Below are 72,089 nucleotides of genomic sequence, written 5' to 3'. Positions count from 1 at the left end.
ATACTAGCCATTACATTAAAAATATAGTAAACAGAAAGAAATCAAATGTTCTAGAAGTAAACTGCATCTTTCCACATTCAAGACATTTGAAGTACCTGATTAGTTATAAAAGGCTTTTGGTGAAGACACCTTTCAGTGTGCTGTGGATGCTTGCTGCAATTTATAAGTTACAATGCATCACCTTTGTTGCACTCCCCTACTTGTGTTGCACAGCTAGTGAGCAGAGCAAACTTACCAAACCAGTATGAGCTGCTGATATATCTCCCAGGAATTTACTCTCAGCTTGCAGAGGTGGTCTTACTCTTTGGATGCCTCTGAATGCAATGTTGCTGGATGCTTTTATAGCAAAGGTACCAAAAATATGCCAGCTTCCGTCTTAGGCAGAACAGAAAATAGTGCTTTGTCCTGTCAGACCTGGCCACAGCCGTTACATTATTTTGATTTATATTTATTTTTTTTATATATATATATATATATAAAAGAATATGTATTTTTCAATTTAGCATGTCTTCAGCAACCTGTTCACACACACACAAATCACATAGGCAGAAGGATACAAGTCAACATTAAAAACATCATCACTTGAAGGAACAACACTTGTCATGTTTTTGTATGCAAATAAAATCAATATTTTTCAGGCAGCTCTCTGTTCTGCACAACCTAACAGATACTATGCCAATTTGTGTAGTGTTGCTTTTCTCAATATCTGAAGCACAGCAATGCAAAGAACTTTGTTAAATAAACAACTTGTAACACGTGCTTATGAGGAGGTGAATGTACTCAAAGATTTATTTCTATCCATCAGTCACATTTGTAAATTGATGTAAATAACATAACAGGCTATTCTTTGAAACATACATGAAATTAATTGATGATCTCCATTCTTAGACACAAATTAAAGCCACTAAGATACTCAGCACCAGAAGACATCTGAACTTGTATAATATGGCATTAATTAAATGAAAGCAATAGAAAGGAAATTTATCTCTGGGGTACTGCAAAGAATTCTGAAGGACCATCTTCCAGCTGTAACTTTTCTTTGGGTAGTCAAATCCGTCAGTCTGGATTTCATTCTGGCATAATGCACAAGCACCCACTTCACTGTCATGATGAGTTCAAGATTTGGTCCATTACAGAATTTCATGCCCTTCTGAGATTTAATTTTAATCACCATCAAACATTTAAACATATAGACTCTTCAAGTGCTCTGATCGCTCTTTCTTTCTTTTTTTTTTTTTTAATTAAAAAATCTGTTTCAGCACTATAGGTTAATTTTTTACACTGTGACAACAGAGGCTTTTGTCTTTCACAAAATATCTGCTTTTGTACTCTGCCCTTGTAACAATGTTGTAATGAGGTTCAGTAGGCTCTGCAGGACTGTAAATACAACTTAACATCTGCTGCTATAAAAATAAGTTGTTTAAAATTTCTTAGGTTTGCTCTCAAGTATTCCACACAGAATATCCATTATTTATTGCAGAGACCGGTCAAATTCTTGAGGAACATTGTATGAGCTGGTCATCTCTGACTCATTCTCACTAAACCACATAAGTGTTTGTTGGAGTGAAGATTTCAAGTTTCCATTTATAGACTAGTCTTTCCACAGATTTTATCGTAACTTACAGTAATGTACAGTATTATTATAATAAGGATATAAAATTAAACGTGAAAAGACAACCTTTAGTGCAAAAGACATATTGGAAACTGGCCACAACCTTGACCAAACCTTTTTTTTACCCTTATGTTGTCATGATCATTTGATACCTGTAAAGTACAGTAGTTTTTGAAAAATGATCCAGCACAGCACTATCCTGTTGATAGATTGTACGTGGGTTGGTGATTCACATATATTTGTATATCACCTTGCTTTTAGAAGGTATTTGCCAATTATCACCACATAGCTCAGCAGATATACAGCAGAAGCTGAGAAAGAAAATGCAGCAGTCATCTGACACTTTAAATGTCATTAACACTTCACAAAATCCATCATTCCACTAAAAAGGAGAAAATGTCTGAACACTTGGAGTTTACCTACTTTTCTAGGGTTTCTTGAACAACCATGTAAGGTTTGAACCCTATTTTTCAAATCTTAAACAAATGCTTCATCCACTGAACCTCAGTATGGAAGTGATTTATCCAGCACAAACCTGAATGTATTCACTGCCTTAGATGCCCTCTTTGCTGTCTGTAATTCTGCTGTTTCTAGGCATCTGCTTCACTGCAGTCTTTGGCTAAGTCTGTACCAATAAACAAACAGGACTGGGGGAGCTCTTTGGGCATTGACATGTAATTGTTCACACCATCACTTTGTAATGTGCTCCATAGTTTTGCCCCAAGATAACTAGAATTCCTCCCAGGCTTGATTTTAGGTTTAGTGTGAGCCAGTGACCATGTCCTGTAGGTGGTATGGATGTTTTGGGATGTCAGATAATTCAGTCCTGTGGACGTTCTTTGCTGGGTGGCCTCACAGAGATAGAGCAGCCCTTGGCTTGTGTTGTGGTTTGAGCCCAGAGGAAAACTGAGCCCCATGTAGCCGCTCACTTACCCCTTCCCCCTCAGGAATGGGAAGGAAAAAATAAAGCAAAATACTCAGGATCTAGATAATGATAGAGAGGGATGATTCACCCATTATGGTGATGTGCAAAAGACAGACTCTTTGGGGAATCAAAAACCCCATCAATTTAATTCAAACACTAACAACAACACTTAACAAACAGAGTAGGACGGTGAGAAGTGTTACCACATCTTAAAAACATCTTCCCCCACCCGTCCCTTCTTCCTGGACTCAGTTTTGCTCCCAATTTCTCTACCTCCTTGCCCCCACTGGCACAGGAGGGCAGGGAATGGCATTACGGACAGTCTGCCACTCCTTCCTCCTCAGGGGGAAGACTCCTCGGACTCTTCCTCTGCTCCAGCATGGGGTCCCTCTCATGGGAGACAGTCCTTCATTAACTTTCTCTGACATGAGTTCTTCCCATGGGATATAACTCTTCCCGAGATGCTCCAGTGTGGGTCTCTCCCACGTGTTGCAATAACCCCAGTGCCAAACTACAACAGTGTGGGCTTCCCTCAGAGTCCCAGCCTCTGGGTGCATCCACCTGCTCCGGCATGGGGTTCTCCACGGGCTGCAGGTGGGCATCTGCTCCACCATGGACCTCCATGGGCTGCAGGGGCACAGCTGCCTCACCATGGGCTGCAGGGGAGTCTCTGCTCCAAGGCACCTCTCCCTTCTCCTCCTTCTCCTGTCTTCACAACTCCAACTTCCCCTCCCAGGTTCCTCTTCATAAATACATTTTCACAGAGGCGTGGCCACCCCTGCAAGTTGGCTTGGCCTTGGCACAGAGGCAGGTCGGACTTGGAGCCAGGAGAACTTCTAGAAGCTTCTCCCAGGGGCCACTGCTGTAGCCACCACTGTAGCAAACCCCGCAGCCTAGACCCAGCACAGCTTGCTTTATTTACTACTGGAGGTGTTGCCGCATTTTCAGGCAGTTCTCACACTTCCACAAATCTGTCAAAGTTCATCCCTCCCAGGAATTAATGGAAGGGTATGTAAACTATCTTTCATCCTCAGTACAGCACATCCCTCACCCTATTACATCTTTACTAAGAGCATTTAGTTCTGAAATGTCTACTGAGGTAGAGCTCCAAACCAGCTTCTCTCTGGGAAGGCTGTTTAAGGACTTGAAAATTAATGATACAACACTTCAAAAGGGTTAACTCCTTTATGTTAACTCTTAACTTGTGCTTTTGAAGGCTCTCCCTATTTTCAGTGGACTACAAATCACTTCCAAAAATGTACCCAACATGCTTAGCACTGTTTCTAAAGGGGCTACTCTTTGACACCCGGCTTCCTCGCTTAAGGTTTTCACTGTCCAAAGCGCTGATTGCCTTAAGATGTATAAATTTATTCTCCACTGCTCATAGCCAGAACTGGTGCTATGAACTGAATCTCAGTGCACCAAACTTGTTAATGCCTCTAAATACTCTAAATACCCATAGATAGGGTGCTGGTGTCTGCTACTTCTTTATTATTGAGAATGTATGAGATTGCCAGAAGCTATTTGGTAAGATTGACTAGTCCTGAGGAGTCCTTGTGCAGTTACGAGACCTACCTCACTTCTGGTTTTGTTTTGAAAAGTCATTTAAAAATGAGCAGAAAAAAAAATGCCTAATGTACTACTGCAGTACTCATTAAAACCTCCAGCCTCTGCTTTAAGGAAAGAAAACTAACAAACTTCAACCTACTCAGGATGATAAAATGTGCCAAAGCTACTGAGCCCAGAAGAGGATGTAATTTACATAAACCAGAGACTTAGAAATAATTTTTCAAGAAGTTATAACCTGGACTGTAGAACTCCTGTAATGTACAGACCAGGGAGTCATATTTTCAGAAAGTGATTTTAAGATGCTGTAGTTACACTTCATTTCTAATATAATTTTATTTCTTTGTTCATTTCCTGCATGACATTTACCACACATGAAGTCATCGTGGGATGTATAGTTATAATTATGTATCTACTCGTGAATTACATGCAGTTAGACTCAGAGAACTGTTTACCCAAAAAAGGTGACTGTTTTATAAAGGATGATTTTAAGTATTATTCACAGAATTGTTCTTTTTAAGGGACAGTGAATTTGATAACTGTTCCCTGGTTTCTTGAATAAGTGTTTTAAAGAGATCTTGTGTCTTGCTCATACCAAGCCCAGTACTGAAATTCCTGTCATCTTCGACTTCTGCAGGAAATACGAGTCTGTACTTTGCAAATAATTCTCAAGCAGAATAAATGGCTAAAACTTAATTCCAGAAACGTTTGTTGTATGATTAATAGTAAATGTACTTCTGTGTGAAGTGCACTGATGCTAATTATCCATACACAAGATACTATCCAATTTCTACTGTAACTATCTGTATCTGGAATCCTCAAGGCATCTCCTTCAGTTGCTACAGTTTCATTCTATTTTATAGAAGGATATATAATTTATCTGTGCCATAAATATTGTGTACACTGATGTATCCTATTTTCTGGCACTGATTTAATATTTCCTTAGCATCTCTACTCAATCTTTAGAGCACCATTTTGCTTCATTTGCTGCTAAAGTAGATCTTAACTAACCTCTATCGCACCCTTTTCCCCATAAATATTCTGCAGATTGTCCTACTCTACTGTTCCCTCAGCCCCCGGATAATTTAACTTTCAAACAACTCAGTTACACCTCAAGATGCAGTTTAACAAGTATTTATTTGATCAGCAGTCTCATTTAAGCATCTATTGTTCCATCCTGTTTCTTCACTTATTCCTATTCCAGCTTTTTGTACAGCTACACAGGGAAATGGTTCAGTAAATGCATTCACATTTTCCCATGTTCTTTCTAACCCTGCTCAGCCCCGAGCTTGACTCACTGTGAGCCTCCCAACAGTTAGGCCAGTGTAAACTGAGGCAGCATGTGAACAAGAGATAGCGACCAAGGGCTGAAGTTTTGTAAAAGCTGGCTCTCATACCAAAAGAAATGACCATCAAATTGCACCCTTCGCTACTCATACTTCACTCACATTTCAAATACTACCATATTGGAATACTTTAGTATTATTAGAGCATTTCCCTCAACAAAAATAGTGCAAAATAGGCCTCTGATTTATTGTATAGGAGAAGAGAAATTCAGGGAATAAAGTTTCTCCTAAGTATTTAGAAATCAAGGACTGGAAAGACATCTTAAGTTATCAAGTCATGATGGCGGCAAACTCCTCATGGTGACATCTGAGTTGCTATTCAGCATGAGACTGGGCTGGAGTAATGAGAAAACATGTATGATCTGGGATGAGGACAAGAATATCTTCAGTCTTTGTCAGCAATCTCCTAATTTGCCAAATTAATCTGATCTTGTTTCAGAATGAGACTATCTCTGTGCAGGCATTCACACCGGCAGCTACAGCCCAAGCTGACCCTCGCTGGATCCCATGATTGTGGTGCTCAGGCTGATAGCCTTGTTTTGCCAGAGAAATGAAGAATTGTAACTCCTCAAGTAGGATGCCCTTAAACTTTAGATGACACAGAGAGAGACTCGAGGAAAGACACATGCACATATGCACAGAGCTTGTTTTAGGCAGACTCAAATAGTCATCGATCTCAATAGTCCCCTCTGAGGCAAGACTGTGTGTACACTTTTGAGTTGCATGACAAAACCTTGTCAGTGAGGGAAGGTGAGGCTAGGGTGTATGCTGCAGATGCTGTGGTATGAAACTTCTCCAACCTGGAGGTCTTGTCAGACCCTGCTGAGAGCAAAACTGGTAATGGGTATTTAAGGCAGTAGTTTGTTGCTTCTGCTTGTCGGGAAGCTTTTAGTATTCAAATCGATGAAAAGCCAAGAGAAAAGACAGTATGCATTAGGGGTTTTGTACCCCATAAAGTCTGAAGCCCTATCCCCTGTCAATAGTTCTGATAAGTTAAGTAACTGCCTACTGTTGCCAGTGCCTAAAGCCAGCTCTGCAGGCAACCATGTTGCATAATTCCTTTCATAAACAGATCAAGCTACACTTTAAAACTGGTTAGGCTTTTTGCCCAGCTTCTCCACGGAAAAGGTTGTTTCTGCATTGCAATACTCTGATAATTAGGAATGCTGAACTTCCCACCTAGATTTATTCATGGCTCATTTAAACATATATATGTACTTGTGCCAAAACTATCTTTAAGTGAAGTAGCTCTTTTCCTTCCCCGGTTTATATCTGTCCTCCTCAGTGTGTTTATGGACAGAAAACATACCCTTTCAGTCTTTCTTTTCCTTGGTCAAATAATCCAAGCTCTTCTACTCTTCTCCTTTAGACTCCCCATTTAACTAAGCATCATAATAATCCATCTCTGTACCTGTCTTGGTCTGAATTCACATTTCCTGAACACTGGCAGCTAGAGGTGTACAGATCTTGAAGAGTCAGTCAGGATTTTGATGAGTTAGGCATTATCTGACAGTCTGGCTATAACCCAGAAACTTAAACAGTCACAAAGACAGACTGTGGAAGAGCAGTAACCAACAGAGCCTGAAATTTCTTCCTTACTTCCCCCCATCTGCTTCTAAATTAAATATCACCCCTCTGTATCCTTTGAAAAAATCCCAGAAGTCTCGCACCCTTTTTTTTTTTTTTTTTTTTTTTTTCAGAAGAGCTTATAAGGATTTGAACTCTGTTTAGTACAAGTATTCTTGATCCTTCTCCTAACATGTAGATTATACTTTACTAGAGTGCTTGGTCCAGTTCTTTTTTTGAAGACTCAAGTAATACAGAGTAGGAAAATCTATCACTCTCTTGCGCTAGGTTAGGTTTTAATGAATATTAAATTTAGCAACAGTTTGCACAAGAAAAAAAAAAGTTTAAAGGAAATTAAAACCTGTAGAATTCTTATCCTTTTTTCTTATCTGTTATTCTCTTACTCTTATCTGAACTCGCCCCCTTTATGCAACAACAGAAGTCTGGGATGTGATTTTACTGTAGGTGCTTTGACTGCTTGCCAGAACTCTAAGCGGAGGAGGAACAGCTTCCAAGTTCGGTATTTGGACAGCCTTGCTTAGTCTCAACAGTCCGAGTTTTCCACTCCAGTCTTACTGAAACTGCAGAGTGAGCAAATATATCTCTTTGCAAGAAAAGAAGTTAACATTTACATCCATTAATGAAGTGATCACAATTATAACTACCCAATTTCCAGTACAGGGATGGATTTATTGTTAGGAAGTTACAGTCTGATGTAGCATTCCAAGAGCAGACCTTTGTGTCCAGGTATATCAAAATATAACCATAACTTTTTTACTAAAAAGTAGTCAACTCATTTCAAAGGCATGACTAAGAGAGTTGCAAATTTGGTCTTTTATGTTTCAAAATGAAGCTGTCATTACAAATATAATCCATGAAATTTCTTAATTTCTTTCCTCTGTGAATTCCAAAGGAGTTAATCAACATGATAAAATGATTTAGTTTAGAGAGGTATACTAGTTAAATGCTTATTTTCCTTTCCCTTTATATTTAAAACAGTTTTGCTTGACAACTATTTTCTTCTTTTTTATCAGAGTAAACACATGAGGTGAAATTGCAAAATGTTATAAAGGAAATGAAAATTACTTTTAAAAAATCAGAAGCAAAGCTTGTCCATCAAACAATCAACTAAATCTGCTGAGAGACAACAAGTTGAAAGGAAAATCTATAAAATAAGATGTGTGGACTCGGTTTTAGGTTTTGGTCAAAAGTTAATCAATAAACTCAATTTAAAGAGGAAAATCAAATTCAGATGAAATAAATACTGAGTACTTTCAGTAGCCTTTAAATTAGAAATAGTTTGAGTCACTAAGTTTGGGATTAGATCGATGTTTTACTTTTTTGGTTTTGAAACTTTTATTCAGACATTAACTACTTTTCCATGAATTATTTCTCTGCATGCCTATGAATACTCCATTATATTTAATGGAGTTAAAATTATCTGGAACACTGGAGTGTAGCTAGAAACCAACCTGAGACTGTTTCAGTTTCCATCTTGAATAGGAAACTAATCTGAAGCTCATAAGAGTTACATGTCATTCACAAATCTGCAGGGTCTTTACGAAGCAGCAGAAAAAGTTTGTAGTCCCTTTTTAGAGGAGACTATTGAAAGGACTACTTTAAAAAAAATGTACTTTCCTGATACTACGACACAAGTTCCATTTGTTGAGATCACTTCTATGCTGACAATAAAAACAAGGCCAGGGAGTGAGTTTAGACTCCAAATTACTGATTGTCCAGAAGGCTTTTTGTCCTGCATCATGGCAGTTTTGGCCCAGGCTAACTAGCAATCTTTGAGTAATACTAGGCATAGTTTGGGGGACACAAAGGATCTGGAGCTATTTCCAGTAAGCACCAGAAGCTGCACTGGGTTTGGCTTCCTCTACCCTACACAGTCTTCCAGCACTACCCCAGAAGGCTTAGCATCAAACATCCATGTGCATCTTCAGCCACAGCCTGTGGAACTATAATACCCAACTTTACTCCAAAGGTCTGCAACAAAATCCTAACACCATTTCAATGACTATGAGGTTAAAACAAAGTAAAACAAAATAGCTCTCTTCCCATCTGAGAAAGTCAGATCCTACATCTTAGGTCTGGAGGCCCAAGAAGCGGCCTGAAGACAAATGTGACACATCTAACCTATATAATTTGGCATCAGGGCCAGAGAACATTGAAGATGTGTTCATGAAGCAGAAGTCAAAAGGAGTTGCACATGATAAAATATATAAATAAATCTCTGAAAGCTGGAAAGAATGAGTACCAGGGAATTTATGAAGGTAAGGACACAATGAAGATGACATTCTAGGTAAAAAAGCATTTTAATGTTGAATTAAGGCAGCTTCTTGGCCCAGAGAAGTGAATCAGAGATCATCTGTTCTTTAGATGCAATAGTCAAGAAAGGACGTGGAGCATCCCTGTTAAAATACTTCCTCCCCCACACTCATTAGTCTCTGTAGCTTCAGTGAATATGATCCTATTTGTGGAGAGATCAGAAGGGTGAAAAGAAAGGAGGGGAGAGCTGTAGAAAGAAACATCAGTGTAAGGGCACATTCCCTTATTGCACCCAAACAGATTCACTTTCTGTTAACTGAGTTACAGTGTCACAGCATTTGAACAGTTCCAGCACTCCCAGCCTCCCCCTGCTCTGAACCTTTCATCATTTTAGTACTGGAAATGCTTCCCTCCTCATGCAGCCCAGGATGCTGTTGGCCTTTTCTGCTGCAAGGGCATACTGCATGTTCAGCTGGTTACCAGGAAGGTCCCCTAGTTTTTTCCTGCACAACTCTACCAGACTTAGAGCAAGATGGGAAAGAAATATTTCGGGAAGTGAGTTAAGAATCACATAATATTTGCATGTATCTCTCTGGCTTAGTCTTAAAATGATACACCTGCCACTGAACAAACGGTTAGAGCAAATAAGACACTTTGCCTTCTGGCTAATTTCAGCAAGTCTCTAATGTGGCCATGTAATGCACCATTATGCAAAGATGTGACATAGCTTGGGGTCTAATCAGAAAGGCACTTTTCCTTGAATGAACAAAAAAATTGCACACTGGTTGTTCCTATTCCATGAATAATATTTCCAAAACTATTACTCCATGAATTATATTCTTATTCCATGAATAATACTAATGATAATACCTAGAAATCTAGAATCAGATATAGAAAATAACTTGGTGTATCTTAAGAGAAATCACAATTTTTCAACTTCTGATAGATGTTAAACTTACATAATTCTCCAGGCAAATATGGAGATCTTGAAAAATATTCTTCCATTCCATAATCAAAATAATTAAGAAAATACATACAGCATTGAATTTTCTACTCCTTAAGGAGGAACTTTTCTTTTTTTCTTCTTCGTGATTGCAATAAATCAAACCACTTTGCAAACCACAAAAGCTTTGATATGTTGTAAAGGCTTCAGAAAAGTCACTTTGTGAGCCTTCAGTAAGTCAATATCTAATGCAGAGTGTCTGGTGGTGACGCTGTAGTTAGGGGGCTGTAATTTTCCTGATTATAATATGAACATTTGGAGAAGAATATTTAGGGAGATAAAATCTAGTTGCTATGGAAAAAAAAATCAACCTAAGGGATAGTACAGTATTGCTTGAAATATGTAAGTGCTTGTCTGTATATAAATTATAAAATTAAAGTAAAATCGACGTGCAGTTCAAGATGCTAACTTGAATAAGTTAAAGATTTTGACTTTCAAAAGCAGCACCCATGTTCCTGCAGACTGGAGGCTGATGACACTGCTAGCTAGATAAGATTAAAAGCCTGCGGTTATCCTAAACTGCAAGTCCACTTCGCAGAAGCAGTGGGAGCCACGGCTATTCTTACAACACCGTGAGCACTGGTGGCTGAGTAAGCTCGCAAACCTGACCAGAGACCTATAAAGGAAGACACAGCAAGTGAAATTTTAAAAAAGGTGTGCTAAACAAGTCCTACAGTTACATAGAAAAGAACATGATAAAGCTTTCATTTGGACAGCAAGTTGCTCTCAAGACATGCCAAGTGATTCTGGAAACTGGAATAGGTGGAATGAAATTCATGTTTCAAATGTGGAGTGTTGCTTTATTTCCTAACTAAATTAATATTGTTCCAGACTATTTGCTACATGTCATCTGCATTCATAAGACAACTATTTATTTTTCCCTCACTTTTTAAAAAGTTTTTTATAGTCTTAGTCTGCCCTGGGTTTGCAGAATGCCTCTGCAGACTAAGCACTGCCACAGTCTAAATAGAGAATACTTGTAATAATAAATGGAATGTGGCAAGCTGGTGTGGTAATTTTATTGTATATGCAAAACCAGCATTCCAGACTAGCTTGCATATATTCATACAGTCTTCAGGGATCTGATGTTTTGCAGATGAAAGTTTTTCTCAGTAGGAACAGAACTATTTTGTTTATCCCATTTCATTGATGTTGCAGGCCTCACTGGTAACTCAGTAACATCATACAGTGAAAGAACAGAGCGGTCACACAAACATCAGAATAAAAGTGGAATGAAAATAAATTTGTATTAGGGAGCATATAGAAAGATCTGTGCTTACAGAGGCATTTGAAATTCTCAGCTTCCCTGATTAGGAAAATCCTGGAAGGCATTTATTAGAGTGCAGGGAAAGGAAAGGAACAAAAAAGGAAAAAAAAAAAATTTAATTGATCAGAAATTCATTATATAATAACGAAGATTACAATAATTATTAGTACTTCACTGATATTGCCCATTTCCAGAAAATTAAAAAAAACGGTCAACTGTTTTGAGGGGTTTTTAAACTTAATTTAGCAAATCCACTAGCACCAGACTTGCTATTCCAAGGAACTGTGTGCCTTCATATGAAAAACAACACTTATACAGAATCTAGTAATTTTGAAGGCCTTTACATCACATATAAAGAGAACACAGTCTTTTAGGTCTCATAACTGTGTGTTAAATCCGTGACTGCCAGAAACAGGAAAGGGATTGTCCCTGTGCTCCTCATTAAACTCCCCTTAGTGGCTGGACACTGGGATGAATGAACCATTAGCTTAACCCAGTATGGCAGTTCTTAGATATTCAAATGTTCACAGCCATAATTAGGACAAAGATTACACTACTGCATGCACCAGCTTGTCATTTCCTTTCACCACTCCCAGTTCACAGGCATGTCTCCAAAGCGAAACATCAGCCTTTGACCTTTACATGTCTTCTCCCAGTGCTATGAAAAAAATGTGATCCATTTTGCTTATCTTCTTCCTCTAGCACATTGTACATAACAGCCATTTTGAAGAAGTACCTTAAATTTGAAGACTTTACAAAATAAATAAACATGCTCTCTGTTCCATAATGTGGGTACTATGAGTAGTATCTTGGCTTTGCTTTAAAGCATTAAAAAGTTATCTCTCAATACAATGTTCTCAGTGTGCTTCCAAATGTTATAGTCTGTTTCTATGATAACATACCATCAGATTTTTAAAAGTATACATCCTTTTCACAGCTAAGTCAGATGTTTCTGATGACTAAAAGTAACTCCATTGGATTCTATGACAAATAATAAAGTTTCTTAGATCTCAAGTAACAACACAAATGTTTGTTATTAATACTTATCAAAGTAAGACAGTTGAAACATTGTTTGCAAAGTACATTAATCATCCTCAGAATAGTTATTTACTGTATATAAGAAGAGAGGCAAAATACGTTCTCTAATTAAGTCAACTCAAAAATGAAATTAATAGGAAAATTTTTCATGGACCTATATAGACTTGATAAGAGACTGGATTTTCTCCAGGGGATTTCTACAAAGCTATGTCCTGGTAAGAGATGTTACATGGGGTGAGATTTCAGGGCCTGGATAACACAGAAGGTTACTCAGGAAAAGTTTTATGCTACATTTAAATCTTTTGAAGGATCTAAATTTTTCAAATGGGTATAATTTTTATAAATTCTCTTGAGTGGTATTTCTGCTTAACTAAATCTTCCACATGGAGTTTTTAGGATTTGAAGTTAAGAGCAAGCTTAGCTCTGTCTTCAGCAGAGGCTATGTGCTTTGTTTCAGCTTGCACACTCAAACAGAAGACAAATAGCCTCAGCAATTGCATTTTAAAAGATCTTAAGCCATTTAAAGCTGCTAGGAGAAGTTGTACTGACAGTCCCTCAATTGAGGTACAGCACAGTGAGGCAGAATGCCAGCTTCTGCTAGCTACCTCCCCGCATACCATTTCTTCACTCCTAAGGAACACGAGGTTTTATTTCTGTTATGGGAAATAATCTTTGCAAGATTTACTCGAAGGAGACAGCTAGAGTATTGCCAGAAGATTAGAAGAAGAAAGACCCTCAAAAGATACGCTGAACAGAAAGAATTGCCCTTATTCCTGGGATGTGCCCATCCATACTTAGCAAAGACACTGTCAAGTCTTGGTTTCATTGCCTTAAAATGGTCCCCAAAGACAGGTCCTGTTAAAACACTTTCTGAAGAATGAAAGTCTTATTTTGAGAGCAGTGCCACCTACACAGGCTTGAAATAAAGGGGCTAATGGCTCTTCAGGGCTTGAGAATTTTTTAAACACCTTTCCTTCATCTAAGAGCGGTCATAGTTTTTTTCAGCACCGTTCTTAAGCATTTACTGGGAAAGGGAAATATTAAATAACAATATCAGTGATAGTATTGGTGAATTTCAGGAGAAGAGTGGATTGTTGTGATGTTAAATGCTTGATGAAAAGAGTTTGTTCATTTATTTAATCATAGAATCATAGAATGGTTTGAGTTGGAAGTGACCTTAAAGTTCACCTAGTTCCAACTCTTCTGTCATGGTCAGGGCCACCTTCCACTAAATCAGGTTGCTCAAAGCCCTGTCCAACCTGGCCTTGAACACTTACAGGGAGGTCTTATGACGTATGTTAATACAATGTATGTCCAGACTACAGCTTACAGTGCCTTGGAGAATACCCCAAGGAAAACACAGATCAAAAAAACACGGAAGTGAGACAAATAAGTTCTCCAAATATTTTATCACATTAATGTCAAACGTCTAAAGAAAAATTTGAAATAACCACATACAAAAATAAAAGCAAATGGATCTCTATTAATGAGATTATTTTCATTTTTAAAATAAACATAACATAAAGGTTATAAAATCCATCATGTCAGTAAGGGAAAGAAAATTAATATTAGTGAACTCAGAAACATAAATTAACGTCACAAATTTTAGTCCTTGCTAGTCCAATTCTCAACTGTCAGCAAAAGTATATTTCAGTTCATTCAATTTTTACAAAGAAAAACGCTTTGAGAAAATGCTTTGTGATATTCTGAACCATAACATTCAGTATTTCCATATGCAGTAAAAAACACACTGAAACATGAATCTAAGACCATATGTGAAATCAAATGTTTCAACTTTATTTTAACCCCATCTTAAGCTTTTGCCCTAAATTACTTTTTTCTACTTACTAGCCTTGATAAGTTTCTCCCTGAAAATTCCTAGTGCTCTTCCTATGTGTGCTGGGTATGGCTGGAACGTAGTTAATTTTCTTCATAGCAGCCCATACAGTGCTGTATTTTAGATTTGCAACCAAGGCAGTTCTGATAACCCATCAGTGTTTTAGCTGTTGTAGGCTGGGGTTAGGAGGGGACACAGTCAAGAGAGCTGACACAAATTGACCAAAGAGATGTTTCAACCTGTATACTGTTGTGCTCAGCAATACAGCCCAGGAAAGTAGCTGTTTCTCTGAAACTGGCTGGGCATCGGTCTGCTAGTGGGAGCTGGTGAATGATTGCCTTTGCATCGCGCTTTTTTTTTTTTTTTTTTTTTTTTTTTTTTCTTATCTTATTAAACTGTTTTTATCTCAACCCATGGGTTTTTCCTCACTTTGGCCCTGTGATTCCCTCCCCCATCCTGCCGTGGGGGAGTGAGTGAACAACTGGGTGGAGGCTTAGCTGCCAGCTGGGGTCAACCCACCACACTATTTTTATCTCTAATGAGTATGCTAGGTCTTTATCAGAACCGCCTGTGGCTTCTCAGGGGAGCACAGAAGGTTAAATTTGGTTGCCCTAAAACAAAGAGCTGTGCTGCTCCTGCTCCTGGAACAGGAAAAGCTGGAAGAGCCAGGGGGATTGGGAGAGACCTAACAAATTCAGCTTGGTGCTCCTGTTCTTCCCAGACACCTGCAGAGAGGTAGATTGAAGCTGCTGTTGGAAGAGGGTGCTCCCATCCTCTGTCCCCATCCTCCTTCAAAGATAACCTATTTTGCACGCAGTCTTACCCACACATGTGCAGGGGCAGCAGCAGCAGCCAGCCTGGCTTTCCAGGGTTCGGAAATGGGAGAAGTAGGCAGCAGTGACTCCACGGTGCTGCCACACCAACAGCTTGTTCTCCTGAGGCGCAGCGTGCTCTGCCTGAGCTCAAAGCCAGCCTTGAACTTCAGAATGCTTTTACTAGATGGAGTAATCTTCCACTGCCTTCAAGATTCCATTGCCCTGAGAACAAGGGTGATGCATCACTAGTCCCTTTCTGTAAACACTGTAACAGAGATGACACCACCGTTTCTTGCCATTCAGGGATTCCCCTCTTCAGCAAAAATATTCTGTTATGAAAAATGAGTGAAAACCAGTCTAATCTTCGTAACCACATCAGTCCCTCTTGACATGTAACTCATTAGTAACAGACAATCTGGAAATGTTATGAGCTCTTAAGGTTTTGAAATTGGTTTGTTTTTCACATTGGAACAACACCTGTATCTTTTTGGTTTCAAAAATGGCATGCTATCAAACCCATTTTTTTTTAGATCAATAATACCAGGTTTTAATTTCAGATCTCTATTCCTATCTGCTATCAGAAGTGACTGGAGTGCCCTGGATCTCATAAACCTTTCTATTGCAAAAACCTCCTCAAAATCAATACCTCATAGCAAAAATGTCTTTCAGACAGTCCTATATTCTCCTGGATATTGTTAAAGTAAAAGAAAAAGGTTGAGAGTTTCTTTTATTTGAACTCACAGATGAATATTTCAGCACTGGTAACATGTTTTAATAGAGTTGTTCTGATACTTACCTGAGGTACTAGTGAAACACTGTTTGGAGAGTTGAGTTTGCACTTCTCACTAACTTATTCCTGAAAATGGGATATTACTGAAGGTTCTCTGAAAGGCAGAGGAAAAAGAGAAAGAAGCAGGACAATAGTTCCCCAAAATGGGAAAGAGGATATGGAAATTTCACAGTAGTCTGAAAGCCAGGGAGAAGAATGAGACCAAAAACCATCCAGGTAGCTACATTTAAAACAAACATCTCACAGTTCAGACTGACATATAACTGACACACAGAGAGGACTGTCATGGTTTACCCTGGCAGTCAGCTAAACACCACACAGCCACTCGCTCAGTCCCCCACGAAGTGGGATGGGGGAGAGAGAATTGGGGAAAAAAAGTAAAATCCGTGGGTTGAGATAAAAAGAGTTTAATAGGGCAGAAAAGGAAGGGGAAATAATAATGATAACAATATCAATAACAACAACAACAATAATAATAGAATTAGAATATAAAAACCAAGTGATGCACAGTGCAACTGCTCACAACCCACTGACCAATGCCCAGCCAGTTCCTGAGCAGTGGCCCCTGGCCAACATTCCCCCTAGTGTATATACTGAGCATGATGTTGTATGGTAAGAATATTCCTTTGACCAGTTTGGGTCAGGTGTCCTGTCTGTGTCCCCTCCCAGCTTCTTGCTGATGGGGTGGTATGAAAAGCTGAAAAGTCCTTGACTTAGTGTAAACACTTCCTAGCAACAGCTAAAACATCAGTGTGTTATCAACATTATTCTCATCCTAAATCCAAATCACAACACTATACCAGCTACTAGGAAGAAAATTAACTCTATCCCAGCCGAAACCAGAAAAATATGCACCTCTTATTCTATAGCATTTACATCACGCCCGGGTCCCACACTTTCTACTACATCCTTTCCTGTCTACTGATATATACACACAGATATCTATCCCTTAGCCTAGGGGCCATCCCTCTAAAATGTCTGTTGAGTTCATTTAGTCCATGATTTTGGGCTCAATCTGTCATAGTAGTCCCTCAGGGCAGGAGAGACAGTGTGTGGTATTGGATTGTTGCATGCTGAAGCCAGTTCTGGTTCCATCACTGCTGCACTTGTCCAGTTCCATCTTCACTACCCAGTTTCATCAATATTCATTCTTCATTAATTTTCATTAATCTCCATTTATTTATTGTAATACTATATTTGTAATACCATTGATATGGCAGATAGCAACCATAGTAGTGATGACTGTGAGAGACTGAAATGTCCTATGACTGTCTCAAAGCTTGCTTGTGTCTGTGCAAACCTCCAAGAGAAGCTGCTGCAGCCTGTGAATTGGTCTGGGGGATGCTGCCCAGAGAAGCGGGAGTGTATTGAAGGATGCACTCTCCACTTCTTGGTGGTTGCATTGTCCGGACTCTTTACAGAAGCCTCAAAGGGGCAGACATGGACTGAGCTGGCGCCATCCTGTAGCCGTTTGTGGCTCTATTGCGTAGGCCAGACCCCATGCATGCATCGATAATCAACTGACAAGAGGCAAACTTTCCTGCTTTTGACTCCGGATGCAACAAAACCTGTTGGACCAGAGAAAAAAACCCAACAACTAAAGGTGAGCAGATATGCTGATCAGCTGGTATGATGAACTTAAAAAGGCAGCAGAAAATCTTGCTCTTTGTGCATCCACCATTGAAGCCAGATCCATGTGCACCCACCACCGAGGAACTGAAGACTGAGGACCACCAGGGTGCCTCATGGTGGTGACTATTCTTACAGTCCTATCCCGCATCCTTGCTTCATTTCTGCCTTTTCCTTTTATTCTGTCCTATCGCTACCCCTCTTCACTTTTTTAATAATAAAATCCTATTTTGGGTATACGGCATTTTACCTTGTTTGTGTCTTAATCTCGTTCTTGAGATCGTATCGAAACCTCCCCCAACATTGGATCAGGACAACGACATACAGTATTATGTAGCAATTAACATAATACAATTCCAATCACTGGCTCTTCTCACATGTGAGGTACACATCAGACTTCTACATTACTCACCAAATGCACCCGGGTTCTTAAGTAAAACAATCCCATGGATGGGTTTGCCTTTGCCTGAAGCAGGAATAACCCAGAATGTCTTCCTCAGCATATTTTTTCTGTGAACTCTAGGGACTTTATCCCCTTCTATAGTACATAAAAGTTTTGAATAGGCAGGATCAGATCGATTGGCAGATGCTCTAGACTTGACTAACCAGGTAGCTTTTACTAAATGTGCATACCAATGTTTAAACGTCCCAGCACCCATTGCTCTCAGTGTAGTTTTTAACAGTGCATTATATAGTTTGATTTTCCTGGAGGCTGGTGCATGATAGGGGATGAGACGTACCTATTTAATACCATGCTCTTTGATCCAAGTGCCTATGAGGTTGTTTCAGAAATGAGTCCCATAGTCTGACTCAAATCTTTCTGGGGTGCCGTGCCACCATAAGACTTGTTTTTCAAGGCCCAGGATACTTTTCCAGGTGGTGGCATGGGGCACAGGATATGTTACCAGCCATATGGTAGTTGCTTCCACCATTGTAAGCACGTGGCGACTTTGTGGGATTGTGATATAGTAAATCTGCCAGGGCTCCCCATATTTATATTTCAGCCATTGTTCTCCATACCAGAGAGGCTTTAGCCGCTTGGCTTCCTTGATTACAGCATGTTTCATACTCATAGATATCCCGTGCAATGGTATCAATGGTTAAATCCATCCCTTGATCACAATCCCATATATATGTTGCATCTCTTCCTCGATGGCCTGAGGTGTCATTGGGCTATAAATAATTCAGTCTTATGTTGCCAGTTGTGATCCACCTAAGCCACTTTGATCTTAGCAGCCTGATCCATCTGCTGGTTGTTTTGATCTTCTTCAGTGGCACAATTCTTGGGTTCATGAGCATCTACATGACGCACTTTTACAACCAGGTTCTCTACCCAGGCAGCAACATCTTGCCATAATTAAGCAGTCCAGATGAGTTTACCTCTGTGCTGCCAATTGATCTGCTTCCATTGCTGTAGTCACCCCCACAGAGCATTTACCACCATCCATGAGTCAGTGTAGAGATAAAGCACTGGCCATTGTTCTTGCTCAGCAATACCTAAAGTCAGCTGGATAGCTTTCACCTCTGCAAACTGACTTGATTCACCTTGTCCTTCAGCAATTTCTGTGACTTGTCATGTGGGAGCAGCTTTTCACCATTGATGTTTTCCTACAATATGACAGAACCCATCAGTGAATAGGACATATCGCTTATAATTTTCTGGTAATTCGTTAAACAGTGGGGCCTTTTCAACATGCACCACCTCCTCCTCTGGTGATATTCCAAAATCTTTGCCTTCTGGACAGTTCATGATGACTTCCAGAATTCTTGGGCAACTGGGGTTTCCTATGTGACCCCATTGTATGATCGGTGCAACCCACTTACTCCACATGGCATCAGTTGTGTGATGCGTAGGGGGAACCCTCCTTTTGACCATTCAGCCCAGCACCAGCAGCTGGAGTGCCAGGAGGAGCTGTGATGCGGTATCAGCTACTTCTGAGGCAGCTTGAACTCTTTCGCATGCTGCCAATATCTCTTTTTCAGTTGGAGTATAGTGGGCCTTGAATCCTCTGTATCCCTGACTCCAAAACCCTAAGGGTCAACCTTGAGCGTCCCCTGCTGCTTTTTGCCAGAGGCTACAGGTAGGGTCATTCTCCCCAACTGCAGTGTAGAGCACATTTTTAACATCTTGTCATGCCTGGACTGGTCCAAGGGCTACTGCATGAACTATTTCCTGTTTAATTTGTTCAAAGGCTTGCTGTTGTTCAGATCCCCATTTCCAACTGGTTTTCTTCTGTGTCACTTGATAGAGAGGGCTTATAATCAGACTGTAATTTGGGATATGCATTCTCCAGAAACCCACAATGCCTAAGAAATTTTGTGTTTCCTTTTTCATAGTTGGTAGAGACACAGCTGCTATCATGTTGATCACATCCATTGGGATATGACGATGCCCATCTTGCCATTTTATTCCTAAGTATTTGATCTCCTGTGCAGGTCCCTTGACCTTTGTTTTATGGTAAAACCAACTTTCAGGAGAATTCGGACTATTTTGTTCCCCTTCTCAAAAACTTCTTCTGCTGTGGTGCCCCATACAATGATGTCATCAGTGTATTGCAGTGTTCTGAAGCTTCATCCTATTCCACTGCAGTCTGGATCAGCCCATGGCAAATGGTGGGGCTGTGTTTCTGCCCCTGGGGCAGTCGATTCCTGGTGTACTGGATGCCCCTCCAAGTGAAAGCAAATTGTGGTTTGTATTCTTCTGCCAAAGGAATTGAGAAAAATGCATTAGCGATATAAACTGTGATGTACCCCTTGGCTGACTTGGACTGCGATTTGTATAGAAGTTCTAGTACGTCTGGCACAGCAGCACTCAGTGGTGGTGTGACTTCATACAGGCCACAACAGTCTACTGTTAGTCTCCACTAGACTTTCACACTGGCCATATGGGACTGTTAAAGGGTAAGGGAGTACTGCTGATCACTCCTTGGCTCTCCAGTTGACAAATCAGCTTATGGATGGTAATTAGGGAGTCTCAGTTGATGCAATATTGTTGCTGGTGTACCATTGTAGTAGTGACTGGCACCCATTGACTTCAATCTTCAGCAACCCTGAAAGAGAAGTGTCCTCTGTCTCCAAGGCAAGGTAGACAGCTGTTCAGTTTCCTCTGTCTCCAAGGCAGCTATACCAAAAGCACACCCCTTTTGGGTCCTTGAAATATCCTCTCCTGAGTTAGTCTGTGACAAGGCATGAAGCCTCTGGGCCAGTCACAATGGGGTGCTTTTGCCACTCATTCCCAGTCAGGCTCACTTCAACCTTGCAGACTGACTACAGACGGGTTCTGTTCTTTTATAGCCGTTGGAATCCCTCTGGAATATGAAGATGGTGCTCTCTGTACAGATTTCCAACACATGGGTTGCATGCACCTGACTTCATTTGGATCTTTGGATAGCTGCTTGTTGTCCAGGTCATCATAAATCATCTCTGGCATGGCTAATTCCCTCAGGAACTGGATGCCTCTCTTCATGGTGGTCCACTTGCATGGGTGACATAGCATCTTCCTTGAAGGGATACCTTTCCTTCATGACTGATAGGACTTGTCTCCAGAGGCTGAGGTCTTGTGCCCCTTTTCCAATCACCATGTCAATGCCCCCTTTCCTAGAAAGGGATTCCAGCTGCTTGGTTTCCCTAGTCTGTAATTCCAACCTGCTATCCCTGTTATCCCAACATTGGAACAGCCAGGTGACAATGTGCTCACCTGAACGACAGCTGAAATCTTTTTGCATATTTTGCAGCTCATCCAGGGATAGAAATTGAGTGGTTGCCACCTTGTTTATGAGTTCTTTCCCTTCCTCCTCCTCGAGAGTGTTTTACTGATTAGGGATACCAATTAAACTGAGACACCAGAGTGAAAAGAGCAGGCATATTTTACTTAAAGTAACTAAATAATATTACAGAATAATACAGAAAACATAGAGTAAGAAGAGGCAGAATAGTGCACTTAACTAGGAAAATACAGGGTAATGTATCAAATCATTACTACCTGAGAAAGAGAACAGTGATTAAGAGAGATCCCTCACCACCCGCACACGTCACCATCACCCAGCCCCGCAGTGGCTGGGCAGCCCCGGTTACAGCGAGGGTTTGCAGAGCCTGTCCCGGCAAGGGGGAAATCCTACGCGGGGCGTCCACCCACAGGTGAGGCTGCCAAAGTCGCTGTGAGCGGGTACAGCCTTATATACCTAAAAATCAGCAAACCAGAATATCTGGCACCTTTGTTTTAAGCGGAAATACCTGGTTTCAATCTCACATTAGGTTCCCCCAGAGCCTGGCCAGGGCTCAAGGAAAAAGCTAAGGGAGTTTCTCTGCTTATCTGATGGGATTATGCTCAAGGTCTCACATCAGGTCTCAGGGACAGACACCTGCCTCCTGACTCTGTTGTTCTATTCACATACAAAGGAAGGGAAAGATACATTCAAGGTAGCTACACCCTCCATGCATATTTCATTAAGGATTACATTCCAGGTTAACAGTTTCGGTTCAGGGCCTGTTGCTCAGGCTTCAACACTTCCACCTTTTACATCAGGATAGGTGGTTTGTTGTAACTTAGTATAATACCTGTTAGCACAATGTCAGTTTAAAATATCCAGGATTCATCTATAGGTCAACTCTGTCTTGGGCCTGTTGTCCAAGCCTTAGCACTTCAGAGAGGCAGCCACCTCTCTTCTTCCTCCTGTTTTTGTGATGGCCCTGCTTTGAAGTAGTCTGCCTTGTCCACTTCTTTCTCCTGCTCCCTCTTAGAAGGATCTCCTTCATCCCTTACTAAATGAGCTGACGTCCGCTTCCAATATCTACTCTTGTGTGTAGGGACAATTGAGATGAGCATGGGTTGGTTCTCTGTTTCAGCTGCAGTGCCCATCACTGGGGTTTGTGTAGCCACAGTGCTTGTCACTGGAGTAACTCAGACAACAAACACTCTGCAATTTTAGCTGGAATGAGCAAGTGATTGTAAAACCCAGGAATTGATAAATTAATTCTTGAGACAATCAAAAACTCTGAGAAAGACTGAAATAATTAAAAGGCAGACTTACTAATGAGACTATTGGAGCAAGCAAGATAATGACGTTCAGCAATGTAGTTATATTCCTGGTATTTGTAGTGGCAGACTTTGACCAACCAGGCATATCTATATACAGTAACACAGAGGAACATTTCTTGTAATTTTTATATCACCACCTACAGATGATGCTCTGTATATTTATAACAAGATTCTCCAGCCCTTGCTGTTCTCTTTTTCATCCTCCCACTTATTTTATTCAAGTAAGAAGAGAGAGATAGGCTAAAAGATACATGTAAAGGATCACAAGCGTTTCAAGAATGCAAGAATTTCAAAGTGCCTCCTGTGCATTTTTGTAAATGTGACTGGCAGGCTATTCACCAATTAAACCATTGGAATTTTAATGCAATGCCAGCCACTGATGTAGAAGCTGCAGACAGAGGTGACCATAAATTCCTAAAGCACATTCACTTCCCCCCTCACCTCAGAGCATGGGGTCTGTTTGATACAGCCACTTCAGAGAAGTGCGTCTTCATATTTGGACAGATGTCATCAGTGGTTGTGTCTGCTTAGCAAAGTGGTACTTTTCTGTCCCACTATCCTGGTCCCCAGGAACATGCCATAGCCATCACCTAACTCCAAAGCAGCACAAGATATACGCCATTCCTTGAGCTATCTAAGGAAGGAAGTCCCGGCGACTGCAGAGATGGGGATGTGAGCTGCGGTGTTGTGGGCAACTGCGGCACAGGTCTGTGGGGAGCACTGGGGAATGTATGCCCATTCTTCACTGCACCCTTTCTATGCATGCCACCAGTGACTCATGTCCTCCTTGCCATGCCTCAGCCATGCCAGCAGAGGGGAATGCAGTAGCCTGGTGGAGTGGATTGAAGGTGCAGAAGAGAGATGTATACAGGAGCTTCAACTGCTTATTCTTTTCAGCCCCCCAGCCTTCCATCAGCTGGAGTAGACTGGTTAAATGAATGGTCCTTGACCTCCCCAGATTTAATGCATCTCTTGTGGAATGTCTGGGGGTTTTTTTGTTTGGTGGGGTTTTTTTGTTGTGTTTTTTTTTTTTGTTTGTTTGTTTGTTTGTTTTGTTTTCTTTTGTTTACCTACCTGTCTCTTTTCTCCCTAGTTTTGGCATGGCAGATTGTATTGGGTTTGGATGGCTCATGTGGCTTGACCCACGAGTCTGTCATCATATATGTTCTCCTCCCATCCAGTTAAAGAAGGGGAGTGATAGAGTGGCTTAGTGGATACCTGGCAGCCAGCCAAGGTCAACCCAACACATAGATGTAGTTTTGTATCACTGCAGATCCTCTGGTTGGAATTGTTTTATGTTACATAAAATCTGACACAAGCAAGATGAGTACTTCCACTCTTCTTGCATTGTCATGGAGGTGCATTTGGTTAAGAAAAATAGCATTTTGAATATTTTAGCATAAGGGAAAAAAGGGCGAGACACTTCAGCTAGATATCTGTATCTTGAAGAACTGCATGCCTTCAGAAACATTCCTACCCCAGCATCTTTAGTGGTCTAAGCTATGCACTCTCCCACTTGTTCAGCATCCCCACCTCCCTGTGTTCAGTACATGGAAAGTGTAGGTGCCTGAGTCAGTGGTGCAAATGCCACTCCTGAAGCTGCTCTACACCTGGGTCTGTCACCAGGCCACCAACAGCGGTAGCACTGAACATTGCAACATATACATTTCCCTTTGCAATTTGCCCCTGGTCTCTTGAGATGGTAATTCACCTCTGTAGTTGACCTCCTCTGAAAATTAAATTTCTTCCTGTGGATCCTGGGAGATCTCTTGCTCTAAACTGGTGCATTTCTACAAGAGGTTTTAGACTTGAAGAAACTACATTTCATGGGGTGAAACAGCTTTGCTGAAAAAAATTACAATCCACACAGGACAATGCTGTATTCTTTCCGCCTACTTGCCTCATTCACTAGAAAAAGTAGAAATCAGTTGGAAAGAATTGGATGTCTCTTTGTGAGAAAACCATTTGGGAGCTTCCTGCGAGCAGGAAGAGAAAGCATGAAATTGAAGAAAGTGTGCTGCCTTTCTCACCTCCTCTGTAATACACAAGACTGGATTCATGTTGCCACCTACCAGCGCAATTTGGCGCTGATGTAGTTTACAGATTTCTATTTTGTTAATTCTATTTGTCTTACAAGACCTGTACTCTTGTCCACTTATGGGAGGTGAGTCTGAACAAGTCTCAAGCAGAGTCAAAGCAGTGTTAACACAAATATAATTAAAATTGCCATCAGAATCAAAAGCATTGTTCTGTTTGCAGGTCAGGAGCCTCATTACTTTTTCATTCTCTCAAAGACCCATTTGTACTCTTTTCTTCTTCCTGAGCTATGGAATCCATGCACCTGCACATCTGTGACTTTTCACGATCTATTTGAGCAGGTCTTGCTTCGTGCTTGGGACATCTGCTTAAGCTGTTTAAATTTAGAAACAGAATATTCTACCAACAATAACTTTAGTTGAATTAAATAGTAGTTATTAGCAACCACAGACTCATCAGGGAAGTTCTCTGTCACCAGGATGAATAGCACTAGAGAATTATTCTAAAATTTCAAGACGTGTGTCGAGTCTTGTTCATTTCAATCAATTAACTCAGGTCCCTGTTAACACTAGTTCCTGTTGATAAATTACTGCAGCTTTGGGACTACAGCAGACGTTGTCCCTATCTTTTATTTTTAAATGATTTGAATTAATTAGTCTTCTACAGGTTATACAACCACAGTCCAAGGAATTCTCTAGTTGGGCAGTTGAATGGCACATGTAACTTCCAGAGCTGCTAAAATAATTCAGATTAGTTATACTGGTATTTAGCTAGTCATCGTAGTCAGCTGAAAGGTGAAAAACTCAAAACACTGACATGTCACATACACAAAGAAGAGAGAGAATAAAGAAAGCAGCCGAAAATATTAAATGTCTATTGTTCATATGCTAATGCACGATAGATATGAAGATTATTATGAATAATACTATTCATTCTTATTATCCCCACTAAGTATAGCATCATTATTTCTGAACTTTCTTTAGAATAAATGTGAGGAAAAGCTTTAATGAATTCTCCTTAGAAGCCAGTTTTGGTGGCAGCTACTGTTCAAAAAAATGTAGCAGGATTTTTTTCTCCAACATAAATACAAGGAATCGAATGATTCATAGGAAAAGTAATGAATTTTCCTGTATTTCATAAAGACACTCTACAGATTCTAGAGCTGTTATAGAGCACAGTTAGCTCTTAATATACACATAGTTTAGATCATTTACTCCTGCAGTTTATGAAATAAATGCACACTGCCCTCACTCTGGATCTTCTTTAAAAATTTGCATAACTCCATTAGGTAAACTTTGATCATAACTTAGCTGTTCAAGTACTTTATGGACAAATTAGCTAATGAAACGGAAATTTGCCAAAATATTTTTAACATGTTTTTTGAGATATAGAAAATAAGAATCCACATTTTGATTTTGATACAAGAACATGCTTAAAATGCCTAAATAAATGACATTTTAAAGACATATGATGGAATTATGAAGGTAAAAGCGAACAGCATCCGTAGCACTGCAGTATTCCATATTCTTGGTCAAGTATTTTTATCCTTATTGCAATATTACTTTTTCTGACAGATCTTACTTATGCTTTTTCAATTATTAGAAAAAGAAACAAGACAAGAAAGGTAACATGGAGATACCTGCACAATTTTTGTTCAGTGTCTAACCAGAGCCCCCCATAAGACGAAACATTGTTCTCTGTCTTAAGTTTGCTATTCTATCTCTACATAAATCCTCTAGATAATCACATATGGCACTCTCCTGCAAGATGGCAGGTGCTCTGTGTAAGATGCTCTGTTTTCTGAATGTTGAGTGGGAGTTAAGAAGTAGTTTGGACTGTGTTACACTATGATGAGCAACTGAGCAGGAATTATTTATTTTCATGTTTACAGTTCTGACTTAGTTGAAAGGGGGAAAAAAAAGGTAAAATAATCAGGGAGGGTTAATTAAGCTCAAAATTCCTGCAATTATTTGACCCCTTTGGAGGAGACAATCAGTGTATCATAACAGTTCAGAGTGCTTAAAAACAGAGGCAATGGGTATGCTTAGCCTTTTTTCAGAAATTCCCTTTCAGGAGGCTCTTACAAAAGATCCAAGAGATTTAATAAGAAAAATTCAGAACAGTTTGTCCAGCTGAAAAGATGAAGTACTTTGGGGAGAATTAGCTCCAGCAAGATACAGAGGAGGAAAAAAACCCCCAACCCGCTGGCTAGGAAACATTTCCTCTTCTGTACTTTCCTAGTCTTTGATATCAAAGCAAGAATTACACTTTGAGTAAGATGAAAACATGTTCTTGACGTTCTGGTATCCCTGGCAAGAATGGGCCCCAGCTCAGAGACAGCAGTCCAGGAGCCTGATTGAATAAGCTTCATGATGCTGAAGCAGGGACTAAGTGCCAGCAGGTTGGAAAGCTTCATGGGGGAATAATGCTTTCTTGTTCTGTCACCAAAAGGGAAATTATTGCTAACAAGCTAACAGTTGTTGTTCTATTTAAATTATGCTGGTAAAATAATCTTTCTGACACCTATTCCCTACACTACATCTAAACAACACATGAGCAGGCAATGTGCCATCCAATAAGTAAAGCAAGACAGCTGTAAGTGCAGGCAGCTTGCAGATGATTCATTTTTATGATATATGGTAATGAGCTGTGCTCTTTCTAGAAGTGCAAGGATTTCTGTTGACCTTGTTCAGTGGGCATTAATGTAAGTGTGAAAATAAAAAGCCTTATTAAAAGCTTGTTCTGTAAGCTATGGCACTATGGCTGGTGAAAGACATGGGATTTTATTTGGTCTTTAACACACAGTCTGTTATAACTTAGGCTCTGGCCGTCAATGGGGGATGTCAGATATGCTCTCACTCACTGGGAAAATCAAAGTGAAAGTGGCAACTTCCACATACTTTGGATGATAAGAATGAACGACATCTCGAATTCGATGTCTGGTCTTAATTAAGATAGAGTTGTAGCTCACCCTTCATTTATTACACCAAGCAGCATTGCTGGCCATGATCCCTTTCCTACTCTTGCTCTAGGGGTGCTGGGACAGAGGCAGAGACAGTGACCATCTTTTATACAGGTACAGGGAGAAGGCATGGGATCAAACAGGCATGACTCTGTGCATTCATGCAAGCCTAATGATCATCTGTCTAATAAAGTCTGCATATGGTTTTGGTTATCCTCAAGCTTCTGACTCAAAAATCCCTAAAAACCCTTTTGCTGGCTATACCAATTCTCATATCTCTCTTTACTGGCTTTACATTGTCTTTACCATGACAATGATGGGAAGAAAGATGCCAACTAAAAATGAAAAATAATTTATTTACCTGAAAGTCTTGTTTTCTGAAAGTAAACCTCCTAGCAGGTTGCCTTCATCCTTTAAAATGCGCATGATTTACTAATATTTTCAATTGTTTAAGACAAGGACAATTCTTACTAATTTCTCAAGTGGTGACTATGCATTTGCCTAATTGTTGCAGTTATCAACTGTAATACAACAGACTACTTTTAGAAGATCACCTTGAAAAAGAAATTAACAAAAATAAAACGCAACAGAAAACAAAATCCTTGCCAAAAGAAAACAAGAATCTGCAGTAACTAGCAAGAATGTAGACAAAGATATAATACTTAGAACATGAACAATTCTCTTAGTAGTGAATAAATGAATATAAGTGCTCTCTGAGCCTAAAATACAGAGTAAGCGTCACTGTTCAGTAGAGAACCCACTAAAATATTCGTAAATTATGTGAAATTCTAAAGCATTCTATCACATTCTTTTTGATCCTGATTTTGCACAAATTCAGATTTAATAGAAAACCCGTTCTTTAACCTAAGTCTGTAATTTACAGAAGAGTTCTGAATCAATCAAAATTAAATTGTAATATTCTTTTAAATCATGTGTGTTGAGCAGCTTGCCTTTTCAGCTTTGATGATAGGGTTGCATGAACTTGATATAAATTGTTTTAACTGAAATTTGGAACATAGGAGCAAGACTGGGGTGTAATTTTTACACTTCATGGAGCCATTTGAAGTTTTAATAAACTCTGTGCAGGGTACAATGAATATGAAAAATGCCAAGTCTGCTATTATCTGGAAATTCACATGTACTCAGAGAGGGATTCCCTTTTTTTTTCTCTCTTTCTTTTCTGACCTTTAAAAAATTGAGATCAGGGGATAAAAATCTCCATACCTATTGGAAAACAAAAATGAATAAGAGAAGCTGGCAAGCTATTAGATTTTGGGTGTCACACAAACTTACACAGGCATTCTAAGGGTGCAGATCCTGTAAATGCTTATGTTTGAGTAATGTGGATTTCACAAGCACTCCTACAGAAGTCAGATGCCATAAAAGAAAACTTGTCAGCAGAACTTGTTGAAAGTATCCAGCAATCCTTACGGAGTCAGGAGGCCCAATCACAATACAGGAAATCTTTGAATAAGTATGAATCAGGAATGTGTCACCTCTACTTTATCATAAAATGTTGCAAATCTTTTTTAACTTGATTGAAGTTTTGAGGGGCAACAGGAATTTATACAGTCTTCAGTTTAACTGATGTGTTGTTCAAAAATGTGTTATGCTTATAGCAAATTTGTCCCAGCTGAAACCAGGACAGGTATGAACTTTTTTAAAGAACTGTTGATATGGTATACAAAATTGGAGGCATGTAGATAAGAAAGGAAGAAGGGCAGAAAGAGCAACTCCTCTTAGGAAGATAGAGGGAGAAGAATGAGGGTGAATAAAACCCTATTGATATCTGATGAAGAGCACGGGAGCTGACTGAAGCTAAGGGTTTGCACCAGGGCACAGTCATGAATATGTAGGTTTTGTGACATTCTGGTGCATTTATATTGAAAACTACGCTTAAAGACAGAATTACAACTGAATTGAAACAAACAACAAGTGCATGTTTATGCCTTAAACAAATGTTTGAATCTGTCTCACTGGGATGACCCCACTCTGAGGAAACAGGCATTTTGAGAACAAGTAAATGATGCCAAATATATATGACTACTGTGATGTGGGTTTTGTGTGGACTGCTTGTATCACCAAACTGGATTAAAATTAAGAACGACCCAAACCAGCTGCACACTATCAGCAAGCCAGTGGTAGAGTAGTACAGTGTCAGCAGGAGCTGGTGCACCACAGCCATAAACAAGTTAGCATAGGAACCCCTCTGCAGAAAAACTGATTCTAGAGATGCTAAGATAGGTTTGTGTAGCTTTGGAAGCAGACTACACTAAGGGGGCAATTACTCAGCAGTTGGACTCTGTGTCTACATCTATACAGCTAAATAAAATAGGGTGTGCTTGAGCACAGCATCATTATTCATCCCCACTGCTTAACTGAATGCACACTGTCCCCTTAGTGTCTGGTGACAGACACTCAGAGGCATACCTTAGACTAAGAAACTAGCACACTCCAAGGCAGTCCCTGGGTCCAATTTGAGGGTCAGTGTGTGCCAAGGACCATTGCAAATGAAGCATAGACAAGACAGATTTGGGTCCCTCCACAGCCCTCCAGTGCAATCCAAATACTTCCATTACAAAAGGGCAATGCAGAGACTCAGGGCAGCTGCTGTGGTGTGGATGCAGTCAGTTTATGTCATTTTATTGAAGGTCACCTTTAGCATTGCTTGACTTAGCTTTATAAACATAGCCTTTGAAAGAGGAAGGGCTATAGTGAACTCTCTTTTGTAGCTGCTCACAACATGAGGAAGTGGATCATCCTGTTCCTGCTGCTGAGGTGGTCTGGAAAGTGGAGATCTCTGCTCTCTGAGAGCTCCAGAAAAGAATGGGTTACTCTCTTCTACAACTCTACCAAAGCTCTGTCTATTTAAAGCCATTTGTCTAACCCACTACTCGAGACTGGAAAAGGCTTGTTTGCTACTCAGTCACTCAATTTTCTGTGGGGACCTGTAAGCTAAAGAACCCTAATGACTGCAGACTTTATTGCCGTCATATTCCTGACAGATGGCTTACAGAGGTCACCACCTGACCCTTGGAGAAGAGATAGTAGAAAATTTGAGGTGAGTTTGGAAAATAGTTATTTTAAAGAAGATACTTACTTTATATTAGATTTTAAGATTTATCAGAGATAGTGGGTAAAATATGAATAGGAAGATATACAAAGAATATATGGTAAAACAGGTATCAGACAAAACCTCCTGGTAACTAGCAGTAGTTGATTAGTAGTTTAGTGCCTGTAATTTCTGGCTGTGAGTTGATCTAGGGAAGTTAGTTTGTTGGCCATATGCTCTTTTACAGTCGTGAATGCCAAAAATGTATCAAACCTCTCTTTACTTGGCGCTATTAACAACCTCTGCTCAGTAGACACTCAAGACTGAAGTAATAGAGATTACTATGGGTTAGGCTACAAATATATTAGCAGTCATGCAATCAGATTTACTGCACTGGGGTCAGCTAACTTTCCCAGTAAAGTCACTTCCACACTTTATAGGAAATAATAAAGGTATAGTATGGCAAGTATTTCACAACTTCCTAGCTGGAGAACACCAAAAATGAAAACATGACATGGAAAAGCTATTTACAGAAGGTGCTTACTTTAATATTGCAGCTCTCCCCTCTGGCAGCAGGAATGTGCACTGAGTGGACTAATAGCATAATATACATCAGGGAAATTCTATCTTGTCATAACTGTATAGACATATTTGCACTTTACTAAACTGCAGTTCTGACAACAGGTGCAGCAATCCCAGTTATATCAATGCCTGAGACAGAAACATAGAAGATTCAATATGAGATAAAAATTGGTTCTAAACCAGTACGTTTAGCATATATCTTAGACAAGCATACCTTAACAGAATCTGAAAAATACTGTACCCATCTACACTTCATAGATTAAAGAAACTATAAATTTGAGATGTACAAGGAAAAGTCTCCATAGGCTCTTCAATTAATTTCAGATGCAGCAGTGTTTCAGCATGGAATAACAAAAGACTAATATAATGACAGTAAGTTGATCAATGCCTCTTCCTCTCCACCACCCCCCCCCCCCAAAAAAAAAAAAAAAAAAAAAAAAAGAGAACCACTTATATTACAAAATTTTGATCCTAAATTTGTAACATCCTACAGCTACACCAGGACACCCCAGGAAGGGAATAGAAGCGTGAGGAGACAGATATTTTTCTTGCTTGTATTCTCTGATGACCTCAAGTATAACAGCGTGGAATATTTGCTGGATGAGAAAGAAATATACTTGTCACAGTCTACCTGACAGCCACTATAGCACCTCAGGGTCCAACCATGGAGCTGTGCAAACATAAAGGAAAGAACGGTCCCACTTCTAAGCACCTTACCATTGCAAAATGAGGCTGGAGCACAGGGAGGCTCAGACACTGCATCACAGCTTTAAACTACCATTGTATGACATAGCTTGCATGATACAGACAGCTACCTACATGTACATGAATGGGATTTAAAAATGCAGTTAACAAGTGTGACATCTCAGTTTTCAGATGCCTAAGTTGAAATGTTTTTTAAGAGTCCTGTTTCAGAAAATGGAGATCTCTCCTCTTCTAGGATATGGATTCCACTAAGTGATCTCAAAATTGTGATACTAGGCTATTTCATAGGGTATATCTCCCATAAGCCTACAGACAGGGAAACGCTCTGGTGATTCTTGGATTATAATACTTTAAAAGAATTTAGAAAATAATACAGCCTGATTTAAAATAAAAGTTTAGCTCTATACCAGTGATTTCCTCTTTCAAATTAAAAAAAAAAATTAAAAATTAAGTTACTGGAAATTTTATATAGCTAACTGATATTGCTTCCATTCATTGATGAATAACTATTCTGTGAATTAGCAGCATATAATGAACGTGAAAATCAGCTGAAAAACATGGCAAAAAATTCAGTCTTCATATGATCTTTTTAGTGCATATGAAATTGAACTGGTATGTCCAGGTTATATAACATTAAGCCATGGTATGAGCCATACCAGTGTTAGATCTAAAAGATGCCTGATCCTCAAAAATTCTACAGATGATCCATAGACCCTAAATAACCACAGCAGAAATATCAGTGCTAATATTGCTTTTGTTTATATATTTCAGTGCTGGTGATATTATACTACCTTGAAATTGCCAGAAGAACTTTTGGATACACAGCTCATAGAATAGAATCATGGAATCATTTAGGTTGGAAAAGACCTTTAAGATCATTGCATCCAACTATTATATTAACCTAGCATCATCAAATCCACCACTAAACCATGTCCCTAAGCAACACATTTAGATACCTTTTAAATACCTCCAGGGACGAGAACTCCACCGCTTCCCCAGGCAGCTTGTTCCAATGCTTAACCACCCTTTTAGTGAAGAAACTTTTCCTAATATCCAATCTAAACCTCCCCTGGTGCAACTTGAAGCCATTGCCTCTTGCCCTGTCACTTATTACTTGGGAGAAGAGAACAACACCCACCTTGCTACAACGTCCTTTCAGGTAGTTGTAGAGAGCAATAAGATCAGCCCTGAGCTTCCTTTTCTCCAGGCTAGACAAGTCCAGTTTCCTCAACTGCTCCTCGTAAGACCTGTGCTCTAGACCCTTCACCAGCTTTTTTGCTTTTCTTGGAACAATCTCCAGCACCTCAGTGTCTTTCTTGTAGTGAGGGGCCCAAAACTGAACACGGTAATCGAGGTGTGGCCTCACCAGTGCCAAGTACAGGGGACGATCACTTCCCTGTCTCTGCTGACCACACTATTTCTGACACAAGCCAGATTGCTGTCACGTCCCACTCAGATGAGGGAGACAAGTGACTCAGATTTGCAAATCCCAAAGGACAACAAGTCTCCAAGTCCAAACATTTATTAACCACCCACAATATACTAATTGAACACATGATAATTGGTTAAGTATATAGCAAGTTGTGGTGAGCAATACAATATGCCTTGAATTTCTTAATGGGAAAGGGAAACGAAGGAGATAGAGGGAATGGGGAAATACAGATCACCGGTCTGGGTTCCTGCGCTGATCCCTCCAGTGAGGGTTCTGGAGGCAGCTGTCTTTTTCACTTGCATCCATCTTCTTCACTTCACTGCACTCTCCAGCCCTGCCCACGCCCCATCCCCCTTTCTTCCCCCCCTTGATTTATACACACTTTCCTTGGGTCTGTCCCCTAGGTCGACACACATAGCTACGTATCCCATGTATGGGGAGGGGTAAGGTGTTTCATGGGATGATGTAATTAGCATGATCATGTTAGCCTTCATTAGCATATTGAGGGATGTTAACTTTAATACGCATTTCATGGATAATGAAGCAAAGATCATTCACTGGACAGATGGCCATAGAAATTTGGTCAGGTGCACCGGAGAAGAGATGTCCTGTCTCCACAGGGCTCCCTTCTCCAGCTGCATCTTGTGTTATTCGGGCAGCCTTATCAGCTTCGACCTCCACAGAATGCACCCTATGATTCAGTTTTGTCTTGCGAGTGTCTGAGGCATTTCTTCGATCAGCCTCAACTTTGCTTTCTCAGGCTGTTTTTCTTAGTTTCTCGCAGGCCTGGTTTCTCATCTCTCACAGATGCTATTGGACTTCTTGGACACCTGGGCGCACAGCCAGCTCATTCTGCCAGCTGTCAATCAACACCCCCAGGTACTTTTCTGCCAAGCAGCTTTCCAGCCACTCTTCCCCAAGCCTGCAGTGTTGCATGGGGTTGTTGTGACCCAGTTGCAGGACCTGGCACTGAGCCTTGTTGAACCCCATACAATTGGCCTCAGCCCATTGATCCAGCCTGTTCAGATCCCTCTGTAGAGGCTTGCTTCCCTCAAGCAGATCAACAATCTTGCCCAACATGATGTTGTCTTCAAACTTACTGCAGGTGCACTTGATTCCCTTGTCCAGATCATTGAAAAAGGTATTAAACAGAACTGCTCCCAATACTGAACCTTGGGGAACACCACTTGTGACCAGCCCCCAGCTGGATTCACCACAACTCTTTGGGCCCATCCATCAAGCCATTTTTATTTTACCTAGCAAAGAATATGCCTGTCCAAGTCAAGAGCAGCTGGTTTCTCCAGGAGAATGCTGTGGAAAACAGTGTCAAAGGCTTTACTAAAGTCCAGGTAAACAACATCCACAGCCTTTCCTCTATCCACTAAGCAGATGACCTTGTTGTAGAAGGATATCAGGTTAATCAAGTAGGAACTGCCTTTCATAAACCCACGCTGACAGGGCCTGATCATCGGGTTGTCCTCTGTGTGCTGCATGATGGCACTCAAGACAATCTGCTCCACAACCTTCTCCAGCACCAAGGGCAGACTGACGGGCCTGTAGTTCCCAGGATCCTCCTTCTGACCCTTCTTGTAGATAGGCATCACATTTCCTAATATCCAGTCAACTGGAACCTCTCCCCCGGTTAGCCAGGACTGCTGATAAATGATTGAAAGTGGCTTGGTGAGCACTTCTGCCAGCTCCTTCAGTACCCTTGGGTGGATCCCAGATAGCCCCATAGACTTGTGTGTGTTTAAGTGGTGTAGCAGGTCACTAACCAATTCCCCTTGGATTATGGGGGCTTCATTCTGCTCCCTGTCTCGGTCTTTCAGGGGGCTGGGTACGCCAAGAACAACTGGTCTTACTGTTAAAGACTGAGGCAAAGAAAGCATCAAGTACCTCAGCATTTTCCTCATCCTTTGTCACTGTATTTCCTACTGCATGCAATAAAGGATGGAGATTCTCCTTAGCCCTCCTTTTGTTGCTAATGTATTTATAGAAATCCTTTTTATGGTCTTTTATGGCAGTAGCCAGACTAACTTCTGTTTGGGCTTTGGCCCTTTCAATTTTCTCCTTGCATAACGTCATGACAAACTTGTAGTCCTCCTGAGTTGTCTGCCCCTTCTTCCAAAGATCATAAATTCTTTCTTCTCCCGAGTTCCAGCCAAAGTTATCTGTTCAGCCAGGCTAGTCTTCTTCCCCACTGGTTTGTCCTTCAGAAATGGGGATGGTCTTTTCCTGTGCCTTTAAGATTTTCTTCTTGAAGAATGCCCAGCCTTCCTGGACTCTGTCCTTGGGACTGCCTCCCAAGGGACTCTGTCCATCAGGCTCCTAAACAGGCCAAAGTCTCCCCTCCAGAACACCTAGGCAGCAGTTCTGCTGACCGCCCTCCTTACTTTTCCAAGAATTGTAAACTCTGTCATTTTGCAATTGCTATGCTCAAGAGGGCTTCCAGCCATCACATCATCCACAAGTCTTTCACTGTTTGCAAAAACCAGGTCCAGTGAGGCACCTTCCCTAGTTGGCTCACTCACCAACTGTGTCAGGAAATAATCTTTCATACACTCCAGAGACTTCCTAGACTGTTTCCTCTCTGCTGTATTTTATTCCCAGCAGACATCTTGTAAAAAAAAAAAAAAAAAAAAAAAAAAGGCTAGCGATTGTGAGACTTATTCCAGCTGTTTATAGAATATTTTGTCTGCCTCTTCATCCTGGTTGGGTGGTCTATAGGAGATTCTCACCATGATATCTGTCTTGTTGGCCTTCCCCCTGATTCCTACCCATAAAAACTCAACCCTGTCATCACCGTCATTCTATTCTATGATTCTATGATTAAGCTCTAACAATCAAAACACTCCCTAACATACACACACTCCACCACCTCTCCTTCATTGCTTATCCCTTCTGAAGAGTTTATAGCCATCCATTGCAGCACTCCAGTTGTGTGAGTCATCCCACCATGTTTCTGTGATGGCAACTATATCTTAGTTTTCCTGCTGCACAATGACTTTCAGCTCCTCCTGTTTGTTGCCTGTGCTGCATGCATTGGTGTAGATGCAGTTCAGTTGGGCTACTGGTCCTGCCACCATTTTTTTGGGGTGAAGACCTAAATCATACATGACCATTCTCAGGCACTTCTGTGGTTTCTAATACATCAATAACCCTTGCATCTTTGCTGCCACATGGATCTCCATCCCCTACTTCCATTGAGACAGCAGATCAAAGGGCCTCTCTAGTAAACCATCCCTCAAACATTGTCATGCCACCCCAGGCTTATCTCTAGCGAGCCCGGTTTTATCCCTTTTCCCTTTCAAATCTAGTTTAAAGCTTTTTCAATAAGCCCTGCTAACTCCTGTGCAAAGATCTTTTTCCCCCTTTGAGACAGGTGTACCCTGTCTGTTGCCAACAGGCCTGGTGTTGTGTAAACTGACCCATGATCAAAAAACCCAAAATTCTTCCAGTGATACCAGGTTTGGAAACAGATATTGATCTGCTGGTTCTTCCTGTTTCTTCCCTTATCATCTCCTGCAACTGGAAGGATAGAGAAGAACACTACTTGTGCTCCTGATCCCTTAACCAGTTGTCTCAAGGCCCTGAAGTGTCTCTTGATTGTCCTTGGACTTCTTGTTGCAACTTCATCACTGCCTACCTGAAAAATCTATAATGGAGGGCCATACCAGGGTAGGAGGCTTTCTCTTCGCATCTTTAACCTGGGCCCCAGGGAGGCAGCAGACTTTCCTAAGAAGTAGGTCTGGTCTGCATATTAGGTCTTCTGTTCCCTTCAGAAGGGAGTCTTCTATGACAATGACCTGTCTTTTTTTTCATTATGGAAGTAGTTTTGACACAGGGCATAGGGACACTTAACCTTGGTGATCCCTCCAAGCTAGATAAACCACCATCTTTGTTGTTGTTTGGTTCCACTTGCAGAGCCTCATACCTATTATGCAAGGACACTTGGGAAAGTGGAGCAGTCACAGAGGAGATGTGCCTGCTGCAATGGGCAGGAGTTTGTCACCGTTGTCCCCTATCGCTTGAGTCACTATGTTCAGCAAGGCAGAGAGCAGACAGGGAATCCTCTGCATCATGAGTCCTGTCTGCCCGTTGGGCCTGCCTCCGGGAATGCAGGGTGTCATTCCAGTGGTCCATATCTCTCTCTCTCTCTGATACTCCTCAACCAACTCACCTCCTCCCGGAGCTCTGTCACTAAGCAGAGGAGTTTCTCTACCAGGGTGCACTGCCTACAGGTGTGCTCACAGCTGCTGGCCTGCACTGGCATAGGAGCTTGGCACCTGGGTGGCAGCACGTTCCCACCAGACCTCTGCCTGGGCAGCCACATCAGTCAGCCATGGTGGGTGCAGAGCTTAGAAAGGCCATGGCTTTCTGCTGGGTGAATACCACTGCTACCTGGTTGAGCTGACAGAGCCTCAGTGCCCTTCCTGCACATCCTTCTGCATGAAGTGCTGTGTGAACTGCCATGCCACACCCTTGCGGATGTGCCATGCCTTGTTGGTGGCACTCCTGGTCTCTAGGGCTGCCTAAGGGCTTCTTTTATACGTGTGGGGGGGCTTTGGCCACCATTGCTCCTGGTGCACCCATGTCTCATCAACCCTTGTCCTGTGAGCTGTAGGCTCCTGGTGGCAGCCCACATAGTTAGACTTAGGCACTGAATGTCAGATGTTATTTGACTAATGCATGTGCTTTCTTGCAGTGATAGTTTGGACTAATTACACTGTAGCTGCTTTCAACTGCAGTCAAAATAATACTTAAAGCTTTAGTTTTTACTTCTTTCCCTCCTAAGAGAGGCAAGGGGGAAGTATTACAGAGAGCAGCAGCAGTTACATTGCTTTATTTTGAAGACAAATTGTGTATCCTTTGAAACACAAGAAAGTGAGAAGATATTCTTTCAAGACTCTGCCTTGTTCTTGTTCCGTGATCTCTTTCACAGCTTACAAAGGAGGTGACAGTGTGCCGCAGCATGAGAGTAGCAAAGAACAAGATGAAGAACTTTCTTTCAGCGTGTTGCTGTACAGTCTGTGGGTGGAGCATCATAATCAGGGCACACGTCTTACATCGCCTGCAGCGACATTAAACTCTATAGGCATGTACAAGTGGAGAAGTAACTCCCAGGTAAAGAAGAGAAAGTGGTACTGATTGATGTCCTTCTTCCTTCATGTGCTTCCCTCTGAGAAAATAAGTATTTCTTATCATCACATAGTTTTTTCCTCTTCTAAGATCTATTAAGAAAAAAATAGAGATGGATATAAGCTGAAAGAATCAATCTGAATAATGCTTTGGTGCAGAGAGATCAAAGAAAAGGTGAAAACACAGAATTAAAATTTTTGAGTTATGGTTGCAACATTTTTGAGTTATTTGTGTCTGTCAACTGAGTCCGCACCTGTGTCTACCTAGCATACCCCAGCCTCAGGAAAAAATGAGACCTTCTAAAAATGGTTAGCTGGGGCATGTGATAATATAGTTTACCCATTAACGAGTCAGTTTAAGACCACTTATGTTCAATTATTACAGTAACTTAGCTCTCATCTTAACAAGGTGTTGTCAAAAGCTAAACACACTTTGCTGTGTGCCAGTACTCACAAGATTTGGAAGGATATTAACCTCTTGATGTGCTTGGTTTGAGACTGGTTATGTTTTTATATATGTTATATATATATTTAGATCATGAAACTAGCTGAGTCTCAGGAACCGATGAGATCCTTCAGAAACTGCCTTTCTCACCTGGTCTGAGGTGTTAGAAATAAGCTCATTCAGGAAGTGTTAAGTCAGTAAGGCTCAAATCCTTTGCCGTCAGAAAACAGAATTAAAGCTAAGACAATTGCTTTTAAGCTTTGTAGCTTTTAAAATAGTGTGGCAACAGTGTACATCACACTGGTTAGTATAATCAGGACAAATGAACAGGCCACATTTGTAATTTCTTTTATGGATGAAACAATATAGTACTACCTCTGAGGGTGTGCAGTGAACTCTCCTATAGAATATGAGGTTAGAAAGTTGGTCATTGTTACAAGTAATTATTAATATATGCAATTTCTGTTTATTTTTTAATAACAAATATTTCAGGTAATTATTAAATGTTTACCAAAACCAAGTACTTTCTCTTAGACTATGCAGTTTAGGAAACATGCTTACTAAAATAGTAATACCCATATGCTTTTAATCTTGAAGTCATTGTGATGAGATGTCAAAAGGCAGCATCAAAAGCAGAAATGTTACTGTCTCTCAAGATCACAAAGGTTTATCAAACAACATAAAGTAAGTTTTTTGCATTACTATTGCTACCATTTAAGTGGCCTGAGATGAAAACAGTCCTGTAGGTGTAATAAAGACCTCTATGTACTCTGTACAAATTATTATGGCTACAAATAAATGGTGGAGCAAATAAAGAAGACTTATTCCTTTAATAGTATGTCCCTGTTCCACTGTGATTTAGGAAACATAATTGTTCTGCATGGTCTGGAAGATAAACGTAGAAGTACTAATGTATTATTCTCATTTAATTATTCTTCTATTCTCATATTACTGTAATTCAATACAAATTTTTCTTCTGAAAGCTAATAGCTTAGTACAGGTAAGGAATTTAATTTTTGTGCTTTCTGCCCTGGAAACTGTATTTTAACAAGAGAAAGACCAACATAAGCCTGAATTTATCTGCAGAAACACAAAACCAGAGAATGGGGCAGTGTATTAGGGTAGTCTCAAAATTAAATTTTGCATTCTTTCTGTGTTAACTATCATTTTAAAAAGTGCAAAAAGAACACAGTGATGCTCCTGATGAAATTCAAAGAGGAAAGATAAATAGTGTGAAGAGCTGGAGGAAAAAAGAGTGATAAAGGATACCACCCAAGTAATTCAGGTCAGTCAGTAAAGGCAATTTTTAAAAGTATATTATTTTGTAGTCAAATAAATTCAGCTGCCTTTTTTCACAGATTATTAAGTATAGACATTATTACTAGTAGGGAGTCATTATCCTGATTGGGCAGCCCAGTCAAGCAGTCAGAAAGCTAATTGATATTATTTATGTCTGCAATTAAGTGAAACAAAATGGTGCTACCATTATTTGTGAGGACAAAAGGAAAGGCAAGTTTAGAAGTTCAACAGCCAAATTTCCTCTTGAGATCAGTGGAAGTGTGACCTAGGCATCAATGTCAGATTCTGGCTCCAACATAAACTAAGAGTTTGATGAGCTTTACTGGGTAATGTGTCTTAGGGAACTGAGTCCCTGTGAAGATAAAATGTTTACAAACTGGGAGAACTTGTGCATGTGTAATGCCTTCATCACCTGGAGCCTTGCTTAAATGTTTTTAATAACAGTTTTAGAAAGTATCAAACATATGTATGAATAGCCAAAAGTACTAGGGATTAATTTATCATATCTGCAAAGGAGGCAGTTTGCATTCACTGCAACCCCCAAGTGTGAAGTAGGAGATTGAAGGTGAGAACATAAACATCCTAATCCCTGTTCTCAAATATTTTTGCTACACAACATCACTGATGTTCTAAAACATGTGCATCCAAAGTTAAATACCTGAACCTCTAGTTATGTATTTACAGATTTTGAGATATGCTGTGAACACTATTGCATGCCCTTGTTTAGGGACAGGAGGTAAACTTCCAAATAAATATTTAACAAATATGATTATGTTTCCCTCCAGTGACTAAAAATACAAGTTTTATGATTTGAAATTTCACTAAATTTGTTCTCTCTCTGTGGTTGAAACTCACAATGGAGGAAAGTTCTTTCGATTTTGTTTTTTTTGACCAGAGCTGCATAATTAACCAAACACTCATATAGAAATGTGAAAACTTTATCCTGTAATGATTTCAGGACTCACTAAAAGTCCCCATCTGTTAAAAAGATTACTATTATTGATAACTCAGGAATAAGCTGCACACATCATCTTTCAAGCACAAAGCCATCATCTGATTTAAAGGAATTAAGATATGAGATGATTAGAATCCTTTGTAGGCCTTTTCTGCTAAAGGCAGTGGACTAAGACATACAGTACAACCTCACAACACTTAACAGTGGAGTTCTGCTGTACTGTAAGTGAAATAAATCTAAATTTTCTTTCCACATTTTTGCTTTCCCCCTATTTAAATACATTTATTCATTTCTGCTTTGCAGGAAAATACATTTTGTACTGTAAGACTTCGTGTGCTCCGGATATAAAATTTGCTTTATGCAAAACACAACTACAGCTGGCACTCACCACCTAGTTCTGTGTGCTGCTGTTCTTGTCCACACTGAGCAAGGACCCAAGTACTCCAGGTAGAATGGTGTTACCACAATCCAGCATGAACAAGGTCTATTCGGTGAGCAGACTAGTTTCTATTCTAGTGCTCTAGTTTTAAGAGGCCTCTGGGCTTGCCAGGGCCATTGAGGAAAATAAATATTATTAAGTATTTTAAAAAAGGTATCTGTGGCTTCACAGACTGAATCAGTCACAGGCACTTGTAGCTCTGAAAACCATTTTATTAACTATCTCTGTCTCTCTCAGGTGATATAGTCTACTTAGCTTCTTGATGTTCTTGAAGCTGAATGGATTGCTGATTAGTACAGCATGACTTTTGCCTCTCATTTCATTTCTATGTCTAGCTTTGGCATTTCTCACACCCCCCCTTGCAATCCCCACCCCCTCAAAAAATTCTCTGACTGAAGCCATAAGGCAGCAATCTCATTCTCAGGCAAGTTTCAGCATCTCCTTATGGTTCTTGGAGAACTTCACATTTCTTGCCAGGCCTAAGTATGGATGGGAGTGTGAGAGTAGGTGTACAGGACTTTTCAGCCAACCCTGCCTGCAGGAAGAGTTAGTCAGAGGTGCAGAGGATCCTCACGTGGTAGGGAGGGCTGAGGGAACAAGTGTGTGCGCAGAGGTTGGGTGTACTATTGAGAACCCAGCAAAGCAAGCGAGGAGATCATTTTTATATGCATTGTTTAAAGCCTGCAAAAATACAAAAGGCTTCTTCAGAGTATATGAAGAAAGTTCAGAGTTGTTATGAATCTGAATATATCTGCTTCTAAATATTTCCATTTCAGCTTTTTTCACAAAGAGCACTGACTAAATTTGCAGGTTGTTTTCTTGGTAGCTTAGTTAGTTATTTGTTGACTGATTTCAGAAGATTCACTGTTCTAGGTAAGATAAGGGAAATATAAGAAAATAAACACAACAAATGTTAAATTAAGGACTGAATCACGGTAGCACAGCATAACTCTTCCACCTTAAACTGTGGAGACTTGTCTCACTTTAGAAGGGACACTCTCTCAACCCTGAATTCCCCAAAGGTACATTTCCTGTGATACAGTTCTCTTAAGAGAAGCTCTTTTAGACTATAGTCTGTAGTATTTCTTCTCAGGTCTTCTCTTGTCACTAGAGAGGTGTAAACTGGGCATGGTTTACTTTGACAACATAAGATTTATGATCCACCTGCATTGTGAGAAGCACTGACACTCTTGACTGTCATTTTAAATTGAGTGCATGTTGAACCAAGTTTACATTTATCATTTCTGCTAGGTTCCTTCTTCTCTTGTCACACTAAATCAGTTACAGAAAAATCCTTTTTTGACTGGAAGTTAAGCAGGAATATTAGCATTGCTTATAAAATGATCCAAAAAAAGATCTCTAACAAAGCAAAAACTTGCTAGCAGTTTGCTATCCCTTTCATCCTCATAATATTGGCTAGAAAAATTACGATGGCCAAGAGATGTTAAATGTGTCAGCTTGCAGAAAGCAAGAAGTAATCACTTATGCATGTCTTTTTGTAATCCAAGCCATTTAATTTACATATTCACTTACAGCTCAGCTGGGTCATAAATTCTTTTTACATGGGGGGTACTTTATTCAATTGGTTAAAGAGTCATTTATTTGCATATTTTATTGCTTCTATATTTATGGCGCCATTAAAATCACAGGAAATTTATAAAACATCAAAATACCTGCTGTAGGAACCAAACCTTGCAAATCTTTCTTTAAAACAAACTGTTCTAAAGGGTGATGCTTACCACTTTTCTATACTCCACAAATATGAAACAAGGCTTTAGTACCTTCATAACCGTTTAACAAAGAAAGCAGTCTTCTGGGTCCAAACAGGTCTTTGCTCCACTTCCATTTCTGATATGAAGAGCATTCCTTTCCCTAGGTGTATAGTCCCAATCCTCTCTATTTCCTCCTCTGCAGTGGAGTTTGCACCAGCATTCTTCATTTTCCCCAGCTGTAACATGAACAACAGGTTCATGTGACACTGAACAGGCATCTGTCCAAAGTTCAGAACTCAAATGATGCAAAGGCACCACAAAATCCAGCCTTGCCCTTCTTTTTGACAGCCTGATGTAGCTTTGAAGAAAGTTCCCTTAGTCCACAACCACAGACAATTATTTAGAAGTTGTCTTACAGACATACATTTCCCACCATTTTGAAAAGTATAAAATATATAGAAGTGTTTTTAAATGGAGGCATTAATATTTTCACTACAATAAATCTCATAAAGGAACAGACACTTAAACATGAAAACACAGCAAGTATTTTATTCAATATAGCTGTCTCCTTTGTGCAGCACAAGCTGTCTGGAAAGCAAGAACTCTTCTCTGGCATTGTCTGAAGCTAAATGCACTTTCAAACACTGAGTCTTGTTTTCTTCCTGGAAATTTAATTGCAGCAGTAGGTTTCTATTAATCTAAAAGTAAATGGAAATATGGAACCGTCAGATTATAGGGAATGAACTTAAAGTCTTAACAGATTTACCATTTGTTCAGCATTTAGCATACAAGATGGGGACATTTTTTTTGTTGTTTTGTTTTTTTGTTTGAGATGAGAGAAAAAGGAAGAAGTCACAGTAAAGAAGTGATGACTACCAGGATTTAAAAAAAAAAGTTTCAGATGTCAGTGAAAAGTGAACAACATATTCTTCTGCAGCACCTTTGAACCTAATGCATGAAAACCAACCTGTCTCAAACCCATCCCCCCAACAAGCAGATAAAGTTCTTGCCCTTCTCTGAACAGAATCGACACTCTTCATGCAAACCCCCTTCACAGAATTTGGCTTCATATGTAACTCAAATAATAAAATTCCTTTTGCCAAAGACAGTAGTGCCAAAACGGTAAATCTCAAACTGTTCAAGAGGGTCTCCTTGCCTCTCACGAGCAGCACAAGCCCTGGGATGGGTTGTAACCACTGTACGATCTAAACCCTCCACTATGAGAAATTATGACCCATTAAGGTCTGGTGATGTTAGTCCTTGGGGATTCAGCTCCATTGACTCCCATCCCACACAGTCCAGGAACCTCTGAAAAGCAAACATCTCCTGCCTGTGATTTACTTACATGTTCCCCATCCCCTCATCTGTCAGAAGTATGAGGTATGCTGCTAAGAGTTTTTGTCCAGTTTTAATTTTGCAGGGTGAGAAGATTACAAAACTATAGCCTAAAATTTCCCTACCTTGTTCACTCAGATGATTATAAGTATCATTTGCTCAGGACTTCCATAAGGAGTCAACAAAATTGGAATCTGTGTATTTCAACATCTGCTGTGAAAACCACTGAGGGACAACTGGTAGAGAAGTTTTTGACAAAGAGGTGACAGAGCTGTCACCTGACTAATAATAATTTCCATTCTTTTGGAAATCTTCAGGCAAGGGGTCCATTTAGTTGTGAACTGAATTGACTAGACACATCTGTCTTTTGACTTTCAACAAATTCAGCTCTGAAATTATGACTTATCCAGAAATCATTTGCCATATGTTGTTTCTTCATGAAAATATATAATCATAGCTCAATTCAGGTTGGAAGGGACCTCTGGAGGTCATCTATCCCAATCTCCTGCTCACAGCAAAACCAGTTCTGTGCTCAGACCAGGTTTAATGCTTTTGGGTCTTGTAAATGTCTGAGAATAGAGACTACACAACGTATCTGGGGAACGTCCTTCACTGTTTGGCTGGCTTCATGGTGAAAAGATACCTCTTATATTCGGTCTGAACCTCTCATCTTTCAGTTTATGCATGTGGTCTTTAATCCTCCTACCATGCATCACTGTGAAAAGATTGACTCTGTCCCCTTGATGTCCTCCTTGTAGGCACTGGAAGATGCTGTTAGATATCCCCAAAGCAGCTCCTCCTGCAGGTTCCCCTCAAAGGGGAAGAGATCCAGCTGTGGCCATCTTGTTGGTCTCCACTGAACTCGTTCCAGTATATTTATTTTTTTCTATAATGGGGAGCCCCAAATAAGCCTGCAGTAGCCTAGATGTTACAAATGTGAGTAAAGGGTGATATTCCCTTTTGTCCACCAAGAGATGATGCTCCTGTTGATATAACCCAGGATGCTATTGGCCCTCATTGCTGCCAGGGGCACTGTTGATTCACACTCAGCTGCTGCTCAGATTGACCCATTAGCCTCTTTTGAAGGCAGGTGCAACATTTACCTTTCTCCAGTTACTTCTCCTGATCTCCATGATCGCCCTCAAAATGTGTGAAGGATATAAAATAAACAATAGCTGAACTGTGTTTACACTCCTTTCTTACCTCTTCCTACAAGTTTAGTGCCTCTCTATATGGCATTTTGTTAACCGTTGTGTCAAGTGGCCAAAAGAGTAGCACAAAAGAATCAGCAGTGGCAATACCAAAAAGCATCCCACATCATATGGAGATTTTTCATTTCTCATTGAAACAGTTGTAAGGGAAAAACATCTGGACAAACCCAAACACATCCTTCATAGAATCTAACTTCAAGGTCGCTTCAAGGTTGATGCAAAATATATCTAAATATTTGTGTTGGCCAAACAAAAGAAATACTTTGTTTCAAGGCAGCTTAACATTAAGTTGCATGAGTGCTCAAAGAAAGTTCAAACAACTCATTCTCTCTAGTTTCCTTAAACTGTTCTTTCACATTGTTCTTTCACTGGCATGCCATTACCTGCCTTATTTATTGCACCTCATTGATTACACTTCACTAATCCAGTCAAATTCACAGAAAGAAGTCAAACTGAGCATCTCAGAAACATGTGATAAAGTGAGGTGTACACAGCACTTCGATTTGAAGATCCGATATCTTTCAATCTGAGAAATGAAAAATTAATTTTAATAAAAAAATCAAAAATAGATGTAATTAGTGAAAAATACCACATAGTAAAATAATCAGGTTATTAATCAAAAAAGAAAGTCAACAGAGACAATTTATCAAGGTATAATAGTACTTATATTTCAAACTGGAAGTTTAAAATGAGAGTTACAATGCTAGAAAAATATTTTAGAAAAAACATCAAGGCCTCTTATCAACTAATTTAATATAATTCCACCTTCCTGCCTTTTTGATATGCCTTGCCATCCTTTCTTTTTCCAATTTGGTGCCACCTGGAACATATAACACAATGCTCATTTTAATGGCTTCTCTCAGAATATAGTATTTCCATTGGAATAGCTAACGCCTACAGATAAGGCTCGAGTCAGTAATGTAGTCAATTGTGAATATAAAATAGACAAAGGAGGTTTGATGTAAGTTGGGAAATACTAATCAAGCGCCATGAATCAAGTATTAAACACCACCATTACCTTTAAACATATCAACACAAAGCACAAAATTACTGGTTTACAGGACTCAAGCAATGACTGCGTGACTTTGGAGGAGGTTTGGTTATGCGAGATTACGAAGAGAAAATGCAGTTTTTGAAACTAAAATACACCACAAAGACAACATTTTTTTTTAAAAAATCACTAATTTTGCTGGGGTGGGTCTCAAATTAAATGTGTTCTGAAAGTTTTATAATCAATCAGAAGCACATCTTGATGAAAAGAAGACCAAAAAAAAAATCCATTGATTGCTTTGGATGTGTTGCTGTTTCTTTTCTATGGAAGGGAAAGTCACACATGTCCTTAGGGGAGAATTCAAAGTTTTCTCTGATGGTGTTGGGCTGAAGAGAAAAGTGAATATTGAGACACCATGTTCCTAAGTTCTGGAAATGCCATGTGGACTTGAAATACATGGTTTGCATTTGTAAGTGCTGTCACGTAGATGGTGCCTCTCATCTGAACATGACAAGAACAGAACAGCTCATGCCACCAAGGACAGCTGTTCAAAGAGAGAATGTAATTTGACACAAGGTATCAAAATCTGAAAACACAGAGGATTTGAGAGAGTTCGGTTTCCCATATCTTTTTGGGTTTAATATTTTACACAGTCTTAAAACTTCCAGTGATTGACCAACACATTCATTAATTGGAAGTGGGGTTTTGTAGTCAACAGATACTTTTCAGCATAAGTTTTGGTTTATACTTAAATAGATGGAAAACAGGTTTTTGTTCCCCAGTTTCTAGCGGTTACCATTCTTAACAGCTGTGTTGTTAGAACCTGCAGCTGCTTACTAAAATTAAATTCCTGGCAGTCACATTGTTAGCATGATTAAGAAATCAAAAAGACTCCAAAAGTATTATAACCAACTGCAGAGTATTTCAAGGTTCTCATCTTTGAAACAAACCAAACTATAGGCCAAAATGTTTGCAGGCAGTAAGCTGATTAATGCCAGTAATGGAAGAAACACAAAGGAGCACCAATTTTCTGAAGTTAAATGTGAGGTAATTGTTGTACCTTCTTGTGATTTTACATTTACTGATATCAAAAAACCCTCAAAACCCCCCAAGAAGGAGAAACTACCTAGAAATATGTGACTTGGGCCAATAAATAATGAAAGCATAAAGGGAAGGAAGGAAGGAAGGAAGGAAGGAAGGAAGGAAGGAAGGAAGGAAGGAAGGAAGGAAGGAAGGAAGGGAGGGAGGGAGGGAGGGAGGGAGGGAGGGAGGAAGGAAGGAAGGAAGGAAGGAAGGAAGGAAGGAAGGAAGGAAGGAAGGAAGGAAGGAAGGAAGGAAGGAAGGAAGGAAGGAAGGAAGGAAATACTGCAGAAAACCACAATGAAATGATATTTGCTGCACAGAAATTTGGGCAGGTCTTTCTTTTGTGGGCATGAGGAGCATTCTCAAGCTGAAGTATGAGAAGAAGAAATCTTGGAGAAAAACCAAACTGCTTGGACAAGAGTGTTCTGAAGGAATTAAAATGTGACACTGCAGAAATGCTAACTGTGATATGTAACCGGTGCCAAAGGATGGAAGGTGACATACCATCATACTTTAAAATGAACTTTTGGATGTATCCTGTGACTGACAGGATATTTTGAGTTTTGAAGTGGGAAAAACAGTATAAGTAAAAAATAATTGAATGTGTATACACGGGTAAATATGATAAACTTTAGAGGAGAAAACAAAATGTTTGGAGCAGTGAGTTATGCCCACAAAACCATTAATTTTGTGAAGGAGTCCATGCAGTGTGAATAAGGTTATTCAGGGACTATACAGGTACATATAACATTGATTTCCATCAACGTCCTTCCCCAAATTCTCTTCAAGAAGCTACATGGGCATAAAAAAGGAAGAATGTCTCAAAGGTTCTCCCACTGATCGGAGGACAGACAACAAAGGGCAGACATATATAAAACAAATTGTCATAATTGTGGGCAGCTACCAACAGGATGACCAAGAGATTAATTCCAAAGCCTACACTGTTAAACAAACTCCTTAACAACCATGAAAAAAGAAGATGAAAGTGTCATGACAAAGTTTATTGATAAAATAAAATAATTTAGCATAATAAAAATTTGAACTGTCTGTAAGAATTTCTTGATGAACTTAAAATTCTGGCTGACTGGCAATAAAATGACAGATTAGTTCAGTGCTGAAAATGCAAATGATGAAACAAGTAGTGAAAAAAAGCCCTAAATAACTATACACAATAATTGGTTGCAAATTATATTTTACCACTTTGAAGGAAGACCTAGGAGTTTTTGTAGATAGTTCTCTGAAAATGTCAGCTAAGTGATGATCAAAACTGTTAAAACAAAGTTAGGAATTATTGGGTAAGGAACAGAGAATGAAGCAGAAATCTTCACCATACCTCAGTTATACCTCCCTGGTGGAGATGCCTCATGAGAACCTTATGACTGATCAAAAATATCTGAGTGAAGGCACATAGTGCAACTGGAAGGATGAGGAGAAAGGCTCACCAGAAATGTCCACAGAATGGAGTAGGGTACTTCAATTTGCAAAAGAGCCTTTAAATGAGGAACACTTCTCTATTTCTCATGATACATGTGTTAAGAGGCACCTAAGAAATCAACTGGCAAAAAACTTCAAAAGAACAAGAGAAGGAACATTTTCACATCATCAATCCTACAATCAGATCAACTCAATCTGTGTCAAAAGAAAAAAAAGTCTATTAATGTCTGAAGCAAATAATGTGGACCTGCACTTCTGTTAGTTTTCAAAATACCCTTTCACTAGTTGCCAGTTTTGAACTAGAGTCATTACCCTTTAACACTATCCAGCATTAACAAGGGCTTGAAACCTTCCCACTAGGTATTCCGAGATGTTACAGAAGCACAAATAAGGTTATTGTAATGCACTGTTTCATTTTATAGAAAAGAGAAAAAGGCAGCTCAAAAGAGAAAATAAATACAAGGAATTAAAATATCCATTTGCCCTGAAAATACATGTGTTTAAGAAAAAAAAACACTTGTGAAATAGTAGAAGTCAAAACTAATGTCAGATGAGGAGCTCTAAAATCTGTAGCAGTCTCCAAAAAGGGAGATCAAAGGAAATTATAGGCATATACAGTGAGCACTCTTTCAGATATACCCTGGTGTGGGTCAGACAAATCAAATGTCTGAAACTTGCTTATATTAATTATTTTACAGTCAATATATGCATGATTTATAACTTCCAGGTCAAAGTCACTGAAGCATTTAGCTTTATCACCACAAGAATTAATCTTTGAAAATAAGAAAACTATTATCACACTTCATCTATCCTTTTCCCTGACAGAACAACTGGCACTGGTACCATTACTCCATTCTCTCCAGCCTTTCATAAGTTAGTGGAATTTGTCCTGGGATCTTCAGGTTACTGGCCTGATAGAAAGGATATCAGTGATTCCACTGTGGCACATTCTGGATAGACCTTGTTTTACATTTATATGTACATTTACGGAATACTCTAACAACATATAGATCATCTTCTCATTCACAAATCTCCATTCAACTGTAGCTTGTGGTATCTCAAAGAGAAACACTTTTCTTAAACATTCCTTGTCTTAAATGCTCACTCTAGTAAGAGATCAAAAAGCTTTTGTCTTCCTCTAGTAACCATTGTTTCTTTACAACAGTGAATAACTAGCCACAAGATAGCAGTTTTGCACTCCTAAACCAAATATTTGCTTGCATACAGAGAAAAAAACCTGTGACAATATATGTGTGGTTCAACACAACACGTGGAGATAACTGTTACAGTGATATGTTTTACCAGCTAAGACCATCAAGGACCAACTAAGAGCACTAAATTAACCATCAAGGCTAACTTTAAGACATAGCTCCCTGGTGGAGTAAACTCACAGCCAATTTAGAATATGACTTTTGAGGACTGACTACTGTGAATAACTAATGGTAATGATTGCTAAACATTAAGTTTTTGGTAATGTACACTGTTAATGAATGTCAAACAAAGTTTTGTTCTGAAGTGCTAATCAGGCCTGATTTACCAATCTTCTACACACTTGTGATGCCTACAGCATTTCCATATCTTTCAACTAACATAACAACATTGTTTCTTCTAGTAACATTGCCAACTCTGTGCTCCTCTATTTCTTTCACATCACTGAGCAAACATTTGACAATATACATTCTTGCTCAGATATTTCAAGGGACCCCATTATTCACCATCCTCTTACTTGAAAAGTGACTATTTATTTCTACTTTTCACTTGTTTATAGTTTCTGCCTCTAAGTGAGACTGTTTCTTTCAACCAAGCTCTTCCACACTGTGAATCTGTACCTTAATTCAGCCCTAACCTCTCTGACATATTTCCCTCACAGGGATTAACTTCAGTTTAACACCCAGGAAGAAAAAAAATCCCTAAGAAGGTATGTTGTGGAGGTGCATTTTCTAATTTTTTTTTGTTAGTAATCTGGCAGAATCTCTTAAGAACACTGCATAATTTACAACTTAACCTCTTAAACTTCAGTTTTTATTCGTCCATGTTTCCATTACCCCTATGTTCTTGCTCAAATCTGAATATTTTTTCAAGTGCACAATTTTCTTTTCCATCCCTTCTGCTGTGTTCTTGGCAGTACTTGGTTTTGTTTTGCACTGCCAGCCTTAACACTGAAAAAGCAGCAGAAGACTATCTTTGTCATAGATCACTAACAGTGACCTGAAGTTTGATGTGTGGGCTAAAAACAAAATTTGGTTTATCTCCAGATTGCATTAGAAAGTCCCTCCCTGAGTCTGCTATACTGTCTGATTTCTTCTGGTAGTTATGAGCCATTCCTCTGCTTTCAAAATGTCAGTCCACGCAGGAAACATTTCAATATTCCCAGCCAGAAAATGTCACTCCAAGCTGGATTTCTTTGTGAAATTATGTAAACAAAAGGCCGTCACAGCTGGCAAAATTGAAAATTCTGTGAAGTTAAACATGTCTCAGAGGCACATTTCCTGCCTTCTGGCACTGATCCTAAGGAGCACGATTACTCTGTGCATATCTTCTAATAGTGTATGCTAAAAATTGGTCTATAGTAATAGTATCAAGGAGAGGTGTGTTGGTGATAAGGTTAATTTGTTTTGAACACTTTATTTCATTAAGATGTAAATACGTCAAGTGAAGGAAGAAATAGAAATAATCATCCCTGAAGAAAAGGAACCTTTCTCTCCATCAAACTCTGCAGGGAGCATCCATGCAGACAGGTTCATATAGATTTTATATAGAAATAAATGCCTCTTTAAGCAAGTAAAACTCAGCCATAGCTAAGAGGAAAGCAGAAGAGTGACCCATGGTATATTAAAACACAAATAAATTAACAAAATAGTCAGATGTTTCCTTTATGATTACTTTTCATAAACATACATGAGGAATAAGACCCCCTTGAAACTATTCAGTGCAATGAGTTAGTACAAATAACTGTTTTGCTTAATGATCTTTGTGTTTTTAGCAATCAGTGCTCCTTACTTTGAATCTTAACAGAAGGTTAATGCCTTCTGAAGCAATCGCCCATTTGGAAGGAGACTGATTAACAGGTTGCCTTCAAGATTGTGGTGTGTATGGGTCTGTGGGAAAAGGTCTGAACTTACTTGCCTACTTAGAAAATAGGCAAACTTTGGGTTACAAATGCCCAGAAACTGCAAATTTAAAGGACAAATATAAGCTGAGAAAAACTGCTTTGAATTTAACTAGACAATGTTGCTTCAGCCACCAAATAGAAAAGCTGTGAAATGCAGGGGGTAAGGCTAGGGGGAGAATAATAGTAGGGCAAGGTGAGAAAGAGATTATCTCCTCTAGATAAGAGAGTGATACAGGTTATTTATTACCTGTGGTAAATGGAGGGACTGTCAAGAGCAGAAAGTAAGATTACGATGTGCCTTAAAAATAATATTTCTCTCCAGTCTGGGATTTTTAATGTCTCATACAGTTGAAGCTTTCCTATGCTTGTGGTTTTTTTGGATGTGTTTTCTAGCTTTCCTTGAGGATCAGGAGGAGGAGTGATTGTTTCATAAAAATCCTGATCATTCCCTGTTTTGTATGCTTTATGAGCTCCTTGTTAGAATTAATTCTGGTGGATGGTAATGAGATAAATTTTTCCACACTTCTCGCAGGAGCATTCAGTAGCTTGTTGGAGTGCATTATACTACAGCATATGTGTGTTACACCCATCTGTAGGATTTTGGTAGTTTTGTTACAGACAGTACTGCAGCTGAGGACAATACCACTTTACCTGTCGCAGTCAAGACTTCACAAGGCACTGTTGTTTCCTCCCTAAACAACCTCTTGGTGAGAAGAAAATAGGGGAACACAGAAAGATACTTTGGAACATTAAAAAAAGATTAAGATACCCTTTAATAAAAATAAATCGGGAAGTGAAACAACTCTATTTCTATGCTAGTATTGTAGTCTGTATAGATAAATAATTTGCATGGGGAAGAAACATTCTTGATTTTTTATACATAAAGACAGGTTATACACTAACCCTTACTTCTCAGGAGTGGACTCTTGGGGCTAAAGTAATGTGATGAAAATGTCAACTTGGTGCTCATCAGCACTAAGCAGCAGAAACGAGATGTAGGAGTTGGGAAAAAAGGAGTGAAAAAACGTCTTAAAACTGTATAAAGCCCAGAACATCTTAAATACTCTGTACAGTTCTAGTCTATGCATTGCAGAATGTGTACAGTAAAATTGTAAATGATAGGAGGAAGGGCAGCAAGGGTAATACAGAAACAATCAGTGAAACACTCAACAGTGACTCCAGCATGGAAAGAGAGACAATGAAGGAGGATAAAACAGTCATGAGTGACACGGAGACAGGCAATAAAGAACAGACAGTTATTGTCTTCACAACTAGAACTGTACGAAATATAATTAATATTTGGGAAGTTCAAAAGGAACAAGAGGACATCTTTCAGATATTTATTGATAGTGCATAGTTATGTGTGCTGGAAATCCTGCTAGTTAACATGGGTTCAGGGAGCCTTTGAAGAATTTATGGAAGAAAAATGTCTTAAAGAATACCATATGACGTATGAAGTTCAGGTACTCCTCAGGCTTCAGACTGCTAGAAATCGAAAGACTTGGTTACTGGACTAAATTAGACTTCTGCCTCATTCAGTAAATCCATTTTCTGTCAAGTTCTCCCTTATTCAATCAGGATGCCCACTGAATTATATCAGGGGCCTCAGCAAGTGCCTTCATTTTTTTTTTTTTTTTTGTACAGTCATACAGCAAACAGATGATGACATCTTTTAGATATTTCCCTAGCAAAAATGTCATGAATATCTGTTAGGTGATATTCTAGGAATTGCTTTGAAGAGAACAAAACATTATTGGGGTACTCAATCATAGTTATATCACCAGTCTCCTTACCAGCTACTGTGATTATCTGTTTACACAAGAATCTGAATGTAAACTAAGAAATTTTAATTTTAGTCAACTCTCTGTCATTTTCTGTAGTAGGAAGGCTCTTACAGGGAAAACAAATGTTTCTGACTCTTGTAAATTTTCAGTGAGTATTGAAAAAAGCAAATATTTGTCATTGTTTGAAGCCAGAAGGCAACTGAGCACCACACAACCACTCACTCATTCCTTCCCCCTCAGGGATGGGGAGGAGAAAATAAAAAAAAAGACTTGGGAATTGAGACAAGTACAGGGAGGGATGACTCAGTCATTATGGTCATGGGCAAAAACCAGAATTGACTGAGGAAGAAAAAGAACATCGACTTGATTTGAACACCACCGCCACCACTTTATTTTCCAAACAGAGTAGGACAGTAAGAATTACAACCACATCTTAAAAACACCTTCCCCCAACCCTTCCCTTCTTCCCATGTTCAGCTTTGCTCCCAATTTCACTAATTCCTCCCCACCAGTGGTGCAGGGGGTCAGGGAGTGGGGATTGAGGTCAGTTCATCACTTGTTATCTGTGCTGCTCCTTCTTCATCAGGGGGAGGACCCTCGCACTCTTCCCCTGCTCCAGCATGGGGTCCCTCTCTTTGGAGACAGCCCTCCACAAACTTCCTCTGATATGAGTCCTTCCCATGGGCTGCAGTTCTTCATGAACTGCTCCAGCATGAGTCCCTGCCATGGGCTGCAGTCCTCCCAGCAACAGACTGCTCCAGCATGGTCTTCCCTCAGAATCCCTGCTTTCTTTGGCCACTTCCACCTTCTCTGGCGTAGGGTCCTCCATGGGCTGCAGGTGGGCATCTGCTCCACCATGGACCTCCATGGCCTGCAGGGGCACAGCCTGCCCTCTCACAGGGGCTGCAGGGGAAACTCTACTCCATCACACCTCCCCTCCACCTCCCTGCACTGTTTTTCCACTGACCTCAGTGTTTGCATAGGTATCTCCTCACAACTCCTCTTCCTTCCAGGTTCCTCTTCTTAAACGCCTCTCTGGTAACAGCCACTGTCTCAGCCTTGGCCACAGGAAGATCCAACTTGGAGTCATGGGAGCTTTGAGAAGCTTCTTACAGGGACCACCACTGTAGTCACCTGCTCTGCTATCAAAACCCCTGCCAGACACACAAAACCAACACAGTATTTTACATGAAGTCCCTGCTCTGAAGTCCCATGATTCCTTAAGAACCTCTTATTTAATAAAAAAAATATTTCTTGAAGCTTCAAAAATGTGCCAGATGATAAATAAAAAGAACCTAGTAAAAAGTTCCCATGACTTGAATTTTTAAATTGTATGGTGAGGAAAAAAGAAATTGTGAATGTCATAGTTTGTAGTACTGAATAAAATGGCCTTGATCCACAACACATTATTGATATTACTGGTAGATGCATTTTTCCCATTTAATGAAAATTCTCAACAATGATAACAAAAAAAAAAAAATCAGCAGAAGTAGAAAAAAAAAAAAAAGGAGGATGCTTGGCAATGAGTTGTATCAGTGCTCCTTACATTACATAAAATTCCTTACATGACTCCTAAAAATAGGTAGAGTAGGGCATATCAAAAAAATAACACTTATATAGGTCTTACGAATTATTGTATAAAATACATGGTCTTTCCATTGTCACTTGCCAGAAATGCAATGCCTACATACACCAAGGTAATTTAATGTCCCTCCACATGCCTCAAGGCTTAATAGGATATTTTTAACGTGCAGATTGCATTGCATTTTGTTATATGCTATATAGGGATACATAACACGCAATATGGAAGTACATCAAATATGTAACTCCTACACTGGGCTGTATTCACACCAATAAAACATTTTGCCTTTAATTTCACTTAAGGAAAGATATAGAAACAAAATACTATGAAACTTTTGTAGGAGAAATATGTCAGCTTTTGCTCCTCTCCATGGCCTGAAAGTAAAATGATACCTACAGCATTTTTAAGCAAACATAGGTTTTGACAAAAGCATCACGCCTGCTCACAAGACCGCTGAACTAGTCAGAGATGCAAGTTCTTACTCTTAGCATGGAGTAAAAAGTCTGAGAACCAAAATTATGTTTTTGACATCTGCCTAAAATTTGGATAAGTTTGTAATATTGTTATATTTTCCCCACCCAGACCTACTCATGAAATAAAGTGGATTCCCCATCAATTTTGCTTCTGGTTCATTCCACAGGATTACATTGCACAATATCAGAAGAAAACACAATATTATTCACTTGGTCAAGAAACTGGAACCAAATAGTATTAATAGTATGTTCCAATGTCCCATCTGATAAATTTCAAAATTAGAGGGAATGTTTATACATCAGAAAAACTGAAAAGGGGAACTGGCACATAGACTGTGAAAGCACTTTGTGGAAAAAATTGTTCCAACTCTGCCTTCAAATCTAGATTTTTTAATGTTCATAATGCCAAATGGACAGAAGCAGGACAGGCTATGCCTGCAGATTCTCCAAGGGTAGCTTGTTTTGCAGTGGTGCAAACAGGCATGGAGTAGAACAAAAGATGTCTGCTGTGGAAGGATCCTTGGAGACAGCTAAAACAGGAAAGGGAGTGATGGATGCAGGAGCCTACTGACCTGAGAAGGAAAGGAACATACTGAGACCTATGTGATACCTGTGGGAAGTTTTCAAAATAAAGGAAGTGAAAAAGGGGCACAAAGATCTGTGAGATGGAGTTCCTGGTGCTTATCAGTCTTCTCAATTCCCAGCAACTATGAAGTATGAGGTGTAACAAGTGCTAAAATGATGTAAGCAGTAACATCAATACAGCCATTGCACTGATTTGGCAGTTCTTGCTGTGGGGTGAATCTTGGATGGTCATCTGTTCTAGTATTCAGTGAATTTCACTGTTTCATATGGACAGTCAATATTGTGGATGCAGAAATCAAGTTTAGTCACTCTGGTGAAACTAATTAAAGAGTTGAAAGCCTCTTGGTGATTGCATTCAGTTTTGATTTGGCAACAGCTGGAGAAAGCTTATATATCACAAATGTTTGCTACACACTAATTCACTAATCATTATTGAGCTGGGAAGATTGCCAATAAAAGAAAAAGCAGTAATTTCAACAGCTGAATATAGACTTATGTAGTTCATGCCCCAGTTTTTTTTGTTGCAGTGTTGCATGTCATACTGGTATGCTGGTTTTGTAAATGGCCTGATCAAAAAAATATGGTCAAGAATATCTACCAGGGTGAACTCCTTGGAAATTTCATTAATCTTAAACACAGTCAACAGGTTAAGCAAGCAGTGACTCTTATTCTAGGAAAACTTAGGCATTTTTTTTGGTACCTTGCCTACATATTACTGGTACTTTGGTACCTTGTCCTTTTTCCTAAAAGAGGAAAGAGGATGGGGATCAAACTACGTGATTACTGGTTGTAACATTCAATGTCATGACTAAAACTGAAGAAGTTTATTTTTGGAAAAATAAAATAAAATAATCCATTAAAATTACATGGAGTATTTCCAGCCCTGATATTGCTTGCTTGTAAAAGTCAAAGTGCCAGATGTTTGACTTGATGGCACGAGGTCGAATTTCCCTGATAAAAATCCCCAAACAAACAAATTTTTTGCTCTTGTAATACCTGAATGGAATTGTCTCAACCTCCATATTCTATTCTGGGGAGAAAACTCTTTAACACAGAACTAGATTTTAATTTGAATAACACTGAAGCAACTTTTGCCCAGTTTGAATCCTATAGCAAATAACTGTTTTGTTTATTGTATTAAAATCTGAACAGTTCTTAAAATGTGACAAATTACAGACCCAAATTTCTTCCCAAAGAGCTTCTACTTTGCAAAAGAAGAGGTAAAAGGAAAGTAAGGACTGAGTCTCTCATCTGTTCCTCTTTATGGCTAGTTTTCCTGCTGTAACATCCTATGAAAGTACACTTTTCAGGGAATCACGAGAGCAGATGGTTCAACCAGGTCAGTACCACACAAAGGGGAGTTTTCCATCTGCAGAAAAACACCAAAGACTGGGGACTTGAGGTGACTGAAAAATTCAGATTGTCAATAAATTTTTCACTAGAATTTAATAAGATCTTGCAGTCAGCAACAAAACAAGGGGATTAATGCAAGGATTCAGGGTGTAAAAATATTATGGCCAGATCAAGAGAATATTGATAGCTGCATTTTGAATAGCTGGGAAGGGGAATTATATGTGCATTAGCACAGAGAAGACACAGTCTTATCAAATGCATCGTAAAATATTTACTTGCTTTTTTTCCTCTTCTCACCCTAAACAATTTAATCATCTTTTCTTCAACTATCAGAAAAACTCTAGCTAAGACTGAAAGCAAAACTAATTTCTGTAGGATCAACTGGGCCCAAACAGAATAATTAATGACTTGTACTTGCATCATACAGTAAAATGAAAGAAAGAAAGGACAGTTTTCTTTATAACTCTCAAAAACAACCATGTAACAACTAGTGAATTGTATCCTTGCCATAAAAGCCTAAAAGCCTGGGGAGTTCCAAACGTATAGAAAAGCAAAGTTTTTCTCATAGATCTGCATGTTTTAGTGTAATTTCCATAGTTTGTTGCTTTTTTTTTTTCCTTTTTTTTTTTTTCCCGAGAACTATATTAATTCCTACTTTATTTGGTGTGAGCTTTTTTGTTTTGTTACACATTGATATGAAAAATAACATTATGTTTACGGATAACACAACTATAACAGAGTTAAAGCCCACGAATGTCTCAGAAAATGGTAACAGCAGTATTATTTACAGCATAAGTATGCATTGATTTACTGGATCCTGAATATTGGCTGATACTGACATAATTAATTAATCAATCAGCCATAATGTTTGCAATAAAGAGATCAGTGCAAAAGAAAATGTTTCCTTGACCATTTCATATACACATACTTATTCACCACAGACATAAATCCATATAGATATGATTTCTCCATTAACAGGATAGAATTTTGTCTTTTGGAGTTAAGATCCTCCCTCATGGATATATAACCTAACAGTAACCCAATAAAACATCAAAGCCCTGCATTGAGCAGGGCACTGGAGAGATGACCTCCTGACATCCTAAATTATTCCGTGTTTCTGTGATTTTAACTGACCTACATATGTACACATTTTCAGAAAATCACAGTCTCAACAAGCATGAGCAATGCTACCCTAAAAGATGGTTTTCAGAGATGTGATATTGCTTTGCTGATGAGTTCAACCAAAATATAAAGAGAGCCCAGGGGCCTTCAAGTAGGTCAGAATATTTGATTCTTTTCCCGCTGCCCTCCTTTTGTGTCATTCTGAAGTACAGCTGTTTTGATCCTATGTTATGTCTTTGATTTTTCTGAATAATAAATGTAACTTTGAAAAACACTCTTTATAGAAAAGCTTTATGGTCTTGTACATAATATTTCATCTCTCCCCAAACAATCAATTATAGTTAATTTGAAATAATTAAATCCAAATAGTTAAGATGACTGTGACTTCTACAAAGACATGACTATTTGAAAAGACGATGTACAGTTAATGAATCCCAGTGTAAGATTACGGGGTCTTTCCCATACATGATCACAAAACAAGCTTCACTTTACTTGTATTGCTCCATTTTGTGATAGCAGTGTTGCCAGACAAAGTATAGAAAGTCACTAGTTTCCTATGTAAATGGAAGCCCTCTTCAACAACGAAGGCCACTGGTGGCTTTTATCTGTCTGCTAAACAGAAGAAACTTCTGAAGTGTCTTTTCCACTCCTATTTATAAGGCTTCTCAACTTTGTTTCTAAAGGGAACCAACCACCTCAGTCTTAAAAATAAGGCACATATTGTAGTTCAGTGGCTCTTCTCTCAACAATTTGCACCATTTGATCAACATTCTTTAAAACTGGGATTTCTATAGGCCCCAGTACCCGACCATAACACACATTTCAGCAGGAGCAGTGCCAGTCACAGAGGCATATACGATACCAGTTCATCCTCCTTGGCATCTCACTGCAAAATAGCTAGCAAAGATTAGACTAATTAAGTTTTCAAGTGATTTAATACTTTATTTAAAACAAAAAAATTAAAAAAAAAAATCTTTAATCCAAGCTTGTTTATCTATATGAGTCTATGAGGCTACACATTAAATTTGATGTTTTTGCTCTGTTATTCATGACTTTCGAGAGCCACAAATTGTACAGGCTTAAATCACCAGGAATGTATTGATTTGGGAAGATGCTGGAAGATGCTATTAATCAGTATACCAAAAAGATTACAACAGTTTCTCATCCCTTCTCTGTCCCTTAAATCACAGTTAGCCTTTCAAAGCAGGATGACAGAGTGCAGTTGATAACTTACCTGGAACAGACCCACAACTCTTCTCCTGGTCAGCCTAAACTCCATGTCTCCTAACCACAAAGCAACACTGTCTGAGGACCTCGCTGACCACAGCTGTTAATGCCTTGCTGAATAACAATATGCCTACATCATACAGACAGTTCTCACCAGAGACAAGAAGATACTAAGGAACCATCTCCCAGGTATTAGTGCTGCCTTAGAAGAGAAGAGGGAACATCAACGTGGGGGAAGGAAAGGCGGTCAGGAAGAGCATAAAGAACCACAGAGTTGTGGTAGGAAGAAAGGATTTGGGGAGGGAAATTCATAACAGATGCTGGCTTCGAGGGAGGAGATATGGTGTATGGCACCCTACAGTTGTTGGAAGAAGCCCTTGAGCTATATGCCATTGTGAGGATAAATAACAGGTGCCTTAAGTAGACAGAGGTGGAAAGGAGAAGATGGAGATACTACCTGCAGTGACTTCACTATGTAAAAAATTACCAAGAGTTCTGAAAATAGTACTCTTATTTTTGACATGCTGAAGTGGTCTTATTCTCTTGCATGAAATTTTCACAGTAACACATACACTTGTCTGTTAGGTGCAGATCTTTTATAGTTATCATAAAAGACAAAACCCCACATAGGTATTTGAGCCGATATATTAGATGGTATTTACTTTGGGGATTGAAATTTTTGGTCAGAAATTTTCAAAAACTGCTTGATGAAATGCTGTATAAATTAGCACACCGGATTGAAGACATATTCCACCTCTGCTTTAAATTTTTACAAATTGCATTTACTGCAAAACCATATAGGTTTCATTCCTCTTTCTGGATTGTAATACAACACAGTGTGCTTCTGAAGCATTCAGTATGCAAAGCAGCAGCTCATCATTCCTTAGTCTGTTTTATTCTCTCCTACATCATTTCCCAAAGAAGTGAAACAAAATTTACTCTCTTCAGTCTGCTGACATTTAGAAAGCTGATGTCACATTAGTTTTCATATATTTCCAAGTTCATTCATGCTGAGTGAACCTTTTTAACATTAGAGGTGCAACACAGGTTGCATGAAGCCAAGAAAACAGCATTTGATGACTCCTAAATTGTCAATATTTAGAAGTTTCAGAGTAACATTCCAAGATGCTTCCCAAATTCACATAATAGTTTTCAATTACTATTGTTGAATTCCATTTTCACTTCACATATGAGGAAGATTGATATTGTAAGATAGAACTAAGTCTAAAGAAGTGGAAGAATAAATACATTTTCTTCTCCAAAAGAAAAGCAGAACAGTAAAAGATGTAAATTAATTTTCTCCCTATTAATCCCATGCAATTTCCTTTTGCTCTGAAGAACCTTCTACTTTAATTTAAAATATCAAAAAATTTTAAATTGGCTTCAAATACAGGAAATAACTGAGGTCTGTAACATTTGAAAATTAAACAAGGATTTTTTTTATTTTTTTTTTTCTGTAGGCACCCCCTTCCTCTGTGACCCCAGTCCCTTCAAAATTGCTGCAGAGAACAATCTTTGTTTTTGACAACACTGTTATAAACTCTATCAGAAGATATTTAATGCTCCCACTGAGTTAGGCTTCAGCTGCTTTCTCTTTCAAAGGCCCTCCCCATGCATTCTTGTTTCATGCTGGAATGTGTTGTCAACACTGATTTAAAAGGTTTAAGTGTTGTTTGTGAATAGTCAATGCCACCTCCAGCAACTGGGAGAAAATGCTATTAGTCAGAAGACACTCTCTTATGAACCCTGATCCTGGCTGTTGTCTCTCTCCAAGCACATCAGCAAACATATATCCCATTCCTGCTCTACAGCAGCCATCCTCACGACATTGCCGCTTCTCTCTTCAGAAGGATAAACTGACATTAGAATTTTATGGTGGAGATATTCATGACAGCTATGTGGGCTCCTGGTTTCTAAAGCAGGGAGCAGGGCAAGCCATTCTCCATGTGGGTTAAGGAAAAAAGAATCATAGAATCATAGAATGGTTTGGGTTGGAAGGCACAGTTAAATGTCATCTAGTTCAAACCCTTGCAATGGGCAGGCACATCTTTAACTGGATCAAGTTGCTTAAAGCCTCATCCAACCTGACCTTGAATATTTCCAGGCATGGGGCACCTACAACATCTCTGGGCAACCTGCCCCAATGTTTCACCATCCTCATTGTAAAAAAAAAGTCCTCCTTATATCAGAATCATAGAATCTTTTATGTTGGAAAAGACCTTTAAGATCATCGTGTCCAACTATTAACCCAGCATGAACAAATCCACCACTAAACCATGTTCCTAAGCAACACATCTAGATATCTTTCAAATATCTCCAGGGATGGTGATTCCACCACTTCCCCAGGCAGCCTGTTCCAATGCTTAACCACCCTTTTAGTGAAGAAATTTTTCCTAATATCCAATCTAAACCTCCCCTGGTGCAACTTGAAGCCATTGCCTCTTGCCCTGTTACTTATTACTTGGGAGAAGAGAACAACACCCACCTTGCTACAACATCCTTTCAGGTAGTTGTAGAGAGCAATAAGATCAGCCCTGAGCTTCCTTTTCTCCAGGCTAGACAAGTCCAGTTCCCTCAGCTGCTCCTCGTACGACCTGTGCTCCAGACCCTGCACCAGCTTCGTTGCCCTTCTCTGGACACGCTCGAGTCATTCAATGTCCTTTTTGGAGTGAGGGGCCCAAAACTGAACACAGGAATCGAGGGGCGGCCTCACCAGTGCCGAGTACAGGGGTCAGATCCCTTCCCTGTCCCTGCTGGCCACGCTATTGCTGACACAAGCCAGGATGCCATTGGCCTTCTTGTCCACCTGGGCACACTGCTGGCTCCTGTTCAGCCAGCTGTCAATCAACACCCCCAGGTATTTTTCTGCCAAGCAGCTTTCCAGCCACTCCTCCACCAGCCTGCAGTGTTGCATGGGGTTGTTGTGACCCAAGTGCAGGACCTGGCACTGAGCCTTGTTGAGCCTCATACAATTGGCCTTGGCCCATTGATCCAGCCTGTCCAGATCCCTCTGTAGAGGCTTGCTTCCCTCAAGCAGACCAACACTCCTGCCTAACATGGTGCTATCTTCAAACTTACTGAGGTTGTACTAGATCCTCTCATCCAGACTGATAGAGGCCCTGAGGAAAACCACTTGTGGCCTATTCTGCATCTACCCTACTTTAGTTTAAAAACATTTTACCTTGTCCTATTGCTACAAGTCCTACTGAAAAGTCTGTCCACATCTTTCTTATAAACTCCTTTTAAGTACTGAGAGGCCAAAAGGAACCCTTATCCTCTTCTGCAGCTTCACCGTAAGTCTAATAACGGTTTAATTGTTTTTAACATATGAGCTGCCTTGAGCAGCTGAGGTCAAAACATCAAATACAATGAAAAGGAGAACCTGCTGTCTCATTTACATGACCTAAGAAAGGCAATAGAACGAAATTTGACTGAGCAGAGTATAATAAGATCTGTGAGTTACAAGTGGAATGGGAATTCTCTATGCCCTGTCCTGATAAAGGCAATTAGGGAGGCATTATCACAATAAAACCAAGTGTTCTTCAATAATCAGGTGCACTTCTCGTGAATATACTAGTGCTGACAAATCACGGTCCAAAGAAGGCAGAGGCAGATAGGCTGGTGTCTGAGCATCATGTGAATAAACATCTTTTTTAAAGAAAGAGATTTTGAACAAGAAAATACACCAGATAAGTGAGATAATTTACAAAAAGAATTAGCCACCAAGGACAAGAAAAAACTGGACCAAATGAGGACATAATGAACAATATGATGAAAAATAAACATAAATAAGAATAAACATACAATAGAAGTCTTTGATTAAGCAGCATTTTTTACCATGAGATTGCTTATGCTTCTGCGGTATTGTAAAGCGTGGAGTGCCAAACATTTCAAGCTACCTGACAAACAGTTGCTTCCTGGGCAGAAAGTGCTCATTCTGCATTCATTTTAAGTTTGAAAGAGTTTGTTAGAACTTCTTTTTTTACAGTATCTTGAAGAGAGGTATGGAACTAATCTTTGAAAAACTATACATGGAAAAATATAATGGCTAAACTGTTGATAGTGCCTTTCCAAGGTGTTTTAGAGAAGCCATGAAAAGACTGCAGCTAGCAGAGCATTTTTGGTATCAAGATACCAAAACTAAACATTTTTGCCATCTATGACAGTTGTACAAAAACTGGCAGATGATTTCTGTCAAAATTAGCATGCTAATAAGACCAATACTAAACCGTATCTTTCATCTGGTACCTATTAGTCTTTATAGCTGAAGTCAAATTATGACTCTTGCCACACTGTTCCTTATCACAGGGCACAATTGTGTATCAGGGTACAAGATACTCCTCTTCTCCAGGAGTAAAAATAAGGCCTCAGGCATCCACACATTTTTTACACAATATCTTGTCTTCTTTTGCAAGATTATAACTTTACCATTCATATGGTTTTCCATGACAGTGAAATTACTTGTGCAGTGGTATTTATAGCTCTCCTCCCAGCCTTTTCTTCAGAGAAACTGAGACCTTTCCATGATTAAGAATTCCTCTTCCTCATCATGACCATGCAGCTCCTGGCATGAGAGTGGACAGGAGTAAAATCTCAGATGTCAGCTTCCTAGAGTTCTCAATTTTCAGATTCAAGATGCAACTCTAAATGCTATGTCATGAATATTCATGCATCATACTCTTTGTGGTACTCAGGATATGCAACCAAACCTGTTCTCTTGCATATTAATCACAAGAACCATGTGTGTGGTGGAAGAACTAAGTGTAAATCTGAAAAGAGAATGAAGACAGGGCAACAACTGCTGCTGCAGTTTTTGACGATGCAAAACAGAATAAAATAGGTTAGTCCTTTGCATAAAAAAATATACCTCTCCTACTCAAGGTCAAAAGTTGAGTTCAAGTATTTAATGAAGAAATGTCTTTATTATTATAATATAATTACTATATTAGTCCTAATCAGCAAACAGCAACAGATTCAAGGACTGCTATACTAATGAACACGGAACATAACTGTGTTGAGGAATGAACACTTAACGCAAAAGACAGAGAAAATATTAACTAGGAAAGTGGAAATTCAAAGGATGAAATTCAAAGGGTGATTCTCAAGGTCCTGGATGTGTCTTGGGGCAATGCCAAGTACAATACAGGCTGGGCAATGAGTGGATTGAGAGCAGCCCTGAGGAGAAGGACTTAGGTGTGGGAGATATGCAAGTTGACATTGGCCTGTCAGCTCTGTGCAGCCCCTGGAAGCAGCTAGGATTTGACGAGAAACAGGCCTTGGGAGAAAGATAAGAAGCTGCTGAGTTGTGCCAATGTGGCAGGGAAAAACAACGGACAGCTGCAACACTGAACTGTGAAAAGTTACCACTGTGTGAACAGTGTGTGAACAAGTTGATTGGTCTGCACAGCATGTGTTAGTCTTATGCTGATAGGAGAAAAGGTAGATAGCTGTCTAATTGCTGATTTTCTAATTATGAAGTAAGAGCTTTAACCATAACATAAGTATGTACTATTGTAATAATAAAGGGTTATTCCTTCTGCACTTCATGGAGAGACCATGCCTCAATTGCCACACTTAGGGGTACTAGCGGATGGAAAAATGAATATGGACCAGCCATCTGTGCTCACATCCCAGAAAGCCAACTGTATCCTGGGCTGCATCAAGAGAAGTGTGCCCAGCAGGTCAAGGGAGGTGATTCTGCCCCTCTATTCTGCTCTTGTGAGACCACACCTGGAGTACTGCATCCATCTCTGAGGCCCTCAGTATAAAAAAAACATGGACTTGCTTGAGTGGGTGCAGAGGAGGCCACAAAGATGATCAGGGGGCTGGAGCACGTTCCTTACGAGGACAGGCTGAGAGAGTTGGGGTTGTTCAGCCTGGAGAAGAGAAGACTCCAGAGAGACCTTATAGAAGCCTTCAGTACTTAAAAGAGGCCTACAGGAAAGATGGGGAGGGACTCTTTATCAGCAAGTGAAGTAATAGGGGGAGGGTAATGGTTTTAAACTGAATGAGGGAAGATTTAGATTGTATATAACAACAAAATTCTTTCCTGTGAGGGTGGTGAGACACTGGCACAGGTTGCCCAGAGAAGCTGTGGCTGCCCCCTCCCTGGCAGTGTTCAAGGCCAGGATGGGGCTTTGAGCAACCTGGTCTAGTGGAAGGTGTCCCCAGTCTTGTCAGGAAGTAGATGATATTTAAGATCCCTTCCAACCCAAACCATTCTATGGTTCAATTAGCTGATTTTAATTTAGAAAGTCAAAAAAGGAGCTTCAGGAAACAATCCAACTTTTGTAAAGTGTAAAAAACAATAGAAGAGTAACAGGTAGAGATTCAAGCTACAGGATCAGCAGGAATTGGAAAGGCAGTAACTAAAGACAGCAAGAGAAAACAAGATAGACTTCACATTTTCAGAAGCAGGAAGCCTTCCAGCAAATACATTATTCAGACGGGCTACCAGGAAACAGAGTCATTCAGCGAAGCTAAAGTCTGACCTTTGAAATCATTGCTGCTTCTGAGTAGTTCCTTACACCTTGAAAAACCCCATTGATTTCAATGACTGGTTTCCTAAGGAACTCTAGTAGGAAGTACTGTATAAGGTGATTATCATGAGCTAGCCCTAATAATCTGTTTTCTTTAGTGCTTTGTGATTAATAGAAGAGAATGACAGGAAGATATTGTGTAGAGAATACATAGTCATTACTGGATTAAATATTCATGTTTGTGAGTTGTAGTGCTTCTGTGCCCAAGTATTTTGTCATTATGTAGTTAACATTCCTGCTGGCTTTGTTAATCAGAAAATAAATTGGAAAACATAGGTGAGCATTATGTTAACCTCAGAAGGTCTTTTATCTGAGTGATATCTGAAAGAATAAACCCACCACATCAAGGCAAATGATCAATTCTGATCTTATTATTATGTAGTGGATTACTGAGTAGCAGTTTACTGAGATGTGATTCATGTATTTGAGTCAGATTGGAGGAAAATATTTAATGATATTTGTCTAAAAATCAGATTTTATTGACACCATCATTAATCAAGCTATTAAAGTGTACTAAAGCCAAGCTTTTGATTCAGGAGATAAATAATGGCATAACTATGAAATATATTTATTATTATATGATCAGTCATAATTATGTTGCTCTTAATAATCCCCCTTGAAGAGATTTTTTGTTTTCTTTGCAAAAATACAAAGTCACAAGGAATGCACCAAACTCTCTCCTTTCTCCCCAGAATATAACAAAACCAAAATCACAACACAACAATACATAAATAAAATTCCTGGGAGCTTTTGGAAGAAGCTTCATAAGTCTATTAAAAGGTCTTAGTCTGGAATCACTAATAATGAACTCGTTCCAAAACATAATAGGTAATATCAAAAGGCAAAAGTGGAAAGTAAAACAGAGAGAAAAGGTGGTTACTGTAGTGCAAAGAAATGAGAAGGGATGCATGGTGGTTTGCTATGCAAAGGGATGTTCTGAATGCGGGAAGAAATATCTTGTCCTTTATTCAAGGTGAAAAAGGTACAGCAGCAAGGGGTGAGAACCATAACTGGTACAGTGGGGGAAGAAGATGAACTGCTGTGAAATAAACCAGAAGCTCAAATTATGTGAAGGTCAAAGTCTCAGATTTGGCAGTGTGACCCAGATGCATGATTATTTTCACGACTGGTGTCAATGCCCATTAAAACCTCCCAAAATAATAATAAAAAACCCTATCACTGGCCATTTTAATTACCATTCTGGTTGTTATTTTGGGCTGCTCTTTCTTACAAGATCCCTTCATAATTCAAATTAATTTTAATTAGAAAATAATGAAACATACTATACATATGTTTTACCTTACAAAGTTTTACATAGTTTTTTTAGAATTACAATCCCGATCCCAATCCCAGATCAAATTATAGTCATATAGAACCAGTTCAATGGATCATGTGAAAAGAGCAGTGGTCTCTCCTTCCAATGTAGCTCAACATGAATAACTAGCTTAGGCACCATGAATAACCTGTTAGAGTTCACAAAGGAGACTCCTCTCACTAATGAAGTTTCAAGTCCCAGAATGTCTAGACAAGGGTATCCCCAGCTGCCTTCAGTGAAAATATGTAGAGGTATTTTTCAGAGAAGTTCTCATTGTGCTGAGATTTGAGAGTAAATGAATACAAATATAAACCTTTGTCTGAAAATCCTAGGCTTGTGCTGTGATTTAACCAGCTTTCTTCTTGCAAGAAGAAAATACTGAGAATCAAAGTGAGCAAGAGACAGAGTCCCTAACTGAGTTTGACATAAGCTTTAGGAAACATCTTGGGAGTCACATTTCTTCTCCTTTTAACTATCAAAGACTGTTTCTTAGGTATACAAATAACTTCCCACTGGTTTAACATTACAACTAGAAGATGGCTGACCCTGCAATATGTTATGCTCCTGTGTTTACTGTGAGATAGTTACCCTCTATAACAGAAATTATTTACTGAAAAATTTAATTTGTTTCAAATCATAATCCAGTAAACCACAATAGAGAGTATTTACAGCATTAATTTCTAAATCATAAAGTCACAGAATAATTAGGTTGGATACCTAATTTGTTAAAGGTCATACGGTCTACCACCCAATTCAAAACAGAACTATCTTCAAAATTTGATCCAACTTCAATGGCTTCAATGTGTCATTTCAGGATATTACTTTCCTGTAAACAAACTCCATCCAGACCCTCAATGATATGTCCAGTAAGTTAATTCTCCTGCTACCAAAGATGAACACTCTGTTTAATATTATTTTTATATCTTAATTTGGTTTATATGTGTCTTGCTACACGTTTTATATGTGCAATTAGAGATGTGAATTCCCCCTATATCACACAGGCAGAGAACACCCATGAACACAGACATGGGTCTTTGCAGTACGCAGTGTACAAATCTTCTGTTGACTTAGTGTAAATAACAGAGTCATCTTTGGATGAAAAGACAAAAGGATCTTAGTGAGCAGCAGAGACTAAAGTAGACACGAATATATCCACAGTTGTCTCCCTCCAAATCTACGTTTATTGCCTGGATCCCACTTTGATTCAAGATACATCCTTTTAAATACAATTCAGTAAAATAAAAGGGATAGAAAACCTGTAAACGTGAAATGTTTTAGGATGAAAAACCATATCTGTAAATTACTATAAACTTATTGTGGTATAATAGAAAAGCTTGATTTGAGATTGATTTGAGGTCCCCTTATTGCCTTTTTGTCTGCTGTATAATTACCAGTTTCTTAATGCATGTAATCAACATTTGTTGCTTTCAGTGAATTATGTCTCACATCATTGTACTGACCATGCTACTACTGCCGCTGTTTTGTTCATATTGACCAGACTTGATAGGAAGCCAACCTTCTTTCAGAAAGAAGTCAAATCTATTGCTGATTTATGTGGAAGATTGAAGGCACTCTGGCTTTTGGGGCAACATAAAAGTTTGGATGATGTTCGTTTTCAGTGACAGATTGTATGAAGCATGATTTTAATAAGACGTAGTCGGCAAACAATTCAGCATCATTTTCAACAGTTTACATAGAGCAGACTACATAATCACAAATGAGGCACCAGTCATTACATACAGCAAATCATCTGTTTTGCCTTCTAAATCAAAGGTCAACATCCTCAGCTACTATTAATGCACATAATTTCACTGAAGTTTATAAAACAACAGAATTAACACAAATCCAGTTCAGAACTGAGCTGGTGACAGAATTTACGTGAAGGACAGACTATTAAATATTACTGAAGTTCTCCAAAGATGTTACATCAGGAAGCTATAAGCCTCAAGTGAAATTTAAGATTCAGCATGTTAAAAATGCTGACCTTAGAAGAAAAAGGGCTTGCTTTTTTTTTACACTGGGTTAACAACTCTTTTACATTTTAATTAAACATCAGGAAAATCCCAAGAAGGAAGTGCAATTCCCAATTCTATATTCAGTGCTATGAGGGAAGTCAAAGTATTTACAGAGCATGCAAGGATGCAGTTCTTGACAATATGTCAAACAGCAGTATAGTTGAATACAGAGCCAGAGAGATTCATAGAAGGGATTCATTTGGGATTTCTTCTTGGTTGCTTAATAAGACAATTCAGCATGCTTCTTTCAACTTTGGTCATCTAGTCTTTGCATGCCTTTTTAATTGAATTGACTGTTCCCTGCTCATTGTAGGGGGGTTGGACTAGATGACCTTTAAAGGTGCCTTCCAATCTAAACTATTCTATGATTCTATAATTTTGGATTTTGAAAAGAAATATTTTTATTTCCTTCTACCTTCTCCAGGTCCAATCTATGTATACTTTCTGGATGAGTCACTAATAACAAAGCATTCCACACCCAAAACTGCAGTGATCTGGAATATTAAAGTATTTGGACCACTCTGGAAGAGATCTATGCCAGTAATACATTGATCTTTATTACTATGAAACTAAATTAATGCATGTCGTTTTGAAAGCTGCTAAACAAGAAGTGTTTTCCAGTGTCAGCTTAGCCAAGTGAACCCTCATTGTCCACAGAATTACATAAAGTAGCTATAATAGAGTCAAGAAAATGTCACTCCCAGTACTATGTCACCCAAAATAATTGACACCAGATGTAGAGAAAAAAATATAAGAGAAATGGAAGCATATAATGATACTTTTCCTGATACATTGTACCAAGGTGGAAGGCTGTTCCTCTCAGCTTTTTATTCTGCAACTTTGTCTAACTGCTTTTTGAATCCACACAAACTCTTTGCATTCACAGTATGCTGAAGCAATGAGTCTTATGGTTTAAGGGTGCGTGGTGTGAAGTAGTGCCTCCCCCTGTTCATTAAAATCTTTTACTCAGTAATTGTCTCCTGCCTCCTATTAAGAATGAACAATTTCTCTGTTTGACTACTCTATGATTTTGTAGGCCTTTGTCATCAGCTGCTTTACAGGCTACAGGATCCCGGCCTTCTCTCATACTGCTCCACAGACTTGCTTTTCCTTGTGAATTTTCTATCTTCTTTTGAAAACCATAGACATTGTTCACGACACAGCTATGTTGTGAGTTCACAAGGATATCCTTTTCATTCTGCTCTCTCTGCTTCTCCTAATCTGTCCTTGCTTTGATTTTTAAATCACTGTTGAATACTGAGCTGACTTTTGCATAGAGCCAAATGGGTGTGTGGAATGGGAGTGTCTGGTTCATTATCTGCTTAAGGAGACTATTCACTATAAAAGCAATAACATATAACAAGTAAAGTTATAAATTAAACAGACAGATGAACAACTGTATAGGAACAGGTGACCATGGCGAAAGTAACAAAGACCAAAGCTCTTTGGTCACTGGTTGATGGA

Source organism: Athene noctua, chromosome 1 (assembly GCF_965140245.1).
Source record: "Athene noctua chromosome 1, bAthNoc1.hap1.1, whole genome shotgun sequence".
NCBI lineage: Eukaryota > Metazoa > Chordata > Aves > Strigiformes > Strigidae > Athene > Athene noctua.
This window is presented reverse-complemented; position numbering follows the sequence as displayed.